Source organism: Pyrus communis, chromosome 16 (genome assembly GCF_963583255.1).
Source record: "Pyrus communis chromosome 16, drPyrComm1.1, whole genome shotgun sequence".
Lineage (NCBI taxonomy): Eukaryota > Viridiplantae > Streptophyta > Magnoliopsida > Rosales > Rosaceae > Pyrus > Pyrus communis.
The window spans coordinates 10,450,332-10,522,420 of NC_084818.1; the positions used below are offsets into that span (position 1 = coordinate 10,450,332).

Below are 72,089 nucleotides of genomic sequence, written 5' to 3' on the forward strand. Positions count from 1 at the left end.
CCATGGCTCCACCCGAGGATGCGGGGTTTTGAGATCTTGATTGAGACCTTGGATGCGACCATCGAGTGGAGGCCGGGGAAGTATTGACGGAGGAGGGGGCAGGCTCGTCAGCGCGCTGCTGGGGCCTCATCATCATCACAACCACAAGGCCTTGGCGTCACTAGATTGACGCATGAGGTGGCCGACCTGAGGAGTAAGCTCGCGTTGATCGTTGAGGCCTTTAACTCGAATGGCATCTATCTCCCACCCGGCATTGCAATCCCCTCCACCTCCGAGCCACAGAACCCGTCGACCTCTGAGCTCATCCACGAGCCCAACCGTCATCCTTCCCAACACACTAACTCGCAGCCCGTTCAACGGCCAAACTTCCAACCCGACCAGCAGACTACCCCATTTAATGACCAAATAGATTATAGGTTTCTTTTTTCTTTAGTTTTAAACGTTTTACTTGTACGTACATTTTTATTTGATATATAAATGTTATTTTTTTCCTCCATTCATTATAGTAGTAATTTTAATAAAAACAAAAAAAAATATTATTATTTAAATAAATTATGTAACCAGAACAAAAAAAAAAAGGGAAAAAATTAACAAAAAAATAATAATTAAAAATTGATCCCTACATGACCACATGTTCATCGCATAAAGTAATATCGACAATTTCTTATGTTTTTAAAGTTAAAATTACTTTAAAAATTTGACCCCGCGCGAAGAATTACTAGTCGCGCAAAGTTTTCGTTAACTAATGTCCGATATCACATACTCGTCGTGCAAACTTATTGGCCACAAGCACCAACCGTCCCATATATTGTATCTCGTTGAGCTCACTTTGTTGCATCAGCTTACGCGCGACAAATTGCTTTCGTTCCCTTAAATTCTATGCGACATCTCTATCGTTGTGCATGTTTAATCTTGTGTGACAAAAATTTTTATGTCGTTGCACAAAGTCTGTTTTCACGACCCTTGTGCAACAATTTCTACCCAATGAAGTTTTGGTCGCATAAATTCCAATGTGACGCTATGACAATTTACGCGATGAATTTCCCTTTGTTGCGAAAAGTGTTAAAGGTAGTAGTGTTAGCAAATAACATTTTTAAAGAAAAACATTGCTAACTCCCTTGGAGTTGGAGATGCTTTAAAACAAATGTTAGAAATAATTCATACATTTAATCCAGTCTAATGCATCAATATTATTATCCAAAAAAAAAAAAAACACTTGCATAATGACATAATCTTTTTCCTTTATCACCAAGAGGTGTTTTGATCTGTCTTCATACTTATGGATTTAGAGCTCATTTAGATGTGTTTTTAAAATGACTGAAAGTGTTTTCGGTGAAAATATTTTTTAAACCCATCCTTAGTAAAAATGCAAGTAAATCTTGGAAAAACACTTAAAGTGCTTCCTAAAATAAGCACATAACTGGTGTTTCTTGTAGAAAGTACTTAAAGTGTTTTTGGAACTCAAAAATATTTTCTCTAAAACCGCTTTGAACCATTTTAAAAGTACATCCAAACGAGCTCTTAGTTTTGCTAATGCTTATTATAGAAAGTTTCTAAAGGTTACTTAACAGCTAACAAAATGACGAAATTAGTGTATTTTATGTTTCACACGTTCTTCCTAATAAGCATCCATATATTAGTAATAATTCAAGCTCGAGCTGTAGATTAATCACCATCACTCATTCGTCAGCCTGCACAACCATGACTTACTTTCCCGACTTGCATAAAATAAGACCTTATCTACTAGAATTTTCAGTGCCGTAGCATTTTTGAAGAATTGCATAAAATAAGACCTTATCTACTAGAATTTTTAGTGCCGTAGCATTTTTCAAGAAGATTATATTAAAACAAAGATCTAAAACTTGATGAATGCGACATAAGTTTGAGACACCGCTGTTTTAGCATCCTAGTTTCATGTTGATTTCCATTTTTTCTTCCCTTTAAAAATGAGAACTAATATTATTTCTCTCTCTCTCTCTCTCTCTCTCTCTCTCTCTCTCTCGTGTGACATAATTATGATATAAAAAACATCACATTTGAATATAAATTGCACTTTAGTTGAAATTCTTATTTATAAAAAGAGCACTTGTATGTTACGGAAATTCTGATCCTATTTATAAAAAGAACACTAGGCATGATATTTAAGAAAATAACATTATAGACATAATATCCAACTTCAAATAAAACCAGTAAAATAAGTTGGGTGATATAATTCAGTTTTTTCTAGCCAATCAAAGTTTGAGCCTAAAAGGTGGTTTACATACATGCTCAGTTTTCTCGCAATCACCTTCAAATCATACGTATATGTGATATAATTCAGTTTTTTCTAGCCAATCAAAGTTTGAGCCTAAAAGGTGGTTTACATACATGCTCAAGTTATAAACCATGACAGCCACATATATGTGGTGTGGGGGTTAATATTTTCCCTCTTAATTATCACCTTCCTTAAAACCAACTTCAATGGTAGGCTAAAAGCCAATTTTCCCCATTTATTCCCCCTCCCAAAAAACATCATCCAACCCATGCTAAAACATTGAGTTAAAAGCGAAATGCCAAAGCTCGGCCAAATACCCCCCCAAATCCCCCCCCCCCATGTTAGTGGACTCGTTGGCACTTGGGCCAGTTTCGGCCCGCCCACGCTCCAACGCGCCCCACGCGGTTGGCTTACAAGGCTTTCCTGACAAGGGTGGGCCCCGCTATCAGTGTGTGTCGGCTAACATCATCATCCCAACGGATATAATTTTAATCCAAGGGCTGGGCTTTAAGGACCGTTGGTTGATCCAACGGTCCAAATTCAAATTTAATTTTTTTTAGAATATGTTATTTTAAAATTCTTTGAATCCAACGGCTGAGATTGAATATAATCAAATCTAACGGTAAAAAAATCTAACAGCCCAAATTTAAATCCAACGGCTAAAATAAGTAAAAAAATTATTTAACTCAAAATTCACCCAAAAACTCTATAAATACCTTGTCGGCCTGCGGCATCTATCCTCCTTGCAAAGTAGTGGTCATGATTGACAACTGCGTTCAAGATGCTTTCAAAAAGCTCTCTTCTTATCCGAAACCGCCTCCGAAAATCATGAGCAGGAAATCTCGAACGCTCGATGAAATAATCTTTCATCATTCGGTCATGACACTCTTCTCTATCACGCTGCACAAATGAACACCCCGTGACAAAACCACGATGGCTAGATTCGCTATGGTGCTCAGATTGCATAAACGAGTTTACAAGTGTAGCTTCGGCGTTGAACAATTATGCATCTCAATCTCAATCCTTGCTTGATTTTGTGTCATCTACATTGTCATGCTACGCCTCTTCTATCAGCCATTGATGAGATATTGAAGATTTTTAGGAAACAAAAACTCTTTGAAAGATTGGTGAATATAGAGGATGATTGAAGGTTGAAGGGTTGTGTGATCAACTAATATTGGACATATGTTTATATAGAGGATGATTGATGAAAGTTGAACGGTTGGTGAAAGTTGAAAGTTTGGTGTTGAACGGTTGGGAATTTTTATTTTTTAAATTATTAACTTTTTAGCACGCATATCCCACCATTTTTATAGTAACACGTAATGTATCATCTTGTGTACCGATCACATTGAAAAATCTCTCCAAGTTGTACACCATGACAGCCATATATATGTGGTGTGGGGTTCATACTTTTCCTCTTAATTATCACTTTCCTTAACAATAATTGCCATGCTTGCCCTACCTCCGATTCTCCATCCATATAAAGGATGATTGAAGGTTGAAAGGTTGTGTGAATATAGAGGATGATTGAAAGGTTGAAAGGTTGAAAGATTGGTGAATATAGAGGATGATTGAAGGTTAAAAGGTTGTGATATCAACTAATATTGGACATTTGTTTATATAGAGGATGATTGATGAAAGTTGAACGGTTGGTGAAAGTTGAAAGTTTGGTGTTGAACGGTTGGTGAAAATTGAAAATTTTGTGTTGAACGGTTGGTGAATTGAAAGTTAGCCTAGGGTTAAAAGATTGGTAAAAGTTGAAAGCTTGCTTTGTGAAAAATTTAGTGATTTTTCAACATTTATCGGAATTTAAATATTTTTAGGTTAAAATATTCATAAAATTAATTTATGATAGTCTACATATTTATTTAAAATAGCCTAAGTTTATTCTTTAATAATTCAAGGCTAAAATTTTAGGCCTAAAGGATTGGAGCAGAAAAGCTGTTTTTGGGCTAAAAGTTAAATTTTCCTGGCTAAAAAATTTGACTTTTAGCCCAACCATTGGGGTTGGTCTAATAATAATTGTCATACTTGCCCTACCTCCAGTTCTCCATTCATACATGTGTGCCCACGACATTACATACATGCTCAAGTTGTAGAGAAATTTTTAGTTGTGATAGGAATACAAATAGTATATCACGTGTTTTAATAGGAGTGGGGAGAAATTTTATTTTTTAAATTATTAACTTTTTAGTTTTTTTTTAAATTATTAACTTTTTAGCACACATATCTCATAATTTGTAAATAACACATGATGTACTCCGTGTACAGATCATTTTGAAAAATCTCTCCAAGTTGTACACCATGACAGCCATACATATGTGGTGTGGGGGTTCATACTATTCCTCTTAATTATCACTTTCCATAACAATAATTGCCATATTTGCCCCACCTCCGGCTCTCCATCCATACATACGTGCCCACGACTTTATCGTGATGTAACAGGTTTCTTCCCAGTTGGGTCACCACCTTGCCCCATTACATATCGTGCCTCTGCCTACCAAGGCCATCCATCTCACCAACTTTACATATCCATGTAATAGCATATGGCACACATAAAATGTGTGAGAAATTTTTTTTATTTTTGTTTTTAAAATAGAAGGAGAGAGAAAGAGGAGAATGTGGAAATGGAAAGTTTTTTTCATTTTTATTTATTTTTTTTATTTTAATTAGAGATATGTTAGCATAGGTGAAGTTTTGAAAATAAAAACAATAAAATTATATTTCTACTCCATATTTCTTATTCATGTTCTGTTTTAATTAAATAGTTAAACTGATAATTTCATAAAATTTTGATTGAGAATGAATGTTTTATTAATTAGCAGAAATATTAAACAACAAATGCAAGAATAAATACAAAAGAAAGGGATCGAAGTGGCCGTTGAATACATAATATTTTACGGTCAACCAACAAGTATTATACCATCATTGCACCCTTTTGGACCATATCACTGGAAAGCTGAAAATACAGAAGTAAAGTGGGTGGATGCCTGAAGATACTGAGATCACATTTTAATTTGAAATTTGGGTTTTCAACTTTGTGATCGCTTCAGATAGTGCCTTTGTGGAAGCCCCATTCTCACTAAGAGCTTTAGCACCAGCATCCTCTAGTTCCTTCATTCGGTTTCTTAGTCGCTTACCTTCCTCGCCTTGCATGAGAGCTTGAACCACCATCGCGATCTCCTCCCTTCCGACCAAACCATGTTCATCGGGCTTGGGTCGCAGTGCCACCTTTAGATCTTTGGTAAACATAAAAGCATTCATTTTTTGTTCAGCAAATAGTGGCCAAGCAATAAGAGGTACACCATTTACGACACTCTCCAATGTAGAATTCCAACCGCAATGGGTCAAGAACCCTCCTATTGACTCGTGACTTAGAATATGAGCCTGCGGTGCCCAATTAGGCACCACCAGACCCCGCCCTTGGGTACTATGTAGAAATCCTTTGGGAAGAAACTCCAAAGGGTCATTTTTGCTGTGAACAGTAAAATAAGCGGTGTTGGCGGCATGGTCACTAGGACTCCTCACCACCCACAAAAATCTTTGCCCACTCATTTCCAACCCTAGAGCCAACTCATTGATCTGATCATAAGAGAGGGTCCCACCACTCCCAAAAGAAACATACAGTACAGAGCCACGTGGCTGCTCATCCAGCCACTTCAGACACTTGGATGACTGGTCATCCAAAACGCCACCGAAGTCCATTTTAACTAGCGGTCCAACCGGGTAAACGGGCGGCTTACCTGGTTCTTTCTCCTGTAAAGCTTTCAATGCACCTGGCTCCAACTCTGTGAAGCTATTCACCATAATCCCATCCGCCAAACGGTACCGTTTCGTGTGATGAAGAAGCCATTTGTAGGCCTCGTCTCTCCGGTCCTGAACCGGGTCGAGCAACTCGCTGCCGGGAATTGGGATGCACCCGGGAATCGTGACAGGGTCGGAGAGGTCTCGATACTCGCACGACACCGTTTCGTGGAGCTTCGGCAAGTAGAGGAAAAGAGAGAGGGTCATGGCCGTGGACGGGAAGAAAATGTAGTTGGAGAGGTTGAATTCTTTGGCGACATCGAAGGCGTCTGTGCCGAAGAGATCGACGACAAGCCCGACAAGCTTCACGCGGGAGGCCAAGGAGCTGAGGGCGTCGCGGAAGGAGGCGAGGGATCGGGCGACGGTGAGGGAAATTATGGTTTCGATTTTGGAGCCTTGTGGTAGGTCATCAAAGCAGACTGGCGGGAGGAAGACATGGTCGACGGCGGTTGGCAGGGATTCGAGGACGGACTTTTGGGCTTTTGTGGGAAGGCCGTCGCAGGGGACTACGAATGTGACGGTGAAGTTGTGAAGGTGGACGAGTCGTTTGGCGAACTCGGCGAGTGGGATGAGGTGGCCCATGCCTGGAGTCGGGAGAATTGCTATGTGAGGTGTTTGCGATTTTGCCATGGTGGTTAACTTGTGCTTTTTGGGTAAGTGCTTTTCGGTGAAGCGCTTTTGGGAGAGAGGAGAAAAGTTATGTGGGCATGTGATGAGAATGAATCAGGTGAGCTGCTGCTTTTTATAGATGTGAGGTGTTTTGGGAAGAGAGAGAGAGAGAGAGATTAATAGTTAATTGGGATTAGGGAGGTTTGCTTTTGGTACTTACTGTAGGGTTTGTGTTGTTTGGTTGTGGTGGTGGAAATATCATGCAAGGATGTAATGTGTGCGTGTGAGAGAGAGAGAGAGAGAGAGAGAGAGAGAGAGAGAGAGAGAGAGAGGGGAGGACGGCAACTTCTGGAGGGAGAGGTCTTTGACAGGGATGGCCAGCCATGCTATCATATGAGTGATGTCAATTCAAACGTAATGCTTGCGTTATCAAAATTTTATGTCCGTCTTTTACATAATTAAGAATTCTCTTTTATAAATGCTAATTGCATACCAAGAGTATTTCTAAGGAGGGTATAGTCAATTTGGATTTTAGAAAATTTTAGATGATTTCTTTAAGTGACAGATTCTAAAAGATTTTAATAGATTTTACAAATCTATATGGATTTTGGTAGATTTATATGGATTTTTATTATAGATTTCTATGGATTTCTATGGATTTGTATGATCTTGTTTCATGGATTTCTATAGATTTATAATTGATTCCTACATCATAAATGATATAGAAATCTGATACACAAAGTAGAAATTAAGCAACCACAACAAAAACACATTGTAAAAGCTCAAGGTCATGTACTAGTTTACTATACATAGATAAACTAGTATTACGCATCAATATCCTCTTCACCCAATATTTGTTAATGAAAATACTAAATAGATAAATACATAATCAACGATTAAATGTGAAAGATGTTTGAGTTAATTGCTGGTCAATGTGAAAAATCTCTCTCCACCATTAGAATCTTTCTCTCTTTCAATCTAAGCAAATGGAAGAAAAGGAAAGATAAGAAAGCAAAAGCAGCTGCTGACGATTTCAAAATTTCAACAAAGGAAGTAATCAGAAGCTGACAACTTTGTGCCGAAAATTTAAATGGGTTTTAATTGCCATTTGGCTCTTATTAGACAGCACAAAATAGCAGCTCAAAGTGCGATTAAATCCCAACGAAAACGATGAGGGTTTAAAACTAGCGTCGTGGTGCAGACACTGCCATGCCTTGAAACCCCGTGACGAGCAACTGCCAAGCTCAAGTGCGAAGATGTACTTTTGCCAAGGTGGACGCCAAGGAGAAGAACGAGTTGTTGCAGGAGTACAACATCGAGAGCATGACAAGAGAGAAGTCAGTTTGAAGAAAGAAATCCTATGGGTGTGAATGGGATTCTTCGCAACCCTTTTTATTCATAAATTGGCTCTCAAATCCTCCAAAATCCATTACTTAATGAAATCCATTAAAATCTATAACATTTTGAATACCTAAATATTTGTACCAAGAATTTTAAATCTTAATTGACTACACCTGGATTTAGATGTATTTTTTCAAATCTTGTTGAATCTTACTTTGACTACACCATGATTTTAAAGTTCTTTAAAATCCTCTTAAAAATCCTAATTGACTACAAGTTGATTCTAAAGTCTTTTAAAATCCTTTCAAGTCTTAATTTGACTACACCCCCCTAAAAGAGACGTCAAATTCAAAACATTAAATTTTAAGAATACTGTTATTAGCACTCTAAAAATCTCATTTTGCACTTCTCATAAGTGTATTACTCTTTCTAAATATAGAAAGTTTAGAGTGTAAATTGAGAATTTTGGAGTACTAATAACAATTCCCAATTTTATTTGATGGTTGACTTGGTAATTTGACATATCGTCAATATTTTCCTTCCATCTGATACGCCAAAATTTATTGCTTCATTTATGTTTTTTTTTTTAACAAAAATAATAAACGTTGAGTTGTTGTTGGTTTAAAAATAATAAAATAACGCTTAAATATGCTAGTATTTAAGGTAAGGCAAATGGAATGCTTTTGGAAATAACAAAAATCAAATTTAAAGGCAACTTCAAATTTGGCATCTCTTTGTCTATGTCTTCCTAGCCTTCTTTTCCATGTCATCTTTGACATCTAGGTTTGAGTAAGTGGTACGTCATTTATTACTGTTATATGTCTATATGGCATTTTTGACATTTCCTTTGGAAATGGTCTAACCTTGTCAAAACCATTTTACGAACGTAATTCTATTGGTCTAATCATTCAAACAATATTATTCGTGAAAGATCTTAAATAAAATCCACATACTCATTTTTACTTCTTACACATCATTCTTAATTTTTTATTGTCGGATTGAATGAATTAAAAATATTGACAAAGTTGATAAAATGACCAAAAAAGTATTGAAAATTTACTCGTAGCACACAAGCCAGTAATACTCCCTTCGCCACATAGGTTTCCATATAAATAAAGTGCACCTCTAATTGTATGTTTAGATTAGTTTGACCGATTTTTTTTTTTTTAATAAATGATATTATCTACTAAGACCAACTTTAATGGTTGGGCTAAAAGCCAAATTTTTTAGCCCAGAAACAGTTTTTCAACTTCAATTAACCCTTTTAGCCTAAAATTTTACCCCAGGATTATTAAAAAATGAACTTAAGCTATTTTTTTCTTAAATTAAATTTTAAAAAAAATATATGTAGACTATCGTAAATTAATTTTATGAATATTTTAATCTAAAAATATTTAAATTCCGATAAATATTGAAAAATCACTAAATTTTCCACAAAGCAAGCTTTCAACTTTCACCAATCTTTCAACCCTAGGCTAACGTTCAATTCACCAACCATTCAACACCAAATTTTCAATTCACCAACCATTCAACACCAAACTTTCAACTTTCACCAACCGTTCAACTTTCATCGATCATCCTCTATATATACATATGTTCAATATTAGTTGATCACACAACCTTTCAACCTTCAATCATCCTCTATATTCACCAATCTTTCAACTTTTAAAGAGTTTTTGTTTCCTAAAAATCCCCAATATCTTATCAATGGGTGATAGAAGAAGGCGTAGCATGGCAATGCAAATGGCACAAATCCAAGCAAGGATTGAGATTGAGGATGTAGAATTGTTCAACGCCGAAGCTGAACTTGTAAACTCGTTTATGCAATCTGAGCACCATGGTGAATTTTGTTTTTTTTTTATTATTTTAGCCGTTGGATTTAAATTTGGGCCGTTAGATCTTTTTTTTTTTTACCGTTGGATTTGATTACATTCAATCTCAGTTGTTTGATTCAATGTATTTTAAAATAACATAATCTAAAAAAAATTAAATTTTAATCTGGACTGTTGGGTCAACCAACGGTCCTTAAAGCCCAGCCCTTGGATTAAAAGTATAGTCGTTGGGATGATGATGTTGGCCGACACATAGCTAACAGTGGGGCCCACCCCTGTCAGGAAAGCCTTGCAAGCCAACCGTGTGGGGAGCGTTGGAGCGTGGGCGAGCCGAGACTGGCCCAAGTGTCAGCGAGTCCACTCGCATGGGGGAGGGCGGAATTTGGCCCAGCTTTGGCATTTGGCTTTTAGCCCAATGTTTTAGCATGAGTTAGGTGGTGTTTTTTTTTGGGGGGGGGGGGGGGAATAAATGGGGAAATTTGGCTTTTAGCCCACCATTGGAGTTGGTCTAAGAGGGTGGGGGAGTGGGCTAAGCCTCATAATGGACCAGTCATAAAAATGTAGTTCAAATTCAACTTTGGCCAAAATCAAATCTAAGACCTTTCACTTACAAGCAAGGTTTTAAAAGACGCTAGGTATTAGTTGGGCGAGCTGGGGTCTAGGCAAATTAGGCGGATTTAAATAAATTTATTATATATTGTATAAATAAGTGCATATTTATACTTAAAAAACACATAATCGCATTGATATACATAAAAATTGCAAAATAAAATGACCTATAGATTATAAAATATTAGAACACATTGAAAATATGGGGAATAAGCATATAATAAGTGTTCATCCAATTATTCAACATGCGCCTAGTCGAACTATGCAGGTTAGGCAGACGTCTAAGCGGACATAGGCATCCTTTATTAATTTTCAAACGCCTAGAAATTAATTGGGGCGGTGGTCAGCCGCCTAATCTAGGCGGTGTTGTAGAATTATCAGAGAGACGGACAAAAGACCCACTTATTATCCCTAACTTGGTAATTACCACATGCACAATCCTCAAGTGTGGAGTTTTATCACAAAATGCCCCTTGAAGTAAGGTTAGGATATTTAAGCTCTTCTTTTTTCAAAGATATGATTGATGTGTGATATTTCAACACGCCCCCTCACGTGAGACCTATTAATGGGTCACACGCAATTAGAGGGCTTTTTTTGCCCCAATCGGCTACGACGGTCATGGATTTGAATCTGGGGCTGAATATAATAGCATTGCCGATGGTGCCTCTGATTTCGACTTCAACTAGGTTTGATTCTCTTTGCTGGTTTTTATCAGACTCCCTGCTGGCTCTTCTTTCCTCTCCATTTTTTGTTTTCCGTGTTCAAAAAATACATGACATATTAAATATCTTTTGTTTTATGTTTGTTACTTGTCTATATTTTGTATACGTATGGAGGTATATATGCGTAAGTGTAGAGTAGTGATTCATTGGGACAAGGTAATCTCTCCTATTTCAGCTTGGAACCTGCACTACTGATAAGTTAGGTGGCTTAAGTGCTTCGTGTAAATTCGCAGGATGAATAAAAGCTCATTTTGATGTGTTTTTAAAATGACTAAAAGTTTTTTTGGTGAAAATATTTTTAGAACCAATTCTTAGTAAAAAGAAGCACATTATTAATATTTCTTGCAGAACGCACTTTAAGTGTTTTTTGAATCAAAAAACATTTTCTCTAAAAAAAATTTTAATTATTTTAAAAACACATTCAAATGAGTCATAAGTCTAGCAAGCTTGGACACGAGACCTACACAAAACTTGGCAACATTTGTTCAATGATGTTGCTAGTTAATTGACACGTTTTCATGCGTGTGTCAATTTTCTTAGATGATTATGCTGACATATTGTTCACACAAAGGAGTAGGATTCTCTTCCCTTTTTTTTTCCCTCCCCTCCCCACCTATCCTATTTGAACGATCACGGTTAAGTCACGTCAATATCTTATATTAATTTTTGATAACAAGATAAAAACAAAATAAGAGAATATGAGAGAAGGGGAGAGAATCCTAGTCTCAAAGTACATTCACAAGCCTAGTCATTTACCCTACATTTATCGACATATTTACTTGGCTGCTAAGTACTTGGCTACTAAGCCTTGTAGGTTTGTAGCCGACCTCCACATCTATAAATAGCGATCACCACTTCTCAAATTTTCAACTCTCTTCCTACCTGCCAGTCACAATGCATGCATATGTTGTAGTAGTTGCATATCATATCAGTATTATCCCTATATACAGATATTAAAAAACAAAAGAAATGAGTGCAAATGTACATGGCGTTAGTTGTGATCAATTTCGAACAGCTTGGAACCTAGGTTGGAACAGAAGGTTAGGCTCTAGCTTTGGATTTCAACTTAGGGTTTTTGGGAAAACTTATCATCATTGGAGTATTTGTCTTGTTTAATACAATAAAAATTTAAAAAAAAGTAACAAAAATTGATGGTTGGGACCCGTGCGTCCAGCACACTCACACACTCTCTTTATCCTTCTCACTATTTCTTAATCTTAAACTCACTATTCTGAAACTGATACTACATTATTTCTTAAACTAATCATTGAACACGGGATTGTCACTTTCTTAAATTGTACACTAGTATTTTACTATTGTTGAAACTGAACACATGCATTATACTATTTCTAAAACTAAACACTGACTATTTCTGAAAAATGAATACAAGTACTATACTATTTCTTAAATCGACTAATTCTGAAATTGAATACGGATATTATTTCTAAAACTAAACGCAATTCTATTTTTGAAATTGACACGGGTACTACACTATTTCTTAAACTGACTATTTCTGAAACTAAATAGGGTACTATTTCTAAAACTAAACTCAGTTATTATTTCTCAAACTGAACACTGTACTACACTATTTCGTAAATTGACTATTTCTGAAACTGAACATGGATTGGGGTGCTACTTGCATGTGCTTTTGGTTAAGTAATAAATCAATTATCAACATCCAAATCATTTGATTTAAAATTTTGATCTTTCTAGCATTAATTATTAACAAATATAGACAACGAGTGTGTGATAATAATTGATTGACACATACATAATTACGCACGCATAGTAAGAAAGGAAGAAGAACGTGGAACCCGGAGTACTAATCACTGGCAACCAACTGTACTTAAATCCAAGATAAATACTAGCTATTGCTTCCAAATTCAACTGGAACTTCAAGAAATACATATAAAGAAGCTTTGTTAAAAGAATTTAATTTAATTTTTTTAAAATTTTGTTTAAAATATATTGTTATTCAAATGAAGATCGAGGGAGAGGAATGTGGTCCAAGAGATGGTGTTTAGAAATTTGATCAGCCATGCATGGCATGCAGCTGTAGCACTTACAATTGACTTTTCGATGGACAAGTGAAAAGCTCAAGTTGGCAACTCCCTCTCTCCCTCTCTCCCTCCGTATGTTCTGTGCTTAATTGACTTTTCATTCATTGGTTATTGTGCCGTACATGAAAATGTGAATAAACCACTAATCTTTGTCTTTTGCAATAATGAGGTAGTAGCATGTTTGTAAACAAAAGAAAGTTTATTTGTAACAGAATTAGCTGACATAATGGGGTTCCGTTAGGGGTATGGCTGTAAAAAACAAATATTTCGTTTTGGGCTTTAATTCAGCCCATATGTGTTTAATGTTTGATATAACTTAGTCTTGATTAAATATGAACTTATTTTGGTTAAATAATAGTATATGGTGGTTTTTGATTAAATTAAACTTAGTCTAAGCCTTTTTCATTAAGAATCTCCAGTTGGGGTATGTCACATCTCGGCTTGGGCCCACCATATCCCAGGCCTGACTCCACCGTAGCACGATATTGTCCGCTTTGGGTCCTGATCACGCCCTCACAATTTTGTTTTTGGAAACTCACACGAGAACTTCCTAGTGGGTCACCCATCATGGGATTGCTCTCGCGCACTACTCGCTTAACTTCGGAGTTCCTACGGAACCCGAAGCCAGTGAGCTCCCAAAAGGCCTCGTGCTAGGTAGAGATGGGAATATATATATATATATATATATATATATATATATATATATATATATATATAAGGCTTACAGAATCCACATCTGGGTGATGTGAGATGTAACAAGGTATGAGCTCATTCTTGTTTTGGAAATAAATATTTTGACCGTACAAATTTCATAATCGTAATCTTTTAATTTCTTAATCTTCATTTGAAAATCACTTCTAAAAAAATCATTTCAATTGAAGACTATTTAGTCATTCAAATGAATAGAAAATTTTGACGATGCAAGTACCAAATAATATATTCATAATGAACTAACCATTTATTTGATACATTTAGATGATAAAATGATCTCCAATTCAAATAATTTTTTGTAAGAATGATCTTCAAATAAATATTAATAAATTGAATGATTCCGATTGTTAACTTTATTCAATCATGTATATCCCACACAATATGACATTATGATGATTTAAAATGACGCCAAAGAAGTTACAAATTGATGTTTGAGTCTTTTGCTACTTTGCAGCATCCCTTTGGATTAAATATGGAGGCTGAGATAATGAGAGGTTGATTATGATATTGGTTACTCACAAGCAAAACAATATATTAATTAAGATTATCATATTAGACTCCATGTGGACGTGGTGTAATTAATACTTTGATGTCGGCTCAATCAGAAATTTCTCGATCATATTTTATTTTTCATGACGGCACTTGATAAGTGTCATCTCTCTTGGACTTTTAGTAGTGTACGCAATTCTGATGTGTTCCATTTTTTAGGGAGTTCCAGAACTATTCCGGGATCCGGCTCCATCTGGACGTTGTGTTATATATACTTTTTGGTCTTGGTGAATATTATTTTTTTAGTTTAAGTTGATATAGGTAGACAAAATAATAAATAAATAAATAAACAAAGAAAAAGACAACTCTGTCCAATTGTGGAGATTAAATATCACTTAAAAAATAAAAATCTGGTACACGAAAGCTATAGACAACATGTAATGCAAGTTGCTGATGCGATGTTGTTAAAAGAAAAGGACATTTTACCACGGGTTGCATATAAGGAGTGCATTTTTTTCAAATTAATATTGAGCAAGGTGGATTAAGCGTATGTTGTTAATGAGATGCTGTCGTAAGGTAGTTTAATGATACAAAATAGAAGACTAAACTAGACAGGAAAAATTATCCATCCTTTAGCCCTGTACAACTTCTTTTTGGTGGAGATGCTTCAATTAACAATATGTTATACATATGTAACGGGGAACATTTGTTTTGCAGATTGAAAGTTTAGAAACTCGGAATATCGAATGCAAGAGTAAATGTACTTCCGTTACTACTAGTAGTACATATAGGCACCAAAGCAAATTATTGAGCAATATAAACAGGAGGAGACTAACATGCTTGGACTCGCATGGAAAGCTTGAATCTTGATATGGACCAGAAAATGGAGAAAACGGATGGAAAATCAACGAAACTTTTTCACAACCCTAGAAATCTTCTCGCACCCCGCTTTAAACGCTCTCAAGGGAGGGAGGTAGAGAACGACAAAGAAATAGATGTTTGCTTAGGCGTTTAAGGTTGTTCTTTACCAGAATAGGGAGTATATTAATTTATTTTAAAATTACACGTGTTTACTTGTTATTGGGTCAAGTCAAAAGTGAGTAATATTTGGATACTGAACAGTAAGCGCCCAAGTATTATTTCATGTAAAATAGTTGCCAAACATCAAGCAATAAAAAGCACACCATTAATGGAGAAGTCAACATTGGGAGAGTTTCTCCGTGAATGGGGTCCGACCCGACTCGAGGAATTAGTCCTCAGCTACGTGCGAGGGATACCCTAGATTCATCCAAAAAAAAAGCACACCATTCACAATACATGCTTTCAAAAATGAACAGGTTTCAACTCCAACCAGAATGAGTTGAAACCCTATCGACTTGTCCACAAATTCATTTGAAACCTAACCCATTCAATTTTTTTTTAAATGCTAAAATTATTCCCTAATTGGGTATTTTGGCAACTTTAACAATGGGATACAATGGTCGTTAAAATAAGAAAATCAAAAAATAAAATAAAAAAACAAATAAATTGTGGGTATCCATACAACTCATTTTATAAGGATCAATTTTTTGGATGCAATTAGAAACCCTTAGTTCTGATTCCATCTATCCGAAAATCATGCTGATGTATACACAAAGACCAAGAACAGGTCCTTTAGACTTTGGGTAGCCCAAGTTGAGGCCCAATAAACTTGATCCTCTTCGTATAACGCTTCCAAGTAAAACAAAAGCTTACCAGAGACCTGAGGTTCATCGAGAGAAGGGAAGGAGGAGGAGAAGAAGAAGAAGAAGAAAAGGAAGAAAATGATATACAGGAAATGGAGTCTGTTGACAGGACCCGTAGCGATCTTGGGGGGCATAGTAGGCACCGTCGTCGTAGCCCACTTCATCTTCTACGATAACGTAATTTCCCCTTTTATTTATTCATCTCTTCAAGTTTTTATTTTATCTTATAGAATTTCAGATTCATCAATTCGAATGTTTCTTTGTTTCAAATCCACGATTTGTGTTAAAGTATCGAGTCATCAAATGAACCTATTGGGTTTTGATTTATGTGTCTAGATCCTGCTCCTTCGGGTGGGAAAAAAAATCCAGGGTTTCAGAGCTTCATTTTCTTAATTGAAGTTTTAGGAATTTCAGGTTATGCAATTTCCATCGATTTGCCCATCTGGGTGTGTTTAATATGCCTAAATACCTGCCAAATGAGACTTATATCAGTATTTTAGCTTGCCCAGTTCTAGCTTGCCGTAGTTCAATATATGTGTGTGTGTGTGTAGCTTGCTGTAGTTCAATATATGTGTGTGTGTGTGTAGCTTGCTGTAGTTCAATATGTGTGTGTGTGGGTTATGTTGCATTTTTGCTGAACTTGATTAGGGACGTGAGCATTATAATTTACATGTTAAATTACGCAGGATCGATTTCTGAAGCCCAAGCCAAGGAATGTAGATGCATCCACTTCAAGCAAGTAAGAGGAGGAAGGTGAAAGAGCTGCCTTTTCAATGTAACCCAAGCTTTTCACTTTCTGTCTTTATTTGTTGTTCTGTAAAATTGTGGTGATGCTGCAGTTTCCGACATGGCTTGTTAGTTCAATAATCCAGAATTGAAATGTGAGTTCTGATTTAAGGTTGTGGAGTTAAATTTCCTGGAATATGCATTTTCGGTTGTCTTGACGTTTGCTTGCTTTTCAAGCTGAGAAGAACCAATCAAATTCCATTGCATTTGTTATCATGCTCATTTCAATTTTTGTTTATTAGTAGTTTCATTGTATTTGAGTAGTACTTATATGATGCAAATAGACATTTTGGTCCTGTAAGTGACCTTGAGGTTTAGCTCGAGTGGCGTGGGTATGGCTGAACGGCAGATTCTAGGTTCGGTTCTTGTATAAAGAAGAGAAACACTGTTGAACTGCCGATCTGCGCTGCCCTATGGCAGCGTGATGCTGGCCAAGAGCTCTCTGAACTATAGAGGAGTAAGGTGCAATGGTCTTTCTTTACATGGTGCTAGTAGTTTTGAGGCAGGGAGAACTGTAAGTCGTAAATAGCTTCTTAACGATGAACTTGTGTGGAGTTTTGCGTTCTTCTTTCCAGCAGTGGTAGGTACATAAGTTTTACAGAAATGGGATTTTTCTGTGAGATTTGTAGTTTCATATATATGCTCTGTGGTAATACAAAAGGGTATGAAGTTTTGCAGCTTGGCCAAAGAATTTGACATTGTAAAAGAATAAATATGTTTACATGCAACTTCACTTTTTTCCTTAGCAAGGCCTTTCTACATTTCATGGATTGCGGGTCAGCGTCGCGCCTGTTGTTTTAGGCACAGATTTGATCACAGGACAAACCACAGCTGCAAGACTTTATAAGCCAGGCGTTCGATCATCGATATTTTTCGCCATTGACCAACAATTCCATAACCAAATCATTCCAAGAGTCTATTGGCCCGGGCAAGCACCAATGTAGGCAATCATTCTGAACTTTGGCATTCTTATCCTTTGCAAATGGCTGGAACTGCCTGTATGGACCTGGGTGCCCATCAGGTCTCAGTAGTGAAAGGTAGGTTGTGTCCAGTAGTTTAAAGTTTACTCCCTTCTCCGATCCTTCGGCTGCAGCCTTCTTGAATTCTTCCAGCTCGATATTTCGCATTGCATCATCGACATCTCTTATATCAACCTCACCCTCTTTGAATGGCACTGATCTATTGCAATACCCCCCACTGAACCACTCTCCATTCTCAAAGTGGTCGGGTGTGGTGGTTCTCAAGAGAACAAACGCTTTATGATCCGAACGGGTGATGAAATTGAAAACCAGACGGAGGGCATTGCGATATGCGTACTCAAACCCTAACTCTGTCAAGTTCTTTCCGGGACAGTAATGGCAGCCACTGACCGTGTTGTTTTCATGGTAAATTGCAGTCTTTAGAAACCATTTCCCTCCGGCAATCACCACATAATCCAAGCTGCTATACTGATCAGTCCATGTCTTGTCGAGCTCGTCAAGATAAAGCTGGATTTCGGAAGTAGAAACTCCATTCATGTCTTCGAAAATACCCGCTTTGACGAGAAACGGAGTCCAAATTACCGAAAGGGTGAAGTTGTAAGAGGGGAAAAGCCATCTTTTGGACCTGTATTCTTTGTCATGGTATACTTCAACAGCTTGCTCCACCTGTGGGACATGACCACCGAATTGTGATCAATATTATCATTTGCGACCAGAAAATGGAAAGCCAGCAAAGAAGATATGCAATCTACAAGAATGTCAGATCATGGTAGGTCCTGTATCTACACCGGAATTATACAGTCCAAACATATCAACCGCTATGGGGTCGGTACATACGAGAGAAAATTCCCTGCCCCGGTTTCCCTATCCCCATCTTCCAACCTCTTTTCCCGAGCTCACATGAGAAGCGCGAGGAAGACTGAGATAGGGAAACCGAGGCAGGGAAGAACTTTTCTTTAATCTTCAGGGCTTCGATGGAAACTTTGAAATCTCTAGGAGCTAATCGTACATCAGTAATCAATCATTAATGTTCCCTAAACGAGGTTCAAATTGAAACAATTATGATCCCACATAGTAGGTAAACCAGCTACGAAAATGACTCTACAACCAATTAAAAAGCAATGGTCGCCATAAAAGTTCAGCTGTAATCCACAACCTAATTTTGATCCAAACTTCCATGCAATTTCCAAAGAGAAAAAGTGGCTAAGGTTTCATTAGAAAGTGAAATGATTCTTTTAAACGTCTTTTTATTGCAACAGTCGTCCATGAGATTCGAGCTTAAGGCCGCGGCCAACAAAGTGGAAACTTAGTGTGACTAGACCAAATCGTCACAGCCGCTACTGCGGTTAATTGGAAGTGCAAAGCAAAATCAACAGAGTTTAGTAGATCTAAAGCATATGGATTCAGTAAACATAAGCTAGTTTTCGAGTTTCGAGTGTACCTGAGAGAGAATGCAAAGCAATGACTGGACATGGTTACGCGAAATCGAATCGCCAATGAAGGCCCATGATTTGTTCCTCATCGTAGCAAGAAAACTCTGCGGATTGAACTTGGGTAGCTCACAGTCTCTTGGATTCCACCTCCAGTAAAAGTACTCGGAATCGGGGCGACCGTTCTTCATACAATTCTGATGAGATTCCATCACATGGCAGCTTTCGTTGGTGTATCTTGGACCTGATGGGTCTGGTACCCAATCTCCAGTAAAAAGGTCACACTTTACTGCAACAACATTATTTAGTAAAAGTGAATAAATCAGTTGCATACTGAAACTGTATAAAACTCGAATCTCCATCTCCGTAGTTTAGATGAATTTAGTATAGCGTAGAATATCGCTTGCATAAAAAAATATCTTTGTCTGATTTGGATTTTCTCATTGATGCATGTGGTTTCAACCGAACAAAAACACCAAAACAGGAGCATAAATAAAAAAAAATACTTACCATTGTCATATGTTTGAGAGTTATTTCCAGGAAAATCAACAATTGTAGAGTTTTGAGTTTGGACAGGAAATAAAGAAGAATCAGAAGCAGAGGAGGAGGAGGATTCTGTTTCTTGCTGGTCTGCAGCTGCAAGAGAAGGTGGCTCTACTGGTAAATTTATGCCGATAGAAAGTGCAGAATCGGAAAACAAGAGTCGAAAAGCGAGACCAACTAAGACAAAACAGACTGCAAACTTCACAAATACATGGTTGTTTTTGTGGAATGACAATGTTGGTTTCGATTCAACCCTCGTTTCCTTCACCATCTCAGAGGTCAGAGAGAGAGAGAGAGAGAGAGAGAGAGGAGAATTTCAAGAATATGAAAAAGAAACAGAAGTGATGAAATCGGTGGTTTTTGTTTTGCAGCAAAATAAACCAAATTTTGACCCCAAAAAAAAAAAAAAAAAAAAAAACCAAACCAAACCAAAAATGAGGTTTTAGTTTTAGGAAGAAAATATGTTGTTTTGTGTTGATAATTAGGATTTAGGTGGGTAATATCTGCCTAATACATAGAGACGTGTTGTGAGTTGCGTAAAGTTTATTATGCAAGAATTTAATTTTTCACATGAGATCCACACTTCCTACATATAATGAGTGGTGTGAGAACACGTGTGAGAGTCAAAACTCAACATGTAAATTGCCTGTTTTGTTACCATGTTAGAATGTGAGAATTCAGTTTAAATCCACTCTTTGAAGTTTTCAACACTTAGCATAACAACATTCTTTGAGTTGACAAAACAATGCAATTATATAAAACATCCTATGACGTTTTTTGCTTCACTTTTATTAGCAAACTGCTATTATTTACTATATATTTAGGAATCTCGATTTAAATTCACACTGAGGGAAAGAATTATTTATCATCCAGGACAAATTATTCGTTTTGTATTTTAATCTGTTGACAAAAAATGTCTTCACAAATAGGACCAATTATGTTGTAGAATAATGACGAGTAATAACTATAATTTTTTTTTTTTGTGGTTTTTAATTATTCTTTCCCTTTTCTAGAGGTTGCAGGAATCAATTTAAATGTGCTTAGTCAATTTATTCTTTTTTTTTTTTTAAGGACTAGATGATGGCTTTGCCACAACAGTCCATTATTCTAGGAATAAAAAAGACTCACAAAAGCATTTCAAATTTTCCATGACCACTATTTTGCAATTCACTAATGGCAAGAATCAAACCCAAGACGTATTATGTGAAATACGGGTTTGATTCATCTCAACCACTAAAATGGTCTATATATTAGTCAAACATTTTTTGTGTCTTATTTTTCGTTTGCAAATTGCAATGCACGAGTCATGACATGCACTGCCCACCTGAATTTGATTAGTAAAATTGGAGTTGGTAGATTATTATATTATCCCAATATAGCTGGTTGAAACGTGTGAGCAGCTTTAAACCCTAAGTTGTTTTACATCATCTGTCGAGCACTTTTCTGAATCATATTGTTCTTTTCTTTTCTTTCAATGTCGCCAACCTTGATTACACCACATTTGGTGATTAGCTACCAACTCTTTTTATTTTCTTTGCTGGATGATTACTTGTAAATTAATCCACGTAATTATCTAGTTAATCATGTTAACCGGTAATATATACCTGAATTAATATTATTAATTGGCGGCCCAGCAGTGCGACTGTCACATTAAAAAAATATTTATATTATAAAATAATATTAGGTAATGAGTTATTCAAATCCAAACATCCTTCTACTTTTTTCCATACAAATACAACCTTTTGTGTAGTATAATGCAGTGCTGGAAGCATGTATTTAAAATAATTAGAAACAAGATTATGAATTTGAAATGATTAAGTACAATGAATTATTTAGAATTCATGCATTTCTTCTGTTTTCCTTCCATAAAAACACAAACAATTTGTGTGGTTTTCTCTTTTCTTTTTTTTAAAGTATATTACGAATTGAACTTATCTAATTTAACACTTATATTTTAGATGGTTCATATAAGTGGGGTGGGGTGGGGGGACCAATTAGGGATTGGTCTGGTCCTGATGGTTAATGGTAGGGAAAGCGAAAGCTTTAAAGTGCTTTCCTATCAATCACATTTGTCAATTGGCTTTATTACCAACTGCACACTGCAGACTGCAATGCATAGTGCATTGCATTCAAGTTTCAACCCCCCCGTCCTTTCAGAATTGTCCTTTACCAAGTCTTAGCAAGAGAAACTACCTTGCAACTAATGTATTGTCTTTAGTGATATTGTGGTGAGATAGATGATTGTAATGTATTTAAACATCATAAGATTCTTTCGATAGATAATTTTCATCAGTTAGATGGCACGCACACAGGTTGATTCACAAAGTACATGCATGTGAATGTTGATAGACGACTGATGTTAGCATTTTCTTACAGTGAAATAATTTGCGCACTTTCATTTTCTCTTTCTATACTCTTTATTGTCTCATAATTTATTCAATCCAACGACTAAAAAGTGAATACAAAAGTCATTTCTCATATATAAGTTCCGAATGGCCATTCTGAATTTTCCTATTTTGGTATGCCCCTTGTACTGGGCTCTAAGCAATAGGCTGATATGAGGGTGAGCCCACCAAAACTGCATATGGGATTTGCAAAGTGTCCCGAGGCTTGCTTACGTCTTTGTGCATTTGCGCTGGACAAACCAATGATTGGCTTGGCCTGTTTCAGCTTTCTCTCGGGGTCCCAAAGATTGCCTCCTGCCCTTCATTTGCCAGATTGAGAAGCTAACAATCGATTAGGTCGGTAGTTGCTTGAACCACTGAGACTTTATTATTCCGGGAAGAGCGAGGATTCGAGCACAGAATTTAGAGTGCATAGATAAACGTTCTTATCTATTTGAGTTGCAAGCTCCTTGCTCATAATTTTGAGACGAGCACCAATTGTTTATGCAGGGGCAAAAAAGGAAACCGATATGTTGCAGATAAAAACTGAAATTAATAGAAATGGCTACCGGCAAATTTATATACGATCAAGATAAACGCTAACCTCATACATTATAATAGCAAGACAGCAGAAAACCAAACCATTTACATAAATTAATAAATGAAGAGTCGCAGCTGAAAGAAAACTAGCATGATCTACATGCACTAAACAAATCAAACCAGAAAACAGCTATTGTAGATATCAGATAAAAGCACCCTACTTAGCATCCTACAGCTTATCATTCATTTTCGGTTATCTGCAATGTTGTGCAGCTGCAGAACATTTCAAAGAATTTTTCCTCGACCGGGTTTCTTTCCCCTTTTTCCCCAATAATTTTACTTTCCAGCTCGGGATGGATGACTTGAGAATCTCCACGCGAGGGATGAAGTTAGTGATTTCTACATGTTGATTATGCAGCTGCTCTTGGAAGCTTCATGCCAAATCCACGTTTTACCTTCTCAACTCTGTTCAAAGTTTTGTCAAAGCAAGAAACATTAGAAGATTCCAAAAGCTCCCAGGGAGAGTTTAGATTAGACAAATTAAACGGTATGAATATCACTACATTAAATCAATACAGGTAACAGGAAAGAGTGGCTAAAACATACAATATCATTCGTAAAACTATAAATGATGCTGACCACAAAGTGGTTAACTCATGAACATTTTCTGTTAAAGATGTGTTATTAGATTATCTATGTCCAATATATTCAACACATTGTCATTCCATGTTCCATTCATCACAGAAAACCGCATGTCCATGATAGAAGACAACATAAAGATTTAATATGTCTATATGCTCTTGGTTATAATAGCAACATTTTACTATCTTGGATAATTAACGAAGAACTAAATGAGACGGCTATCAAATGGTTAGTGCTTACGTTGGGGCTAGCTTGCCAAGGCTATCAAGCTCTTCACCAGTATCCTCATCCAGGACTCTCCCTGAGATCTCGATGATATAAGATCTATCTCTGGTTGTGGGAAGTCCTCTACTGGACAGCAAATCCAAATCTTTATGGTGAAGCTCCCTTCCATTCACAAAAATACCGGTATCTCCGGCCGCACAGTTCTGAGGCATGGGATAATTAAACTCTTCAATAAATGGCTGCACAAGAAAAGAATTTTCCATTAACATTAGCAAATAACTAGAAATAACCGCTTATGGATTTGATATTAGCGTCAAATCAATTTAACTTACAGGAATGATGCCAAGACCATGGCCACCCATGACACCCCAGAATCCAGCTCGGAAATCATACCTGCATTTCGAAATCGATGAAAGCAAAGACATGAGTAAAATGGAGGAGGCGAGAGAGATTATAGTTGCAACATAAAGCTATTTGTGATCCCATGATTGTATTTGTTTACCAGTTTTTCCAAAAGCTATTATAAGTAGGCAAGCTATTATCTTATATTTCTTACAAAGCACTGATCTGTTTTCACGGATATAAGAGCAGTAACAGATTGCAAGCATAATTCAAGGTAATCATGCATAGACATGCACTATGTGTTTAGTACACTTACCAATATTGTCCAGGATGGACTGTTCCCGCCATCTTTTCGGCCTTCTTGAGCACACGATCTGGTATTAAATTCCCATTAACCGAAACATTACTTCTCCCACCACTTGTCTGATTTGATTTGGAAAAATCCCTGAAGCTCTTCTTAATAAAGTTCGTAATAAATGAATCGCTCCCTTTGTTGGTTCTTGGCTGATCCTCCTCTTTGTTTGCATCCCAGGAATCTTGGGAAACCCCAGTGTTGGAGTAGTCATTAAATGATACCTCCATCTCAGTTGCTACTGATGTCTCCTTTAAAGAGTTTTGTCGCGAGGTGACCTTATTTGGCTTTACCTTCTCTTGATCTGAACGACTACTGCAGTTTCCCTTCCCAAGTCGGTTTATCACATGATTGTTCGATGAGAACTCAAAGTGTTCCTCTAGAGGTGAACCAGCAGGAGGCGGAGAAAAAGTGCCTTTGATTGGCTGCTGAATAGAATTTGTGAATTCTTTTGGAGGAACTGGAGCTTCTGGGATGCTGTTATCCTCAGAGGTACTGGGAGATGAAGAATGAAAGCTTTGCATCTCGTGAGGCTTGCTACCAGTTAAACTTGGGCCTGTGGATGGTAACGCAGGTTCTCTATCTATTGACTGAAAATCATAGCCAGAAGTATCATAATCATCAGAGGAGAAATGAGCATAGATCCGGGTGACATGGCCATGTGAATGTAAAGTACTGTCATTGACCACCTCATTCAAGCTATTAACTTCCGACAGATTTTTCTTTGCTTCTGCATGAGAAAGAACTAGTTTCTTATTAGAAACAGAAAAATCGATCACAGTAAAGCATGCCCCGCATCGCACCTTCTGTTTATTCTTTTCCGCAAGCAATACTTTTTTGGGCAGCTGCAGAATTTCAAAGCAATTATTACATGTTACAAATGGAGCACCACCAGAAAATGGAAGACATCGTCGGCCACCACTGGTTGGCACCACCCTCTCTGGACGGGGATGAACAAAGCTTCCCATTTGGGGGTTAAGGTCACTTGGCCATCTTGTATGGGTTTGCGAAACATTAAAGGGTGGAGGAATCACAGTCCGAGGTTTATTGTGATCATATGGACCGACCATCCCCGGGTTTTCAGGATGGAACATGGAACTACTAGGGAAATCAGGGAACCTTTTATTGTGGAAAGCAGTGGGTGGAACTGGCACTGAACCCCTCCGGTGATTGTCATAGCAACAGAAGCAAGGGCAAGTAGGATGGTGAACCGATGCATTATTTGGGTAAAGCTCAAATGGATCAGGATTGTTTTCAGCATACTGTCCAGAGAAGTATGGAAGCGATGGTTGCTGGTATTGCCTGGGAAAGGGATGAGGAGCTCCACTGTGCATGTGGGATCCAAAAGGATCGCCATATCTAGGAAAATTGTTTGAATTATGCATGGTAGAAGAAAAGCTAGCCATAGGCATTTCATGGCCATTGGTATAGGGAAATGGCTCTGGAAAGTGATTGAAATGAGCATGTGCTGTGACAGGTTTACCAGGTCCAAAGTACTGCATCGAAGCCCTATTTGCCCCGGAAGAAACACCTGCATATGAAGTGTCAGAACTACCATAAGGATCTGGAGGAACCATCCCCCCATCAACAGGAGCTTTCTCTTTCGGCTTATCAACCATATCACAAGACCGGCTAAGTTGATCCCTCAGCTCATCCAGCTTCTTTAGAAGCTCGGCTCGGTCATGTTCAAGGTACAGAACTCTGTTTGCCTCATCGGGGACAATACTTTTTCTCAATGGTTCCCCACCCCTACACGAAGAACCCAAATGGTAATTTGACGGGCCCTCGTCTTGATAGGTTGAAGTTGAAGACCTGATACCTCCAACATCAGTTCTTTGATGTCTTCGAACTCCCTCCTTTTCACCATTCTCTTGAGCTCGCCAATCTGCCATCCATTGCGATCTTCGACTTGCACTTATGGGACCAAATTGGGAATTCAAATCTCCATGTTCTCTTCCCGAAGCATTCTCCAATTCATCTCCTTTCATGCTCATATCAACGCCATCCTCGACAAACCAGTTCTCACTTGCATCTTTCGCTTGCTTCCTAACAACCTCAGCATTTTTAACATTTTCCTTCTCTAAATCCCTTTGATCACACCTCAAAGAACCAACACCCGACTTAACATCCATATCAGAAGCATCACTCAACACAACTATTCCTTTATTGTCTGAATCGTCTGATTTAGCACAAACTCCTCCAACCCGCTCTTTGTCTGACTTCTCCAACAAAGTTTCCCCCTCTTGCCTCTTTTTATTTGCTGTAAAACGGTATAAACAACAATCCGATCCTTAATTTTAGCGAGCGGAAAATAAATTCAAAACTAGAAGGAATTGGCATATCTTGGATGCAGAAAAAACTCAGGAAACAGAATGCAATTCAGATTAGGATCCTACATTATGAAATGTTGATACTAATGAAGCTACAGATGAATATCCGGTTTTTCGGGTTTAAAAGTCTCAACCCACAAATCCAAATGATTGAGTATTATTAGCATTGGTGTGGATTTTGGTTTTCTTTTGGGTCTAATTCCATAACAAATTCCAAAAATTGTAAATCCTGATCTCACTCCCTTTTCTAAATTTCCAATAACATAAACCAAAACACAGACCTCTATAAAATAAAAAACACAACCATCATATAAAAACAAAGAACAAGGTAGCCGTTTGGTTGCAAAGAAAATCAAAGTTACTGACATTTTGGTCAGAAACCCAACACGAATCATGTGACACAAAACGTAAAGTTGCTATCTTTTTCCCAGTTTTCTCACCAACCCCACCAAACAACTGCATTAACTAAAAAATTTACAAAAACTTAAAAACGAAATTAAGAAAACGAAGAAGGAGAAGCAAACCTCGAAGAACAGCACCACAACCACCACACTGGTAAACAGCGTAATCATCAAGCTCCGGAAGAAGATTCTCACACTTGGGGCACCGAACCAGCCTCACTGTAGCAGCCGAGTCCCCCATTTGCTCATAACCCACCTCACCAAAAAATCCCAGAAAACAACAAATCAAACACTATTTCCAGTCAATGTTTGGCAGCCGAGAAAACCAGAGAGAAAAAGCAGCTCAGGGAAATGAGAAAGCTTTGGGTCGTTCTGCTGCAATGGTGAAATGGGTTTTTGTTTTAAGGAAGAGAAAGCTGGAGAGAGACAGGAAGCCTCTTTTTCTTTTGTGGGTTTTCTTTTTCTTTTGCAGATTTTCTTAGGAACCAATCAGGGGAGAAGGAATGGTGGGAGCTGGAGAAGTTGACGGGAGAGAGGTTTTATGGTGGGGACACACATATTTTCCCGGAAAACTATGAGCTGGAAAGGAAAGGAAAAGAAAATATAAACGCTCAGAATTTATGGAAGTGTTTTGTGAGAAATTCGATTCCCGTATGTGTGTTTGTGTTCTGAGAAAATCTGTGGATTTATGCTTCTGCTTTTTCACGTTTTTTGTGTTTTTTCTCCAAAATTGCTATCGCACGCAACACGCCAAGATGGAGGCGTAAGGGCCGTTTTCCAACGTTAGCAAAACGCGATTTCCAACAGTACGCTTTCCTGAACGATGCCGTTTGAGAGGGACGAGTTAACTTCGTTTCGGTCGCCGTTTGTCTGGTGTCGTCGTTCAACATTGACATTTTTGGATTTTTAACTATTTGCATTCTTCATGCTCAGTACTGCACTGCAGCCTAATAGTATATATTTTTGTTTGTAAATAAGAGATTTTAGATTCGATTCTCATAAAGATAAGTTTGAACCACATTATTGCTAGAGGGTTTTGAGATTTGGCTAAGTCTACCAATTTCCTTAGTGTAGATAATATCGTTTGTTCATAAAATAAAATAAAACTATTTACACTCCCACTTTTTGTGAAAAAAATATAAAAAAAAACATTATAATTAGGGATTTAGCTACAATATTTACATATATCTAATATAGTTACCATCTCAACCACCAGATAGTGGTTATATTAAATATATATATCACGTAAAAAATATATATAGCTACCATCTCAACGACCAGAGAATGGTTGTATTAAATACATATATCACGTAAATTATATTTGACATTCAGATTATGATCGTATTAATGGTAGGTATTGTATCCAATCCTATTAATTAGTTTATAATTGGTCTTCGAAGTTCAAACATAATAATAGAAGTGGGTCCCGCTTTGTGCCACATCAGCCTTTTAACGGAATTGTTAACAGATTTTTACAATAGAGAAGGGGGGGGGGGGGGGGAATCTGAGAAAAGAATTGAGTCTCAAGGTTTTAAGTGAGAAAATTTAAATTTTGAGGGGCAAAATGAGAGAGAAACTGAATTTTAGAGGGTGTTGCCTTAAAATAAGCCTAAAATTTTATTCCATTGCAGAAAAACCGAAAGAAGCAAAAAGAGGATTGGCAATATGGCAGTAGCAAATCCACTTTTTTTCATATGCGCTCAAGTGCTTTAGCTTTATTCGGTTCCTCTCTTTAACTTTCTTATTTGGGGTTTTTAATCCGTCCTTTTTCCAGCAAGTGCTTTTGCAGGTCGTGGCTTTTTCTTGGTTGCGACTGGAGAGAGAAAAGCACTGTTTTGGCCGATGTGAAAGTGAAAATAAACAAGAAGATTAAAGAAAAAGGAGATAATAATAAGCTGCGTTTTTCTGACAAGTCTTGTGAGAGACTCTCTGACTCTGACTACTCTCTCTCTCTCTCTCTCTCCCCGATTCTCTACTCCCAGTGGGCCCCACTCCACACCTTGACGACTAGGTGGGCCCTACTCCTTCCTCTCTCTCTCTCACACATCTCTTCAACTGCCCAGATTTGACTATTGAGCCAATTGGATCAGATGAGATGACAATTGTGACTGATGAACGAGATGAAAATTTTGAGAAGCAAACAGAAAGATTGGTGTTGTTTTAATGAATGATTGTTTGCAGTGGCTCAGATGAAGTGTGATGTATGCTGCAACGCAATTGCAAGCTGGAAATCTAATGGCACAATCCAAAGTTAGGGTCCCAATTTATAATATAAAGTAACGTTTTCTAGCGGTGAGTTCTAACATTGATTCCAAGGCAAATGTTGGCACAAAGCTGATATAATATTGAGAGAATTATGCACAACAGAGTAAAAAAAATGTAATCCTCGACTTACCGCTAATATATTTTGGACACAAATTTGTATCGCACGACCGAAAACACATTCAAGACAACTAGTTATAGCAAAATTATAAACTTATATTAAGTTAGCGGAATTATTACACAGAAACAAACAATTACCGGAACAAATAATCCCCACCAAGCAAAAGTTCTCTGTTTAAGACCAAGAACACAAGTGTTGTACCATAATTAGATATTGAATTCAACCACGGGGTGACACTGTCATTGAGGTAGATCTAAGTCTAAAACAATATTCTACTTTAAGAGAATGAGAATTGGGCTAATCCAAGCAAACGTTAGTCGAATATGAAATCTTTTAGTTATAAATGAAGAAAAGTATCATAAAATCGTAGTGCAAAGAAGAATGTCATAAAACTATAATGCTTATCGGTGGTTGGTCATGCATAGAAATTTCATCTTGCAAACGTGGTGGTACCCATCTCCAAATTGACAATCTTGTTTTGTAGTTTGAAAATGCACGCATATATGCAAAACTTCAAAGGAATTAGTGAGTAGTTGGTATTATGTTAGAAAAAGGAAAACAAACCGATTGATGATACAATTATGTCCAAGTTTACAAAAATTAGGAAATACAAAGATACTTTATCATTAAATCTTAGTCATTGAATTATTAATAAAAACTTTAACGGCAAAAAATTCTAGTTTATGAGACAGATCAAAATATGCTAGAAAGTCTTCTTAATTTCTTGTCTGTAAAAACCTACGACTACTTAATAATTTTGAATACTACCATCTTAACGTTCCGTTTGTATGTACCAAAAATAATGACAAAGGTTGGTAGCAGCGTAAAGAAAGAATCTTTCATTGTTGGCACATTGGGTAGGTGACAACTGCCCTTCATCTCTATTTTCTGAGTGTGGAATGTGAAGTCATTGCTAAGAAGTCCCAAATCAATTCCAAAGAGAAGCAAATTTTGTGGCACACTCCTTGGCTAAACATGCTGTGGACACAATTTTTTCAAGCTTTTATAAGATGCCCAGCCTTGTTGGTCTGGTCCTCCCTTTTGCTTGCTGACACAATTATCACAATTGATTGCATTAATTTGAATGCTTAATGACTCTTTTCTTAATTAGAAGCAAAGTTTTGAGGCGCTCAACACTAACAATTTCTAATCACCTACTACTAGTGTATAATTTATTGCAAATTGTTTTTACTTCTATGTTATTTGGAAGTTATATGTTCACTCGATTAGGATAATGTCTCACCCCTTTGCACTTGAGTTTGTATTTTTTTGTTGAGAGTATAAATTTTACAGTAGGTAAGAAGAGATTGTATGTACTTAGAAAGAGATGAATCACTGTTCAACTTTGTTCATGATATCAGGCTAGTTAGCTTCCCTATGAAGTTGAACGACCACACATAAGGAGGCGTGGAGAAGGAAGGACATGTGCTTATAAAAAGTTGGATCACTCCATATTTAACCAATTGAGCTAATAATAGAACATCAACTTCTTTCGCTTCCTCTCTATTAATTAGAATAATTTAGAATACAACTTTATTAAATAAATAAAATTTATGTTACCAGAAAGTTCATTAATTTAGTTGCTCTATTGGTGCACATGTTTGATTAAACAGGACAACTATGACACTTGAACAATTGTACGAAGTCTTCTGCAAAGAGAAAGCCTTAATGTTCTCTAATAGTAATAGTATGTTGATTTAGCCTCGTGTTTTTTTTTTTCTCAACCTGTCAGTTGTTGCATACATGGAGTTGGAGGCAAATGTGGAATAACTTGAGTTGGAGCAAAACCCTAAAATGGTTTTATAATTTGTATTACATCCCTAAAGCAGCAACAGTACAGGATACATGACTTCCCCATGGAAGTCAATATTTTCCCATACCTTTGATTAAATACTCTGAAATAATTATCAGTCACCAAGTTGTGTAATACTCAAAATTTAAAGTAGATCCAAGTCTCATTAGCTGAGAGATTGAAACGGTCAACAATTGGATTCATTTGGAGGGTCTTTACGAGCGTGTTTGTTTGCCGTTAATGGATTTCATTGAATTGGACTAGATTAAGAATTAGGGTATTTCTGGACTAATTTTAAAAGAAAATTAACGAAAAGTAAAATAAAACTTTCCTTATAATGAAAAACATGTTTTAAAGGTATAGTAAATAGTATCAGAAAAATGTATAAATGTGGTTTTTTGTTAAAAGTGAACAATACCGAGAGTGTTTTGTTAAACCTCCCTAATTTTAATGGGATTAGATCTCACTCGCCTCAACTAAGAGGCTAGCTAGATGATCTTAGCGAGAACCCTCGAAAACCAGAAAACTGGTAAAATCGTCCTCTCTCGCGTCATCCTGCTCGACCAATCCAGCATCACCCACTACTCCCCGTCGCGTCCTCGTCCTGCTCGACGACCTCACTAGACCATCCCAACGACTACCGCCGCGTCCTTATAAGTATCTCACTGCTTCCACTTCCTCTACTTCCTTTTCTTCCCTTATATCCAAATGTTCAATAGTTTGGTTGAAAAAAAAAAAAAACAATATATTAAATAGTTGGCAACGGATTGGAATTGGTTTAGGTTAGTAATTTTCACATTTTTGATTTAGCATATGGTATGATACTCCACGTCCATCGTCAAGTTAATATTGTTGCTCACTACCTTGCTCGTTTTAGATTTCTATTGGTAGTAAGGCCATCTCTAATTGATTTGGCCAGAGGGTTATAGGGCTAAAAATAACCCGAAATGATACGAAAACCATCTCCAACTAAAGGTTAGACCAAAGGGCTCGTGAGTCCCACCAGCCAAAAAACACCAAATTAGGCCAACCGACTGGCCCAAAGGAGCCAGCCAACTAGTCCCGGGGCGGCCCAGTTTTGAATCCAACGGCTACCTGGCATTAGCATGACGCCAGCTAGCAAGAGCTAGCTGACGTCATGTTGACACCAGGTAATCGTTGGATTTGAAATTTTTTTTTTAAATATTAAAAAATTCCCCTTTTTTTCCCTATAAATACCTAAGTCATTCATACACCATTTCTCACATAATTTTCACCATTTCATACTATTTTGCTTCATTCTATTTCAATTCTTCACATTCTATTCTCTTACCTCTTCCAATAATCTTTCCTTCAATTTTTTTAATAATTTTCAAATGACCACATCTGCAATGAAAGGTAGGCTTGGACCCGAAAAGAAGATGAAGCTCTTTGCTGGGCTTATAGATGGGTCTCAGAAGATAGTGTAAGGGGGAGGTCTCAAACAAGTGAAGGTGTTTGGACTCGTACGTCCAAAAAATACTATGAGTTCTATGAAGGCACCACTTCACCGAATACCCAAAACCACGAGAGTTGTTATTCAAGATGAAAGAAACATCTTCATCCAAGTTTGAATAAATGGCATCAAGCAATGTTAAAGGCCGCAAGGAGACATAAATGCAAAGTCATTTACTACGACTAAGTAAGTGTTTTCACAATTTATTTTAATATTTAATTATATTACATTTAATTTCATAAATTAATTTCCTTTAATTTTTGTAATTATATTTTCTAGGTACACCAAGCGGAGGAATTGTATATGGAGGGCAACTTGAAACCCTTTAATCATCACGGCTGTTGGGAAATTTGTAAAGGGTGGGTGTTATTTGAAGATCCACCTCAACAAAGAATTGGTCCTACGCCAGTGTTCGGAAATGCATCCTCAACTGCAGATGAGGATGAAGATGGATCTCTTACCATTCAAGAAACAAGGGTAGAAAATCCGTCTCCGAGTGAAGGTTCCATACCTAGGGCTACGGGAAGAAACAAGGCCCAAAAATTGAAGGAAAAGGGCAAGGCGAAGGATGATTACGCCTTTCAATAGGAAATGGTGACCTCATTGCGATTAATAGGAGAGCAAAATACCATTGCGGCGGAAGAAAGGAATCGTAGGCACGAAGAACGGGCCAAACAAATACAAGAAGAGATGGATGATAGGAATATGCAAAGAAACACTTCGGATTACACACCAATGAGCAAGACCTATTTTGATAGGAAAAAGAGGGAAATTATGGCCCGACCAGAGTTGTTTACATCTGACTATAATCCTACAATGGCGGATGATGATGATGATTATAGACTTTAAATTTAAGTTGTAGTTTTTAAATTTAAGTTGTTGTAGTCTTTAAATTTAAATAATAAATTATGTTTGGCCTACGACTATTTGGCACCCTCGATTGGAGATAATTTTTTGTCATAATGCTCTGTTTGGCCTATGGCCCTTTGGCCCATCGGTTGGAGATAGTAAAAAATATGATCTGATACTGTTTATTAAAATATTAATTTTTTAAAGGAGTATAGGACTAAAAAAAACCCTCTAACCTTCCTTCAGTTGGTTGGAAATGACCTAATAGTGAATGGCTGTCCAATCCCTAACTTTATTATGAACCTCCTTGTTGAGGACTGTTTGTAATGTTGTTGGGGTTTGATTGTTGTGTTCCAGCTGGTCTGGGTCAGATGGGTCAGATTTTTGGCTCTTTCCATTTTTCAATACACTATCGTTTTATCTCAAAATATATATATATATATATATATATATATATATATATATATTATATACAGTTAATGTAGAAACAATTATAAAAAATTCAATATGGAGTTTTACAAACATAAACTTGTTGGGTTAAAATCATTACTCTTGTAAATATTCTTTATGTTTTTTGAACAAATAATATAAAACTCATTGACTATTGATAAACAGGATTTGAACTCATGACATTTTATATCCAAAACAAACGTGCTACTAAATTATGCTACATCCTTTCCTATTGGTCTACAATGTCATTATCGAGAATTCCTGTCTTGTTTTCCAAAAAATCAAACCCAAACAAAAATCTTTAACTTAATTCTTAGCAGAGAAAAGATATTATGAAATTCAGTGATAATTTGAATATAGTTTCAGCATGTCTCTTAAGAAAAAAGACCTTCCATATTTTGTAAGAAACGAGGACTGCTTGTGGGAGCACATTTCATATTAATTTTCAACCATTCACGTCTTCTATTTTTTTCAAGTTTTATTTTCTAGATTATCTTTACAAAATATACGCCAAGTAAAAGATAATTAAGGCATCTAATCGTGGTTAAAGAAATTGAGTAACAATATAACTTGAAGGGTTCGAATTGGGTTAAAAGAATGTGGAGTGAGCCCGATAAATAGTTGCATTTTTTTTTTGTAAAAATAAAAATAATTTTTTCTCACATTTAGTATTACCGTCTAGTAGTAACGATACTTCTCTTTACTTGTAAGTAAGATGTTTTAAGTTAGATTCTCCCCAAACACGAATTCAAACTAAATTATCATGGCTAACATATTCTGAGGCTTAACCAACACTCCTCACCTCTTAGTATAAATAATATCACATGTATTAAATAAGGGAATTGTTATTAGCACTCCAAAAATCTCATTTGGCACTCCAAACTTTCTATAATTAGAAAGAAAAATACAATTGTAAAAAGTGTAGAATGAGATATTTGGAGTGCTAATAACAATTCTCTTAAATAAATAAGAAACCTTTCTTTTAAAGGGCCTGGTTGTTTATGCATTCAAATTTGGGCTGTATGATTTGAAGCTTTGAGATATATAATATTATCTCACCTGAAGAGAGTTCTGGGCGAAGATATGTTTTCCCATCTATCTGCATATAGAAATGTTGGGGGCAAATTGGCACCCTTTAAGTTTGGATCATCCACAGGTGCTTTGGGCCTAAGACAAATCAATTGTTGCCTTCTGTTTAAAATCGGATCCATTTTAATTTTAGTTTCATGGGCCTAAAAATAATAGACGAATGGAAAATAGAAGAAAATACAAAAAAAAAAAAAAAAAAAGGGGGAAGACTGATGTCCAGCATATTATTTTTTATTTTTTATTATTTTTGTCGAAAGATAGAAATTTATTAAATTTAAATACGAACGGTTACATTTGCATCTTCTACTTAAATATTAAAAAAAAAAAAATCCGGACTTAACTTATCCCAACCAAATCTTTCGACATGCTTAACTATGTGCGCCGCCACCAAATGAGATACACGATTGCATTGCCGAGGCGTGGTTCCTCTAGATTTCTTGGCTAATTAAGCTGATAGTTCCATTTGGGAAATCATGACATGCAATCGTTGGAGGGTGGGTGGTAATTATTCGAAGGTCAAGTTTCCAATTGGTGCTCTACATCTAGTTACATATATGTGTGTGTGTGTGTGAGAACCAATTTTAAGAAAATTTCAGGACAGGTCTGTGCCCTTTCTTGTCTTTAGGGACTACGCCACTGGAATAAGCTAGTATCAAACTCATCAATCATGAGATTCAAACTTAAAACTTCACTTATAAGTAAAAAGAAATACAACTGAAACGTAGTACTTAATGACTCTTGCAACATAAGAGTAATTTGGCATTTTGAAAACATATTGAAGGTCCTACGGAAAGAGGGAGATTTTTTTTTTTTTTTTTTTTTTGACATGTTGGCATTTTGTGGTGCAGACCCAGTCACCAGCGAGTGCAATCCATATCGGAAGTTCACCAATGTCCAGTATTATAATCCCAAGAAAGCAACAAATCAGTTCAAGAAGATGTGAGCTCCGATGTGATGGTGATGATATCTGCATTATATATTTTATACACCAGCATGAATGTAGTCCTATTATTAGGAAAGAAATCATCTTCAAATTCTTTCTATCAAATCTACCAAATCATCCAATTCAGGTTTTGAAATTTGATCAAATGACTAAAATTATTATAATTTTTAAAGGCCCTCCCTGATTTTAACCATTGGATTAAATTTTAAGGATCCGAATTTAATGATTTTGTGGATTTGGTAAAAAAGATCCTCTACTATTGATCAAACTTCGTTGACTCAGTTTTGTTCTATGGCCAATTAGATAGTTGAACTTCCACATAGAGTGATGAAGATAGCCCACTTTCTGTCATCTCCCCACTCAAACATTTCAGTGGTGAGAAGAAATAGCCGCAGACCAATTAGGTAAGTGTATGTTGGCTCTAGGAGATTTCATTGTTCCCTTGTGCTCCACTAGACAATTTCATTACTTGTTTCGTTTTTTTTTTTTTTTAAATAGTACCAGAATTTTACATACACCATTTTTTTGGACAACCTAGTTTTCTTGTGGTTGTTTATAGACCTGACAACGCGTTGTGCTTTAGAGCATATGCAATTGTTTTTTGCATGTTGTACAAAATTATTTAAAAGTTCAAAAAATAATTATTCAAATCCGGCTGGTTAGCTTATGGCACATAAATATATGACCTTAAACCAATTTAGCGTGTTGTATCGTGTTTAAGGATGTTCATAACTCAATTGCAGGGTCGGTCTAGAGATTTTTGAAGTCAATAATTTAAAAACACGGAATAACTAATTTATTTTGTATCAAGAGAAGGAAATGAAAAAATTTCGGGCTTACAAGTAGATAGATTATGAGTTTTGTTTTCCATTTGAACTTTTAAAATGCTTTTGTATAAATCGTGAAGTATTTTTTCTTATTTACTAACCTCGTTAATATAAGACTAAAAATATAATAATATTTCGAGTCTTTAAGGATATGTATAAGTAGTGAATGAACACTAAATTAAACCTTTTGATGACATGTAATATTATTTGCAAATTTGGTCTAAAAAATTAGTCTACACCTTACTCTTTGTTGAATATTAGACTTGAATTGAAACGGATATTTAAAAATAGCAACCCACATAACTACTAGCTAGTAAATAAATTAACAACCAAACAAAAATTTATAAAAAATTGTAAAAAATAAGCATGCATATAGCATTTCGAACTTAGGACCTCTCGTTAATTTTAAACAACAAAAACCATCGCTTATAATTAAACTTCTTGATCATTTAGCCAAATTTTATAAATTTATACTGTTATAAAAAGAAATTTGTAAAAATTGGAATATAAATAAACACACATGGTGTTTTGAAGCTAAGACCTCTTAATTAATTTTAAACAATAAAACCACTAGTTCTAGTTAAGTTTCTTTGTCATTAAACCAAATTTTATAAATTCATACTCTTATAAAAACATATATAATATACCATCCTAATAATTTTGGTGCCCCTAATTTTTTCGGGCCTCGGACGATCGCCCTGCCCGCACTGGACCTGGGCCGGGCCTACTCAATTGTTTCATGTTTTGTAAACTTAATTCAAACTAACTAGTTGCTTATTGCACAAAAATATATGAACATATATAAACTTAACATGTCGTGTCATGTTACATTCATTTATCTATTTTTCGTCTATTCTTTTGTCGATAGAACTCTAAAATAACATTTAAAAAATAATAACCAAATAATATAAGTACAAGATAAACAGAATATTTTAAAATACCATAAAAATTTATATCGAACACGTTACAAAAACAATGTTTTAAGAGAATGTTCCTCAATCGGTGAGGGTGGACGTTTTGTGTCCTACATCGTCTTCCTCCATAGAGCTAATAACTTTTTTTTTTCTTTTCAAATCCATAGAGCTAATAACTTAATTAATCTCACGCCAATGTTTGCTCAAGAGCTCCACCGCATCCTTCGGGTCCACAACAGTCTTATAAAAAACCAACCTATTTCGACACTTCCAAATTCTCCAAAGGCCACATACAATCCACCATAATAGTTTTTCCCTCTCCATAGAATCATTGTATTTTTGACAAAGCCATTTCCAACAATCCGAAAAATCCCCACCTCCACGAGAGCAACATCCAATTGAATGGGTGATCCAAACCAAAACACACGAGCAAATGGGCATTGAAAAAATAAATGTACCTGGGTTTCAAGAGCATCATCACAATGTGGACACTTTGTCTCCAACCGAACACCACAGTGTTGCAAATTTGTACGCATAGCAAGGATATTTGTGCACCCCTTCCATATAAAATGTTGCAATTTTGGGGGAACCTGCAGTTGCCAAATTGCAGACCACACCAAATCCTTAGTCTGATACCACTCGATTGTCCCACACCCTTATGGCCAAGCTCTCCATTTCGATTCATCTCTTGAGCCACCAAATATCTCGATTTAACCTTGTAGACCCCATTTATTATGTAATGCCAAATAAGTTTATCAACACATCCAAATTTACTAAGTGGCATACCCAAGATAATACAAGCTTCCTTAGCAGCAAAACATCTTTCAATAACATCTTTTTCCCACATACCTTCAGGCGCAATTAAATCCTCCACCATTCCTGACATCTCCTCATGCCTCGAGATAGGAAGAAAAGTACGCGGAGTTGGCATCCATGGATCCTTGGCAACCCTAATATTCCTCCAATCCCCCACCCTCCACCAAATGCCAGCCTTCAAAACTTTCCTCCCCTGCAAGATCTTTTTTCATCCCCATGAAGTACCCCGTCCCACCAGAGCATCCAAAAACGACAAAGAGGGAAAATACTTAGCACATGGTACTCTGGCAAGGAGAGACTCCGGGTTACACATAATACGCCACCTAACCTTCCCCAACATAGCTAAGTTAAAGGAAATGATTTCCCTAAAACCAAGCCCGCCACTTGATTTCCTTTGCGCAACTTTGTTCCAAGCTATCCAATGTACCCCTTTCTTTGTTTTTTGGTCTCTCCACCAAAACCTCGCAATCACTTGTTCTATCTCTTTTGCTAATTGAATAGGCAACTAGAAACATGACATTGTATAATTAGGTAGACCGGAAGCCACACTCTTAATTAATACCTCCTTCCCAGCCATCGATAAGAACAGCTCCGCCCACCCGTTAATTCTTTCATCCAACTTGTTCCTAACATCTTCAAATACTTTCTTTTTTTTAGACCCCCCCCTCCCCCCCAAAAAACAATCTGCTTGAATGCCCAAATATCTCCCAAACCCCTCCAGATGCTTGACACCCAATACTTCTGATAGGCGGGCCTTCAAAGATTGCGAACAACCAGAACTAAAGTGAACCGAACTCTTTTCCAAATTGATAAACTGCCCCGAACCCTCCGCATAGAGTTGAAGCATAGTATTAACACACTCTGCCTCAATCTCTGTAGCTTGGCAAAAGAGCATCAAATCATCCACAAAGAAAACATGAGAAAGAGATTTCGCATGTTGGTTTACCTTAATCCCCTAAATCCTTCCAATCCTCTCCTCATTATGGATCAAAGATGAAAAGCCTTCGACACAAATTAGGAACAAGAATGGCGATAACGGATCCCCTTGTCTTAATTAACTACCACACTATAAGAGACAGTTTGCACACACTCCATCACCCATTAGCAAAACGAATCATCAAATCCCAATTTATGCAACATAGCATTAAGAAAAGACCATTCAACATGATCATAAGCTTTCACCATATCCAATTTTAAAGCCATAAAATTTATACCTCCCTTGTTTCATAGAATGTAGTAACTCATGAACCACCAAAATATTATCAGAAATCTGACGCCCTGCCACAAAAGCCGACTGATTTGGACTAATCACCTTCGGGAGATCTCTTTAACCGATTCGTTAACACCTTGGATATCACCTTATACACTACATTACTAGCGATATTGACCGAAATTTGGACATCTTCATTGGGTTATCCACCTTAGGGATGGTTAATGTCAATTGTGATGGAGTATGGTGCTCTCGGACTGGAAAGAGGTGATATGGGTGGGTTGCAAGGGACTTTGCTGGGATTTTCAAAGTTGCTGAAGGGGTGGGTAATGTACTGTGCCAATCTAGTTTGGTGGCAGAGGCAGAAGCAATGAGGGAGGCTTTGTTGGCATGTGTGGAGAAGGGTTATGAGGTGGTTCAAGTTGAATCTGATTCGAAAATTTTGGTGGATATATTAAATGGGGTTTTACAAAATGAGGCCATCATTGAAGGTCTTTTGTTGGACATTCAACCGTTAAAGCAACAGTTAAGGTTGGTTGAATTTCTTTTCACTCTTCGTGCTTGTAATGGGGCTGCGCTTCCGCTTGTTGGTTTAGAGAAAATTATTATATATGAAGATATTATTTCCAAAAAAAGTTACACACATATTGCTTTTGCTTTAACAATTGTAGTTCGAGAATGCGCACATTATAATTGGTTAGTTTAAACTGACGTAAAAGATTCTCATTTTTCAGAATTGTTCCTTTTTTTTTTTTTTTTTTTTTTTTTTTATCAGCAGAATTGTTCTTTAATCTGCATACAAAGGTTAATTGTTCATTTCATTTTCTTATTGAGATCATACCTAAACATGTGCTCGAAAGATAGCCTCACAGTCACTATGTAATGAAATTATTCGCGAGGCTAGTAAATATACTCATAAACTAGCTGTGGTGATGAAATGTGTGGTGCAGGGATAGATCTCATTCTAAATGTACCAAATTAAAAATCAACAGTAAAAATCAAATGAGCTAGTATTTAAAAGTACTTTCACAACAAAATAATATCATTGATCATACATGTAGTCACGCTGGTATTTACAGCCACATATATTCAAATTTTGATAGAGAGTTAAGAGAACATTATTATGGAGATGTTAGTACGTATTTTTAACAAGAAGACTATACAGATTTTCTTATTTAACAATTGTACGTCCAATATAATTAGATATTATAGATTTAAACCAAACTACAAAAATGAAAAAGAAAACTAAAAATCCTCAAAATATTTCTGCACATGAATTTTATATGCAAGTGATCAAAGTAAAACAAAAATTTTATTCATGTAAAGTTCATGGATATATATATATATATATATATATATATCTATATATATATCTATATATATGAACTTAGAAACAAGGGGAGCTAATTCATATTGTATATATTGCAAAAAAGAAACAAAAAAAAAAAAAATCAAAATTGTGCTACTTTTTTGTGCTTCGTAAATATTTGCAAATTGAAAAAAATTATAAGAATGAGAGGGAAATAAATAAATATTTATATACGTTTGTTTTCTGTCACCTGCATTGATCACGTTGCCTCCACAGACCAATCACCTTGCAAAACCCAGAAAACCCTAGTTTCCTTTTCTTGTTCTTGTCCTTTCCTTCTCCAAACAAAACCCTCCTCTTCCAAATCCTCCTAATCCCCACAATGGATGAAGATGATGACCCTTTGGCCTCCCTTGTAGTACTACTAGTTCTCATATCTGATGATACAGTGGAAGCCATGCCTGATGAAGAATGAGTACGGATATTGGTGATGAACCGCCTGGATCCTCCAAGAGAATATGGCAATGCCATTAGATGCCGTTCGATCAGATGACTAACCGAGACCAATTCATAGGAGTCGTATAAAGGGCTCCCACAATCCCATATGCCCAAGTCTTCATCTTCTTTGTGATGATTTTCTTTGCCTCTCAATCTCAGTTGCGTATTCTCTTGGTCATAAATTTTTCTTGGCACCATTAATGATTTTTGGAGACTAATAATTATAAGAGAGAGTATGATTTAGGCTGACAAGTGCCAATCATTAATATTCTGTGTGTCCAACTAAACAGAATTCTCTTATCTTTTCAAGTAAATTGGAAATTTTTATAGTTTAAAATTTTAGGTTGGCATTTTAATGGGCACGCCATGTTTTGGTGGATGCACCCCCTGATCGATTAGGATAGATATACCTTTGGAATTATATCTTGCCTTTTATAAGGAGAAGTTTTTCTTGTTTTGTTTAATTTTGGATAAGGATACCATTGTCTTTTACAAGTAGCATGACAGATGGGACTGTTAATTCATATGGGCATAAGACAACAAGCAAAATCTCATGTGGTCCTCCAACTTTCACACACAGCCGTCTTCACCAATCTACATTTAGAAATGTATATGGTTTTAACACACTGCAAAAAAGAGAGAAATTAATTAAGCATCAATAATGTATCTTGTTTTTCTTCTTAGGCTAAGATACTGATGACAGTTTTTTTTTCATATGTTGTACTATCTTATACAATGTAACAAAGTTTATTAGATTAAAACTTATAACAACGGTTAAGATAGCCTGAATTAGGGTAAGTAACAACTCAGTATATATACGTATTAGGTTTCAGTTTATGTATTTATCAGATTTTCAGTTTATGTATGTATCAGGTATGATCTTGTATATTATGCCACCGGGTAAGTAATAACTCAGTATATGTATGTATCAGGTTTTCAGTTTCTATGGCATGCTTAGTTTTCAAATGTTCATTAAACAAAATGTTTTGGAAACTTTACTTTCGTTCTCTCACACGTTTCTATGTTTTTCGCCCCCTCAGGAATCGGTAGCAGTTGCAATGAGCAGATTCGACGTCAAGGCATCTTCCCTTAGCTCTGATATATTCCCACCGAGTAGGATATTTATTGTGCTTTATCTGTAGGACTTGTATTTTGGCAATTACGTAATAGAGGGTCTGAGACCCATTAGGTGTGGCTTTTCGGGGATGTGCTGGAATTAAGTATGATTATTTGTAGGTGTTTTAACTTGGACCTATCCCTAATTTAAGGGAAGTTCTGCCGAATTTTCAGTAGATCTATCTCATCTGAAAATTGTAATCATATCTACATCACCACTTGGATGATTATCGACACATCTCGATTTCTGTGCCTACGTGACATGGAGGTTGGGGTGTGTCATATTTAATGTATGTTTTCTTTGTGTAAGGAGTTCTGCATTTATAGAACTCTATACCCCCTTTGCTAAAGGGCATAACCTATCATCTAAACGCAACAATTTAACATGACTCTTCATATTTATTGTTTATAAATAATAATAGATAAATTTTGAATCTTTAATAAATTAAAAGAAAAAAATTAGTACCCAGTCCGTATTTACTAATGTTTACTGACTGAGACCTTATTAGTTTTCAGTTTTTTATCGAAGTCTCTATCATTAATGTATTAATGAGTCTGTTATATAAGTTTTTCAAAAAAAAAAAAAAAATAGTAATTGACATAGGGTTTAAATATTCACACCTTTATCAAACTCCTAATTAATTTTTAGTTCAAAATATTTCCATAGTAAAATAAAATAAGAATACGTTTGTACTCATTAATTTTTTATAAAAAGATTTTTCACCTTTTGTAAAATGTACCCTTTTTTTTTAGTATAAAATGTCCCCTTTTTTTTCTAATTCATTTTTTTACTTATATGGGTACATTCTTTTTCGTTAATTTGAGAATATATCCATGTCAAGTTTAATTGAAGAATTTTACTAATGTTATTAAGCCTAGTATCTATTATTTTGGTTTTGAAGAATGTACCCATGTTTTGGTACAATAATTTTTTGGTTAATTTTGAAAATGGTGCTCAATGTTAATATTTATGTGTATTAATATATTGGAGAATATAATTCATCTTTTAATATTTTGAATCCACAAATCATGAGTTTTATTTAAAATCTCACTAATAAAAACAACTACAAATTTTAATTTTTAATTTAAAAATTATAATAACCTACACAGAAATACATTATTACATTAATATTAGAGACTTCAATAAAAAAATTGAAAACCAACAAGGTTTCAATCAAAGAACATTGTCAAATAAAGACCGCATCCAAAGTCTCTCTAAATCAACAATTTCTTCCTCAAGTTTTTCTTGGTACCAAGATTAATGTTGTTATACTAGTAATTATAAGAGAGTGCAATTTTAAGCTAAAGCAAGCATATTTTTTGTGTCCAACTGCACAGGTTCTCTTGTATATTTATACGTTAATTAGAAATGAATAGTTTTTTTAGGCTGGTATTTTACTGGGCACATGATGTTTTAGTGGATGCACCCCTTCATTGGTTAGGATAGCAATACCATTGGAAATACTATATTGCCCTTTATAGGGAGAAATGTTAATAATGAATCTCACACTGATGAGAGGAGAAATCATGCATGTGATTATTAGTAGTTAGGTTACTTCTCATATTGTCAATTGGTTTTATGATGGAACCTTAACTCACTAGTAAAAAAAACCCTTGCGAGACGAAATTTTGCGCCACGAAACACACATCGTTTCGCAAAGTCACTTTGAGCGATGAAATTTGAACTTCGTCGCACAAAGTCTTGCATAACGAAACAAATATCGTCGCATAAACCAAATTTTAAACTTCGTCGTGCAAAGTCTTTGCAAAAATTTTAAAACCTTTGCGCGACGAATATCAATATTTCATCGCCTAAACCCTATTTACTTATTTTTTATTGTTAAACTAAATTATTTTCTTTGTTTGACGAATCAACATTTGGTCTTCTAAATCCTATTTATTTTAATTTATTTATATTTTAAATTGTAAAATAAGTTTTTTTTTATTATTTATAATTTTTTTTTTAAATTTTGCGTGACGAACCTATATTTCGACGCGCAAAATCCTTAAATTTGGGTGGGCATCAAAAATGGGATGCGAATTTAAAATTTTTTAAACTTTGCATGATCAACACTTCGTCGTGCAAAACCCTAAACGTTTGGGCGGGCGCCAAACATGGGACGCAGGAAATTTTATTTTTTTAAGACTTTGCACAACCAATATTTCATCGCGCAAAGTGATACGGTTTTTAAAACCAAAATAACTCCTCCACAATTTTCTCAATATCTTTCTCTATTCTCTTACCTCTCATCTCTTTCCCTCTCCCAAAATCTGACCCTCTCTCTCACACTCACTCCTCACTTAATCTCTCTTCTCTCTCTTCTCTATCTCTCACTCTCACTCACTATCTCATCTCTCTCCCACTATCTCCTCTAACTCTCTCACACTTAGTCCTCTCTCTCATTCTCACTCACTATCAATCTTGCCAAAAGGTATTTTCTTCCCAAATTTTAATTTGTTTTTCATTAATATGTGTTTTTTAATTAATTGGGTTTGGTGTGGGGTGGAGTTTAGGGTAGGATTTAGGGTATGCCAATTTTAGGGGAGATTATGCCGAATTTTTGGTATTATTTTATATTATTTTTTGGTTATTTGACAATGTTTGTTTTGTTCATAGGGAATCATCGAGACTTTGATGGCAAAAGTTGAGGATTACGACGCTACTAGACCATATCCCCCGCCACTACCACCACAATAGACTTGTATTAGGAGTTTATTATTGTACTTTGTTAATTTACGTGTACATTTTAAATATATTATATATATTGAATAATTTGATCACTATTTTTTGACACGCCCCAACTGAAATCAAGGTGTGCTGGCCGTCACGTGAGAATGACGTAGCCATGTGCATAGTAGGAAGCAAAATATAATAATAAAAGTACAAATAAATAAAAACCAAACTACTAAATAATGTAGTTAACGTACAAGTGCAAGTGTAAGTGTGAAAAACAATATTTAGAGCACAGAAAGCCTATTGCAGTCCAAAGGAACAAATATTAACTAAACACACCCAGAGGTGGTCCTACACTGGTGATAATCTATTAGATATGTTGTGGATTCCTCGTAAGCCACCAAAAGAGCAAACCAAACTAGAACCTGGAGGGGTGCAAAACAGAAAGTGTGAGTGGGAAAAAACAAAGCTTTTCAAAATCATTTCAATATCAAAAGTTCTAACTCCTCGCCGTAAAACTTGTATAGTTTCCCAGAAAATAGAATATACACATATATCGAAAACATGTTCAGAAATATGCCATGTCGAATGCCTCCACATAAAATGTAAGTAACCCAGGTAATGTCAATCAATGCAAGTAAAATGTCAGCCGGAGTCACCTAACGTGACATGTACGACTGAATCTAGAGCTCAAATCTCCAACTCACTAACTATACCTGCACACGAGTCGGAACCACCTAAAGTGGTATGTACGACAGGACTGGTGTAAATAAATACGTTCAAGTGCTACGATCATGTGAAGACTAGGCGAATAATTGTAGGTCACCTACGAGTCTGAACCACCTATAGTGGTCTGTACGACAAGACTGTGCACCTAACTTGGATCCAAGATGAGCGTGTGGTGTGGGAGGTGAACATCACGTGAAGGACTGTGCCCTACTTTGGGCAGGAGCACTAACACTGGGGGTGCATGTTATGAGCTCTCTATGCATCTCACATAACCACTAATTCACAATCATAAACCATAAACTTACCTGGCACTTACCTGTGCGTCTGTAGCACCAAACATACATATATGCAACTACTAATGCATAAATAAATAGGCAAACGCTATGCATGGCATTTAAAACATATAAACATTCCATTACATTTTCTAGGAAAAAATCACAAGTAAATAGGTATATATGGAAAACCAAAAGCCCACTCATTGGTATATGGAAGGGTCGTAACCCCCTTGTCTCGAGTGACTGCGCTCGTCCTCAGGATGGGTCTCACCTATATGCAAAATTTAAAGAACATAACCAAAACTAGGTAATAACTTCTCATACAATGCTCAAATGGGATGTTTGGATATACCAACATGATCTACTCAACCTCACGAACATCCCCATATTTTAAAAATAATTTTCCGACCACCCACGCACCGGCCAAGGCACGGCTAGACGCGCCGGCCACGAGCGCGCATGTGCCTGACACACATGTGGTAATCCTAACAGCGTTAGGGAATATTCCCTCCAAAAATGGAATATACCGTTATATATACTTAATGCTGTTGGTATATTCTGTCAAAATTGACGGAATATTCATTGTCTTCTTTGATGAGTCTCACTGACCGCTGCTATCAGCCCTGCCGTCTGCAACTTGAATTCTCGCCGGAAACTGAAAAGTTTTCAAAACTTCATATCTTCTTCATTTCTCAACCAAATTTCATGAAATTGTACCACAATGAAGCTTATGAAGAGTAGAACAAAACCTTACCACTTTGGGGATCCAAAACCAACGGAATCTCGCTGGAAACACCCACGATATTCCGGCCAAACCTGCAACTCACTGAGCTGGGCTTCCCGACGTCCAATTTCTTCCAAAATGTTTCTCCGAGCTTCGTGAGAGTATTCTAAAGCTACCTATGATCTTAAAATCCACTGAAACCTTCACAATGATTAGTGCATGAAAATTGGGTTCTCGGGTTCTAGGTTTTCGAGGGTTTCAAGTTCTAAAAATGGTATGGATGAACTCGGGAGCTTGCAAGGAGTTCGAATCTTACCTTCTAGACGTTGATCCGTGTGTGAAAGGTTGGTTTTGAAGTTCGTCCATACACTTGCAAAGGAAATGGAAGAAAATCCGAGAGAAAGAAGAGAAAGGGAGTCACGGGAGTGTGTGGTATGGGTGTGTGTCCTGTAGAGTCAATCACCAAAAACCACAAAACAATCACCCCAAAATGACAAGTACCCACCAAGGGCAAAATCGTCATTTCACACCTACGGTACGAATAATTCGGGACAGGCTGTCACATTTTTCATATTTTATTTTATTTTGAATATATCAATTTAAATTAAATTAATTATAAAAATAAAGTCATACAATTAAATTAAATTAAAAAACTAAAAATTTGAAAAATCTTGCGCTACCAAATATTTAGTCGCGCAAGCAATTAATATAATTAAATTAAAATAAGAGAAAAAATCAAACAAAAAGTAAAAAAATCTTGCACGGCAAAATATTTCATCGCGCATAATATTAATTTAATTAAAAAAAAATTGAAAACCAAAAATCTTGCGCGACGAAATATTTTGTCGCGCAAACCCTATTGTCATGAGCTTTGTGCGACAAACCATGCATGACAAAATCACACTTTGCGCAATAACCTTATTTTGTCGCCAAAGTGTTGTTTTGTAGTAGTGACTTCTTCATAGTATCAGAGCAAGTTGTCCCACGTGTGAAGCCAAACGACTACACGCGCTCCACGTCACCCCATTTATGTTGTCCACGTCTTAGGCTTGAAAATTCGTCACACGTGAGAGAGCGTGTTGATAATGAATTCTATATTGATGAAAGGAGGGACCATGCATGTCCTTATAAGTAGTTGGGCTACTCCTCATATTGTCAATTAGTTTTATGGTGGAATCCCAGCTTTCATCATAGTATCAAAATAGGTTGTCCATGTGGAGCCCAATGACCACATGTGCCCACGTCACGCTAGTTGTGTTGTTTACTTGTAAGGCTTAAAATTCACCCCACGTGAGGGGGCGTGTTGAGAATGAATCTCACATTGATGACATAAGAAACCTTGCATGTGCTTATGAGAAATTGTGCTAGCTTTGCCAATAACTCCATGAAATAGTATAAATACCATTGTAAATACTATATTGCCCTCTATAGGGAGAAATTCTCTCTTTTTCTTATTAATGTTATGGGAAGATTGAATGAGGATAGCATTGTATATATAAGAAGCATGACAGATGCAACTGATAATTCATATGGGAGACAATAAGCAAACCATGTGGTCCTCCAACTTTCACACACTGGTTGTCTTCACCAATCTACATTTAGAAATGTGTATGGTTTTAACACACTACAAAAGGAGAGAGAGAAATTAATTTAGGGTATCAATAATGTATCTTGTATTTCTTCTTAGGCTAAGATACTGATGACAGTCGTTTTCATATGTTGAACTATCTTATACAATGTAACAAAATTCACATTAACATTGTCTCCAAAAAGATAGATGGTATGTGAATGTTAAGCCTCCATTCTGAAGACCACACTTGATCTCAAAATCCAATACTTGTTCTTCCGACTACGCTTGCTTTCATGATATGCATGCTTTCGTAGTGTGAATGTGTGTGTGGAAACTCATTTCTACCAATTCTTCTTTGGTTTTGCTTTCTTTAGTTTTGTCGAATTGCTTGGCGAGGATGACTTTATCTAAATCCCATAACTGAAGTCAGACCACTACTCTTAAGTATTATCTGTAGCAACCTAATTGAGATAATAATCATGAATTTCTTTGAAATGAAAAAGAGAATTTGAAGTTCTTTGAATTAGCTCAAGTTGTAAAGAAAAGTAGCGTGAACGGATTGTATTGTATTATCGACGAAAAACAAATTTCACCTTGTATTTGTTTATGTGAAATTAATTAGACATGCACGGATCGCATTGAATTATCAAGGTTTCCGTTGTTGTACTGCAGTTTAAATTAGGTTAAATTTTTGTCAATTGTGAAAGAGAGTGATCCAGAGTCATGTGGCTCCATTAAACAAAATGGGGTCGCACTTGGTTCAAAGCGTGCTTTATTGCTCATAGTCATAGTTACCTAACACCACGACATTGCATGTGTATTGGGTTTCGATTGTCAACACCGTGCTCATGAGAGACCCACACTTCCATGAAAACAAAATGCTTTCAACTGTAAAGCTGTTTTTCTTGATCATTCACATGACATGTTATCCAAATGAAAGCATGAAATTGTGTAAGTTCAAAAAATTAAACAGCTATTACTTTTAGGTTTAGGGTTAAGATATGTTCAGAGTTGGATGACTGCCAATGTAATCAAAATACTAATTTCTCCACTTATTTTGAGTCGAAGACTGATACAAAGTATTTATGACACTTTAAAAAATGCTCATAAAACCAACACATAACAAAGTCAACTAACTTCATGAGCATATTTGTGTTTACAAAGAGATTTAAACCTAAAATCTAGGATCGTCCCACACCACTTGAGCTCGCTAAAGCGGCAAGAGACATATTTACTGGCTGATGATAGGAAAACTAGCACCTTAAAAAAGATAAAACATCTGCGCAGTGATTTTTGGAAACCACCAATGTGTTCAGTTTTGAGCTTGTACTATTCACTTAGTTATAGGCAGTACTAAAGAAGCTCCTTACCACATTGCCACACAAGAGTTGCAAAACCTTGTTGTTGTTAGGCCCTACACATCTTGGTGTTTTGAACTGGTTAACAACAGCTCCTTGAGCTATGTAACAGTTTAGAATCTCTTGGAAGGTTCCCTTACGAAGAATTCGAAGCTCGAGCGGGCCTATGGTGTTGACCTTGCGCGAACTCATGTATCCCGGATCAACAAAAGATTTGTCCAAACAGTTGCAGCACTCACGAAGAACCTCATGGCTTGGTTCACCATTGAGTTCCAAAAATATGACATAGTGACCAGGATCCGTGGACAAGTCCACATGGCTTGAGAAATCGACAACTTCCAACTTTTCTGCAGCTAAAATCTTTGCAGCTTCTTCAACGGATAGTTGCAAATCTTTCTCGGTGTTCTTGTCAATGTTAATCGTAAGCAAAAGATTGCTCCGGCACACGAACTTGAGCTCCGGAGTGGAGTTGTAGAACCCCACAACCTTCACTATATCTCCTAGTCTGTAACGGTACAAACCTGTATGTTAAATTTGATCAGTTTTTTAAACACAAGAAGGGATAAATGCACATGAGATGACAGAACGTTTGAAAGCACTTCATGAGAAAGCACTTATTAGGTGTTTCTCTCATTAAGCCCTACTAAGTGCTTTTATAATTTAAAAACAATTTTAGCTGAAGGTGCCTTTACATGAGCCGATTAGTTTGACAAATGAACTTCGATACAATAAATTAATTACAACTTGGCATATAATACAAAGCCATATAATTAAGTATACAAAACGTTAGATATAGGCTGAATAATAAAACAATTTAATCTAGCCCCACACAGAGTGTTAATTATAGAGAAGCTTGGCGTTCAAAGCAATGAAATTATCTAGAAATAGTATTGAAAAGGCATTTCAAAACTCTTTGATGTTGATATATGTATGGGGGCCATCAAATATGCCAACTTCACATATAGAAGGATCATATGCAGGAGGTATCTAACTAATAAAACAATTGGATTATTTAATCAAATGCCTTGTCATTGTTTTTTTTTTAAGGTTATTCTATGATTCAAAGCAATAATGGAGGCCTGTGTGAACCAACTGGTTGGTCAACTCTCATCTTGTGAGAATTAAGAATCTCAATGGAGACAACAGAGATAAAACAAAATAATAATTTGAAAGAAAAATGGAGTATGGAGAGGAGGAGGAGGAGAGGTAGGGCACAAGGATACAGAAGCAGATGCCCTAGACTTTTTGGGTCACATGGTTGGCAATTAACAAAGCAAAGTTTGGGTTTCTAGAATCCCATTTAACGGGATATTGGGAATAGCATGAGAGGCAAAGGCTGGAGAACTGTCCTATTATGTGGATTGTTTAACTACTCTCATAAAATAGGGTTTTTCGTATTTTGAAGGTGTCACCCGACTCATCTAAATTCATGTGATGTGAGAATTATTCTAAATTGACAGTTTTACTCAAGTTTAGCTCTAAAAGCTAAGATAGTTTTGGCTCAGTTCATGCATGAATAACAAGATTTGTATGAAGAACACTACTTGGAAAGAGAAAGACCTTGTGGATAAGAGTTGGATTATCTGTCTATGTTCACCAAATCGGACAACTGAATCACGTGTATAAAACACCAGCGGAGCGACACCAAAGGCTACAGTGGGTTGTGGCATTATGTATGTAGTTTAATGTATAGCCTAATATAATCGACAAAAGAAGTGCAAGAAGAACTATTTTTTAATGAAACTAGCCCAGTGAGAATTTATAGCACAACTAAAAATGTAAACAATACAACGGAAATTGTGATGTCATTTTATTCAAGATTATTCTAACTTTATATTATTTCCAATCAATTTTTTTAAGATTGCCTTTACTTCTACTTTCATTGTTTTGTTTGTGATTGTTGTGTGCTTGTAATTGAGATAGTCCATTTATCAAGTTTTCTATCTTCTTCTCGTGTTTGCATCTAAATACATGTGAAACTGGATGACTTATTGTAATTTTTGCAATTTGCAATTGCAAAGCTTATCGAGTTAATGCCAACCAAATTTTGAAGTATACAAATACAAAAGTTACGCTTAAAATTTTGCATACAATAAAATATCATTGATTTTAGAGTTTTTTTTTTTTTTTTTTTTTGCTAGTCGACCTATAAAAAAAAAATTTATGACTCCGCCCTTGCGTGTCATTATGGTTCCACCGAACCTACTAAAGATTATCTCCTAAGTTCAAATATGTAGATTTCAGACTCACACGTTCACTCATAGGAAGCAAACCCCAATTATTAACAAAATAGAGGAATTACCTGCAACATTAGTGACGACCACCTCATACTCTTCACCAACCTTGACTTCAGTGAGTCCCACTGGCTGCTCACCACGGTTGTTCTTCATAGGGATGAACTCAAAGTACCCAATATTTGGGAGCACAGCAAAAGTGGTCAACTCAGCGGGCAATGTAGGGTTGACATTTGCCCCAATCCACCCTTCAGAGGCGCCATAATCTGCACTCACCAATGGCAACTGCCCTGCATAGTGCCTCAGTTTCTTCAAATAAGGCTCCATGGACCCTGTCATGATCGCATAAATGTACTTGGCATTGGGAAAAAGTGCTGGTATCAATCCATACCAGTTACTCAATCCTGAGCATTTTCCATGAATCAAATCAGCCAATTCAGGGTTCGGGGTGAGCAGTTTCGACACAGCTGATCGGATTGATGGCACTGAGATTCGGTCGCTGAGTACCCCGTCTCGAATGTTAGCACACAGTTCTTCCCACAGCAGCTCGAAGGTTCCGAATGCAAGGACAATGCTATGAGCAAATGTAGAGGATATCAGCTGAACTTCATCGTTGAATATTAGGCCACACAAGAGATGGCAATACAACGATTGTTGGAAATCGGGGCCGAATATCACTTCGTCTGGGCTGCAGCATTGAGACTGCACTGATTTCATTGTGTTTTTGAACCCCTGATTGCGGTAAACGTTGGTGGTGGCAGTTCCGGTTGCCAAACCACCTCGCGTTTTCAGGTGCTTGCTGCCATAGATAAACTGCAAGGCCTTTCCATTCGCAATGGGGTACTCCCTGAACAATTGGCATCGACCATCAGAAAAGCGAAGGAAGAAAGTTGAAAGATAAGAAGGTACTAAGCTATTTTTCCTAACAATAATATCGAGAGTAATATAGGATTAGGTGAGAAGAACTACACATGCCCAAATCATCGGACTAAACCTAGTCCCAAATCCTCCAAACACCCACACACCAGCCAAAAAAGAAAAATCATCAATACCTGTTTCTAAACGCGAAAGAAGTTTGAAATATCTGCATGGTAGTTTCCATCAATTCATCGTTGAAAGGCACGCACTTTGGCCTTCCCTGAGTAGTACCAGAGCTGCATATATTGTACAACGTATCAGAAACCGAAAACTTTGTCAACATAAAATTAAAATCCAGTCCAATAGATGAAGCAACAAAGAAAGAAAATTGATGGATTTCGGAACTCGAAAGTACCTCAATGAGAAGGTTGGGATTGGTTTCCCAGTGAGGATGGGAGAGGAATCACCATCTGCAATTCTCTGAATATAAGGGTCCACATCCTGGTGAGTAACAAGCGGAACACAAGCCTTGAAACTTTCTGGATCAGTTCTTCCGTTAAGTCCGAAACCCTGCAAGTACTCCACGGATCCGTTTTCTTCCAAAATCTTCTTCAGGGTTTTTCTCTGAACCCTCTCAGCATCCTTTGTCATTGCTTCAAAGTCCTCTATGATTTTTTCCATATCGAACTCGTCCACCTTCTCCAACATCTTCACAGATTCTGACTTCTGCAGAGCAAAAATTATTCAGCACCAAATACAGCTACAAAGATACTTAAATTCAATACCAACAAATCAAACTATGGAAATATAATTGAAATAATCAATTTTCAGGGTGGCAGACAGAAACAAAAATAGCTATGAGCAGGTCAAGAAAAAACCTAATAATTTAGATGTTCAGGCACCTTGGAACAAAACAGTTGGGATATTCAAGCAAACTAAAGAGATAAACCGGTGGAGAATATTGACCAGAAAGAAAAAATTGGTTGGAAAATTAAAACCTTTCACAACCAACAAAACCCAAGATTCAGAAAGCGAAATAAAACAAAGTTTCTATCAAACCCATGCTATTTTCTCAGATTTTCTCAGCAACCAAACAGAGTTTAGATAAAGTTGCAATCATTCAAGAAGGAGATAACAGGGAGGAAGGGTGAAAATGAAAGAATACAGCTCAAATATGTGATTCGAAGTAAAGTCAAAATCTCAAAAGTAGGGTTGAAAATCAGGTTCACCAGCAATAAAAAAAAGACTAGTACAATCTCAAATATCAGAAGAGTCTTGTGCTACAACTTGATAAACCATAACTGGAAGCTTCTAAGTTTTCATCTTCCACTAATTATAGTCAACTAAGTCAACCCTCAACACAGTTCCAGGAAAACTTGTTTGGTCCTCAGTGAAAAAGAATAAAAGATAAAGCTCTCAAAGGGGTTGTAATTCTTGCTTCAAAAATCCGATTGGAATTGGAAATTAAGAACCAAACCATGTGGGAAACGAGCTTGAAAAATAGTTCTTATCCACAAAGAACAAGAGAAGAGGAATGGATTTCTAAATTTGAAAACAGACAGGCCTCTCCAGTAAACATAAATCACTTTCAAAATTGGAAAGAAGATTGAGAAATCCACACAGACAGAAAACCAACGTGCTCAAAGTCTACTCTGCTTATTTCGCCGGAAAATCGGATCGAAAACAGAGAAAACCACACCTGAAGAGGCATAGACTCCTTTGCTGTATCAAAATCTGAAAACCCAGTTGAATTCTAAGGTAAAGACTGAACAATTAGGTAGAAAAGTACCTGCAAATCGAGGTCTGAGGGAGAGACAGAGGAAGAAGAACAGAGTGTTCTGTTTTTTTGGTTGATAAGCTACGATAACAGACAGAATTTAATCTAGTTTTTTCTTGAGTGAGGGTAGAGAGAACACGGTGGTGGTTTTATTTTTGTAGAGAGAGAAAGGAAGTGAAATGTTGATTTTTGAGAGGTTTTGGGTGGGTGGACCAAAGGCTAACTGTTCAGCTCTGTTTGGACAAAGACCGAGTGAGCGACGATTCTTTGTGTGGGTGGAATAATATATAGATTGCCTGAAAAAAAGAATAATATATAGAGCCAAATTATCAAGTTGGCTATTTTATTTTGGGGTTTCATGTGATAATGTATTTTGGGTCACCAAAAATTTAATTGCTCAATTCTATAAATGATGGGAGTTACAAAATATATTAGTATAGCCTTAATATTTAGCACTATTGTGTAAGTTTGAAGTGGATTAGGTTTAGGATTACTATGCTACTGATTCTTCTCCATTAGATTTTATATATTTTTCCAATAAGTTACTCTTACTTTATGATTTACTATAAATAAAAGTACTGACATAGAGACATATATCCAACAATTTCCCTACACCTTTTTCTCTCCACTTTATGTCTCGCCGCACCATCTCTTCCATTCAGTAAACTACGTTAAGGAATTTGAAGGGTATTTTCTAGCTACAAACCAGTTCACAATTCTCATCACGCAATTTTGGTTCTTTTAAAATACGATCTTACTTGTCGATATCTTTTCAGCCTTTATTTCATGAAACATTCACCATGATGTATGAACACAACTTTTACGCATTCCGAATTATAGATTTTGCTTAATTGCGTTCACGTTACTTTTTCATATATATTATATTGTGAAGGAAAAAAAGAAGCAAAATTAGGGTTTCTTTTAAAGGAAAATTAATGAAAAGGGCTTGAAAACTTTTAGTTTTAATAATAAGGACAAAATAAAGGGTAAAGTGAATAGTACCAGGATTGACTTTTTAGTGTAAAATGTAGTTTTTCGTTAAAGTGAACAGTACCGCAGATTTTTCGCTAAAACTCCCTTTTTTTAACCTAAAACGCACGAGCAAGTGTGCCAAGCCTGCAACTTGTGTCGTTGAGCAAAGGCATGAGACACCTAGCCTTGGAGCCAAGACCTCCAAAACGATGCGGTTTTCACACTTAATGGGAGCAACTCTAGATTTTATAGTGTCAAATCCCGGCCTTGGGTTCACCACATCTCGGGCCCACTTCACCACCGTAGCACGATATTGTCCGCTTTGAGCCCCAACCACGCCCTCACGATTTTGTTTCTGGGAACTCACACGAGAACTTTCCAGTGGGTCACCCATCCTGGGACTGCTCTCGCGTGCTAGCCAGTGAGCTCTCAAAAAGCCTCGTGCTAGGTAAAGATGAGAATATACATATAAGGCTTACAAGATCCACTCCCCTAGGCGATGTGGGATGTTACAATCCACCCCCCTTAGAGGCCCGACGTCCTTGTCGGCACACCATGGCTAGGGTTAGACTCTGATACCAAATTGTCACATCCTGGCCCAGGGTCCACCACATCCCTGGCTCGCTTCACCACCGTAGCACGATATTATCCACTTTTGGCCCCGACCACGCCCTCATGGTTTTGTTTCTGGGAACTCACACGAGAACTTCCCAGTGGGTCACCCATCCTTGGACTACTCTTGCGCGCTACTCGCTTAACTTCGGAGTTCCCATGGAACCCGAAGTCAATGAGCTTCCAAAATGCCTCGTGCTAGGTAGAGATGGGAATATACATATAAGGCTTACAGGATTCACTCCCCTAGGCGATGTGGGATGTTACATATAGAGGGTTAAATCAAAATTGATAAAATTAGATGGAGCACCAATTGTGAAATTTTGTCTTCAAATTTCTCTATTTACATTTATATTCGTAATTTTACGACACGTTTATGTTTGAGGTGTAAATCTTTTTGATAAGTAAAAGGACAAAAATACTCTTATTGGGCTTTGCGAAATTTTACGTGGACGTATTTGATCATTTCGTGTTTTATCGCATTTTTTGATACATTTGGATAATACGTTTCAATACGAACGTGTGGAGCGCAACGAAATATAATTTGGAGTTAGAACGAAGATTTTACGAATTTTGGAACGTAAAAAATATTTTAGTAATTTTACATTAATTGGAACACATGTGACCTTAGTGTGAATGTGAGACCCAAGGACTGGTCTGCATTATTTTGGGGAATTGGATCCTCTCTGAGGCAAACCCTCGGGATCCTTCTAACTTAATAACACGGGTCATTGGATTTTGATCCAACGACTACAAATAGAGGGATCCTTTAAAAATTATAATAATTGTAACCGTTGGATCAAAATCTAACGATCCGTGTTAATAAATTAGAAGAATCCCGAAGATTCATCTCGGAGAGTATCCAATTCCTTATTTTGGAACCCTCTCCTCTCTTTTTCCCTCAGCTCCCTTATGTCTCTTTCTCTTTAATTCTCTCCTCGTTCCCGACCAACAAATCCACCAAGTCACCTCCCCGACGAATTTCTTACACCAAAACTACCATCAAACCTTCCTAATCGTCCCCAGGAGCATGATTATAGCATTTGTTTTTTGAAATCCGTGCATAGATGCGAGTTCGTGGACCTTCATTTGTACGAGAAAATTTTTATTATCATTGGAATATAAGTGATACATCACGCGTTTTTACATAAGTGGTAGAAAATTTTATATTGGATAAATTACGCAAAGCTCTTTTAAAGATCGAACCACAATCTCATACCTTATGTTTTAAACATTGCAATGTCATACTTCAACTTATGAATTCGTTGCAATGCCAAACTTCTGTTAAATTTTCTATTAATTTAACTGTTAAATGATGATACGGCAGGAACGGATCCACTCCTTGAATAAAAATTAATTAATTTTTAATATATATTTTTATTTTTTATTTAACACTTAAAATTAATTGAAAAACGAAAAATCTCTCTCCCCAAAACCCCTTCGTCCTCCCTCCTTTCTCCCCAAAACTCTCTCCCTTAATTCTTTTCTGAAAATTTGACAATACAGTTTATCCCTCTTCATCTCCCCCGAATCACTTTCACTAGTTCGCCGGAAACTAATTTTCCGGAAACATCGAAATTTCCGTCGAACCTCTACCTCCAATGCTTCATTGGAAACCAGAACGACGCCAACTCCACATTGACTCTCTGACGATGCATCGCCTCATCTGTCAACCTCTACACCTTGTCTTCTCCGTCTTCGTCTGTCTGGTTCTCAATCGACCACCGTTCGATCTCTCCCAACCATCTCCTACTCTCCGTTTGCAGGTGAGATATAGATGCGGCGGAGATCGAACGGAAGCGAGATCAAAAGGTAACTGAAATTAGGGCTTCGATTGAGAATTAGGATCGCAGAACAAATGGATAAGGCAACACTTACCTTGAAGAAATCGGACGCAATTAATTGTTAAGTAAATTTGGGGGAGGGGGGGGGGGAAGAGAGAGTTTTTCTTTATCAATTAATTTTAATTGTTAAAGAAAAATTAATAATTAATTATTTTTAGTGAAGAAGTGGATCCCGTTCTTGCCCCATCATTATTAACAATTAAATTGACAGAAAATTTAACCGATATCTGATATTGCAATAAATTCATAAGTTAAGGTATGATATTGTGATGTTTAAAACATAAGGTATGAAATTGTAATTCAACCTATAAAATTTAAGGAAATTTTATGTAATTTATCATTTTATTTTTTAACTTATTAATTTTTTAATACACATATCACATAATTTGTAAATAAGATGTGTGTACCGCATACGTTTGAATCACGCTAAAAAATATCTCTCCATTTGTACTGTGCTTGATTATTATATTTACTCGTGCGCCTTCTTTCTCTAAAATCAAAGATTTCATCATTGAAAAAGTTGTACTGAGTTGGTGCCGTTGTCGTAATTGTGTTTTTCTTGGCCTATCGTTATCGATTAAAAAAAACAAAAACATAAAATGTCATTTTATTCCGTAAAAAAAAAAAAATTGTCATATATGAATTGTTCATGTAAATGCATATTTCTTATAGACACCGTGATTGCTATAATGTCTATATTGTATATAATTCGATCGAATGCGGAAAATCTGGCATCTCGGAGGCGGCACCACGCCATGCATGACATATGATTTGATCCACTCCACAAGCGATAATACTTGGTCGTAGTTCGCAAAGAAGTTTGTCCTATTAATTACATCATGATGCTTAATATACTCCAAACTCACACAAATTCTTGTAAACGGATTAGGTTTAGAGTTTAAAATTAATCAAAGAGAAATGCAACGAAACTAAAAATGATATCTTATTCAAATGCCGAGAGTTTAATCTAATTCCCGTAAAATTCTGGCTAATATGTACACAAGCAACTCAAAACTCAGTAGCTCAATGATCTAATCACCCTAATCCTTGTTGTAATGATCACCATTTTGTGATTCAAATTGGGAATGCGAGGACATCTCCTGTTAACAAAATGCATGTGGATGGGGGTTAACCCCTAAAAAACTGTTAAAAAATGTGTTGACTAAGTTACATATTTTTAAACATGATTCAATTGATATGTTACAAATTTCTTCACAACATTTTTCTATATATGATGATTAATGCGTTGGTAGCCTCTGAGAAAAAGAGGTTAGTGGGTGTCAAAGTCCGAGCCTCACCAATATAACAAAAGAAAATGTCAGATTATTTTTTAAATTTTAGTTTTTAGAACAGTTAAAGAAAGTTTTGATTCGAACGTAAAAGTTTTACGTACGTGATGACGAATTCATACACATTCAGGCAGTACTTTGGCAACTTCCACCGCTGACGGTCGCGACTCCACCATCCATGTATATATATATACATGTCATCCAACTCAGCTTGATAAGTAAGCAGCAACAATAGTTATAGTAATTAACGAGTTAATAGTTCTGCATATTAACTTTAGATGAAAAAGTCAAATTTCTCCGATTAATAAAGTGATTTGATTGCCATTAAAAAAGATAATATGATTCTCTACGTTTATCGGTTTTCTAGAAAAGTACATAGAACCTCATTAAACCTGGACATTGTATCAAGACTTTGAAAATCTTTGTGGTGAACAAAGAATTTCAAGCACTAACATGGAAAAAGGAACCGTATCTGAATATTTTGCAAAATATAGATTTACTTCCAAAATGTACAAAGTGAAAGGATTATTCCTAGCACAAAAAAAAAAAAAAAAAAAGAAGGATTATTTCTCAAGCTTGATGAAATAATTAAATAAGAGGTCATTTCATCGTTTTCAGTTTTCGTTTTCACTTATTTAGATTATTTTGAAATCTGCAAACTGAAAACTCACTTGCTAACTGCTTTTCAAAAAAATAAAAAATAAAATCTGAAAAACGAAAACAAAAAGCTACTTTGTTCAGATTTCAATTTTTTGCATTGAGTGAAAACTAAAAGTAGTTACTAACGAGTTTTTCAAATTTCAAATAAAAAAAAAAAACCCTTAAAAACTAAAAATTAAAAACAAAATAAATTATTTCTTTATGTCTTTTTTCACCTTAGAAGTTAGAACCGTTAACTATTGTAGTGTGAAGGAAAAGTGATTAGTATTTCAGTGGGAGAAAAGTAGAAGACTGAGAGGCAGTCCTCTCTGTCGATGAGAATGAAGCAAAAGTTCTTGTCTGCCTTGGCCCCATACTGATTGGGAGGATACGAAATTCAAAAGAGTACTAATCTTTTTAACCCCACAAAATAGCATTACACTATTGCTCGGTTAAATGAATCATATGGTGAATATTAAGCACTACGAAATTTTGTGTGACCATTATGCATGCACATGTATGTACATGCGGTTTTATTAAGTACGAGTACCTGCAAATAATCGATCTTATCATATGATGCAACACTAGCCAATGAGCCAAATGTGTCACTCAAAAGTCGAGACATTGTCGTTGAAGCAGACCCAAACCTTCCACTATGTCGCCACATTTACAGAAGGGGCAAATCCATAATTTCCCCTAGCAAAATAAACAACAGGCAATAAGAGAAACTGAAGGGCAGGATGGTCAATTCACTGTTAATAAACAATTTTTTCCACTGAGCTTTGGTATAGGTATGGTATATCTTTTATCAATTTAATGAACATTCAAACGAGCAATGCTTTTATGAAATTTAATTTAATATTTTGGTTTTTTGTATTCATATAAACTACAGAAGAGGATTCGGACTAGAGTGCATAAAGGAAACACAATATTCTAATCAACTTAGATAAATTCATTGTATTAATAATAGATTTTGGAAATACTTTTCAGTCTCTATATACCTTATAATTACCGTGTTACTTTAATTCAATCATTGTATTCAAAATTCTTTTATTCGTAAATGACTTATAGTTCAAGTAGTTAAGAGTATTTATCTATGCACTTGAGATTCTTCTAGATTTGCCTCTCTCTCAATATTAATTGAGGTTCTTATAGGTGTGATTGGCTAGCCCCTCTCATTTATTCGAATATTTTACTATTAATTTATTTTTTTGTGTGACTATTAATTAATTATTTTTAAAGTATACTTTAATTTTGTTCGAAATACTAAAAAGTTCAATTGTAATGTTATTTTATATTAGTTTTAATAATATACTGAAGAGATTGAAGTAATTATTCTCCAAAAAAGCAGGGAGGGAAACCACTTTTCTCATATCCAAACATTTAACATGAATTTGACCTTTCCATGCACGCTCTCGTAAATTCAACTGAATGTCTTAAGGAGAGATGCATCTAAGTCTAACCCTAGTTACTTGAAAATGATATTTTCTTTTGGTTTAATAACTTAAATTTGTAAACGAAAATTCAGGAACAATTGGAAGGATATATTAGGGTGACAAGACATCAGATAGTTACAAGTCTCTCCAGGCTAGCACTTGCCGAAATATCAAAAGGCAAAGCCAGTTTTTACACATCTGGCTTGTCAGCTTTCCCTCTCAGCTGATCAAGATCCCCTACATTGTGCGCCCAAGCCGATCTATTTCTTGTTTATAGTGGGTATCAATGTCACTTAACTACTTAAGGCAGCGGCCACTGTCTAAACACTCAGATAAGAAATATACATTCAAATTTACAGAGAAACAAAAAAGTATACATTGAAAGTGAAATATAACAGTGTTACCTATAATATTAATTTATGTTCAAGGTACGTTAGTAACAAAGTATTCTTTATATCTTATATACCTTATATTTACCATGTTACTTTAACTCAATCGTTGTATTTAAAAATATTCTTTCATTCATAATGACTTATAATTCAAATAGTTAAGAGCATTTTACTTATATATTTGATACTCTTTTAGGTTTGATTCACTAGCCTCTCTCTCAATATTCTTTGTATCAAAATTAAAAAGTAATCTTTTGTTCGAACATATTACTATTAATTTAATTTTTGGTTTAAAACACGAAAAAGTTCAGTTGTAATGTTATTTTATAGAGTAATGTTATTCATACCATGTTTTCGTACCATATTTTCATACCACCTTAGATGGCATTTGATGTGGACATCCACATAATTTGAATTAATTAAAATTTTAAATTTAGTTCATTATTTAATAAACTAATAATTAAGAAAAACTAGTTAATTAAATAATGATTATGATATACGAGGAGTCTTTCTTCTTTATTTCCCTTGGTTTTGCAAATTTTTCAAATGATGTGACTGTCCATGTCACCTAAGGTGGTATAGAAATGTGGTACAAAAACATGATATGAATAACATTACTCTATTTTATATAGTTTTAATAATATACCGAAGAGATTGAAGTAATTTATTCTCCAAAAAGCAGGGAGGGAATCCATTTTTTCTCAAATCCAAACATTTCACATGAATTTGACCTTTCCATGCACGCCTTCCTAAATTCAATTAAATGTCTTAAAGAGAGATGTCTCAAGTCTAACACTAGTTACTTGAGAGTGATATTTTCTTTTAGTTTGATAACTTAAATTTATAAAAGAAAATTCAGGAAAATTGTGAGGGATGTATTAGGATGACAAGACATCACATGGTTACAAGTCTCTCTGGCAACAACTTGCCGAAATATCAAAAGGCAAAACCACTTTTAACATATCTGCATTTTGCTTTCTCTATCAGCTGATCAAGAATTCCAAGATCCTCTACATTGTGCGGCCAAGTGCTTCCATTTATTGTTTACAGTGGGCATCAACGCAGCAGCCACTTTGTCTAGAGTCAGCTAAGAAATATATATATATGTATGTATTGGAAGTAAACTGTTACAGTGGTACCTATACTATCAATTTACACTGAGGGTACGTTAGTAACAAAAATGTAATAAAATTTTTGAAATGATGCGAAAAAAAAAATTTACCAAGAGAAGTCGAGGACTCGGGTACGAAGTGTTGTTATTCATGAAAGTTTCAAACTCGTGTAGATTGTGTATTATGTTTCAATAATAACTTTACCTTACATGAAAAATAAGATCTCATACGACTAGTCTGCAAATCAAACATGCTCGTGTTTATACTGATTAGAGAGTACTAGTCGTGAGAAAGTAGCCATCAACCAAAAAAAAAATGTAAGGTCATTGAAGCAAAAAGAAAAGAGAGATAAAGTCCTTTCTTGTTTAGCTTTTGTTTTGTAAGGAAGTGAAAAGGAAAGGAGAGTAAATGATGTTCAAGTTTTGGACCAAGGTTAATCATCAAAACAAGTGTATACCAAGACAATTTTTCTGCTGTGCTTTATTAGATAATCGAAATGGTTTTGTTTAAATATGAATTTTCACTTGTAAAGTCTGACTTTACTCTCCAACTGCCATATACTTTTTTATTAGTTGTTATGCTTATGTCAAGAACAATACTGCTTAACATCCATTAACTATATTTCTAATACAAAACCGAAATATCATATATTGAACACTTCTTTTAATACATCAAATGATAATTTTTAACATAAATGTACATCTTGCAACACATGGATATTAAATTTTGTCAATTCTGCTTATGTACCACATTTCATTAGGGAAGAGGATCCAGTCCAGATATTTCTCATCAAAAGCCTAGGATCAAGTGATTTGGACCGTTAAAATTTGATCAAATGATTACAAACAAAAGATTCATTTAAAAATTATAATAATTGTAACTATTTGATTAAATTTCAAAGGTCTGGATCACTTGATCCTAGACCTTTGCTGAGAAAGATCCGGATCCTCCTTCTTTTATTAGAAGGGTCAAATCTAGGTGTCGCATTCATAGTCGTTCCAACTTTCCAAACCCTAATTCAACGTATGTGAAACAAAAAACAAATTTATCTTTTCCAGTATATTAAATACCCATCACCAATCTTCCAGTTGGTCTTCGTTTTCATTTCCACTTTTTTTTTTTAATGAAACCAGTTTATAAATACTCCGTTTTCATGTCAGAGAGAAATAAAAGCATCTGACTTGTATGAGTTCTTCCATCCATGTGGAAAGGAACAGTGAACCCAGCCGTATTTAATTTAATTATCGACGATAGAACCGTTATGGTCAGCGACGATTGGATTGTAGTTGCAGATGCAGTTTTTTTTTTTAAAAGAAGAAATAGACTGCTAACCAATCTCACATGGAAAGCATGAAAAACGTTGTGTATTTTCCTGGCCACCAAAATAGCTGCAAGTGAACCAAAAACCAAAACTACAACGATATCTCAATATCATCTCTTTGTTTTCCGTCTTGTTACAGCTCTTTAGCATCTAGCTTTGTTGAACAACATTATATCGTTGAGATTGACAAGTAGAATAAAGTTGTCCTCAAGAATACTGTGCAATACAAATGTTTGATATCATGGCCCCGAAGAATCATGAAATAGGTACCGTGCCATCAAATCAGTGGTAAATTGTTAGACATGACCAATTTTTCAATTTGCTATCAATATTAATCTCCCAAAACGTCTTAGGCTTCGTCGGCAGGAAAATCATGTCCCTTAATTAACCTTTTTGTCCTTGGCATGAGACGACAAATAGGCATGTAAACGGGTTATCCAAACTCAACCCATTAAGTTAACGGGTTTTAATGGGTCACCCGTTACTTGTTTTTTTTTTTTTTTTTTTTTACACATTTCATCCAAATCAATTACAATCCCATTTTATATAATAAAATTCGACTTTCTATTAGTTATATGTTTCTCCGAATCTTAACATGGATATAAGTAAAACACAGTAATTCTTTTTCTCAAATCTCAACCAATGTCTCACTACAGACTACAGTAGCTCTCTTTCTTCTTCTTGCATTGCATCCTCTGTTTGCATTTTTGCCAACCTTCTTGCATTGCATCCTATGCTACTTTTTTGCCTTCAACATTCACCTCTATGTGACAAATGTTTCTGATAGACATGCTTGCATGCATAAACATCAGGGGATAATTAAACTAAATATCAGATAACCCATCACAACTGGTTCATACTCGCAGGAAAGAAATGAAATTGCAAATCAGACAAAAGAAACAGAAAACACAAACACCCACCATAGATTTGGGCTTATAACAACACAAGAAAGTATCAAATGTGCCTTAGCTACGGCATGTACAAATCCCAAATCTTTCAAGCATTTTATCAGAAAACTTTGCACACAATTCACAACAAATTGCAAATTGAATCCGAAAAATTGGAGATACACATATGAATACTAACAAGTTGAGATGCAATTTGAGAGCATAAAAGAAAACACTACTATACTCAAAGAGAGATTCTGATACATGTCAATACACCATGCCAAAAAACGAAAAGAAGAATACAAGAATCTTGATGATGAAAACATTAATGTCTGTAAGGAAATGGCATGCTATCAAGTTCTACTCCTTTGGCTTATCTAGTTACAGTCCAAACTAAAGATTTAACGGTTCAAAAACCCGAAGAATCAAATGCTACAAACTAAAACTAACTACTATATATATTTTTCCTAAAGCAGGTCATGTCCTCTGAAATTCCAAATTCAAAAGTGCAGTGCTTTTGTTCAGGACCTTTCCTCTTACTCTCCCCCTACACTACATTAGCCTAACGCCTCCTTTTTTAAAACCAACAGTCTGCCAAAATCCAAAAACAATAGCATCCTATGTCCTGCGATTTGTTAAACATAATGCAGAGACATAATCAATGCATGTTCTTTCTATCGGCCACAATTGACAACGGCCTCAAAACTAAAGATTTAACCTAAGACCTAATCAATGCAAAAACAACAGACATAATGCAAAAACAACAACCCAATTCCAATCCAAAAACCAACCAAAACAAAGCAAACTCAATACTTTTAACTTCATGCGGGTAAATTAACAGCTCCAATTTACCCATAAATGGAAATTTTAATTGGAGAATATACAAATGAACAATTTTTACACAAAACCCATGAACAAGAAGCAAAACCCAATATCCAAAACACAACCAAAATAAAAATACCGAAAAGGGTCGAATCTAATCTGCAGAGACCAACTAAAATCAAGCTTAAGTAAAATCTGAGAAATAATAGACGAATCTAATCTGCAGAAACGAAAAGTAATCGAAATGAAAGAAGAGGGGGAAGGCAATCAGAGCTTACCAGAGAGAGAGTGGTGGAGTTTAATAAAAATTTTGAAGGAAGAAGATGAGGGAGATAACCGGAGCCAGAAGGACGGAGCACATCAATCTCTCAGTCTCAGAGAGCAACGGCGTGCGAGGCAGTGAGAAAGTCAGGAACTTGAGGATTTTTGGAAACTATTGAAATTACACAAAAGTCCTTACTAATAGGTGTTAACGGGTTTCGAGGGTTCATCCAAACTGATCTGTTATTTAACGGGTGATTAACGGGTTGACCCGTTAACCACCCGACCCATTTATCACCCACCCGAATACTAATTTTAACGGGTCGGGTTAACGGGTTAGGTTGAAAATGCCAAGCCTAACGATAGAAATGGAAAATTCTATTTACATCCAATTTGTATTTCTGGACACCCTTCAATTATTATTATTATTTTTTAAAACAAATAATATTATTTACGAGGAGGGGATGAACTTAGCCTTCAATGGGTTAACAATAATGTGGTTTAAATTCACCGTTGGAGAGAATCGAGTTTAAGATATTTCACTTACAAATGAAGATAAATACCAATATACCGTAATACTTAATGGCTTCAATTATTTTTAAAATAACATGAAAAATCACATAAAGCGTAACATGATGTTGGACTGCCTTGCTGATCTAGGAAGTGGCCTTGAGTTAGGCCTCATTGTCTATCATGACTCCCTTGAGAGCAATTCCACCCCTAAAAAAATGCACCGGCACTCAGCCATTTAACCACTCAGTGAACAATGATAGATCCCAATGAACAGTAATAGACCAAATGCATCTCCACCCCTAAAAAAATACGTTAGCACCTAGTCTAAAAAATGCGCTGGCACAAACGATCTCCACTTGTAACATCCCACACCGACCAACGGAGAGGTGGTGATGTGCCTTATATGTACATGCCCACCTCCTATAGCACTGAGTTCTTTTGGGAACTCACTGGTTTCGGGTTCCATCGGAACTCCGAAGTTAAGCTAGTTTGGGCGAGAGTAATCCTAGGATGGGTAACCCATTGGAAAGTTCTTGTGTGAGTTCCCAGAAACAAAACCGTGAGGGCGTGGCTGGGGCCCAAAGCGGACAATATCATGCTACGGCAGAGTCGAGACTGGGATGTGACAGAATAATATCAGAGCCACTCTGTCGTGTGGTGCGAGTGTGCTGACGAGGATGTCAGGCCCCTAAGGGGGTGGATTTTAATATCCCACATCGACCAATAGAGAGGGGGTGATGTGTCTTATATGTACATGCCCACCTCTTATAGCACAAGGCCTTTTGGGAACTCACTGACTTTAGGTTCCATCAGAACTCCAAAGTTAAGTGAGTTCGAGCGAAAGCAATCCTAGGATGGGTGACCCACTGGGAAGTTCTGGTGTGAGTTCCCATAAACAAAACCGTGAGGGCATGGCCGGGGCTCAAAGCGGAAAATATCGTGCTACGGCAAAGTCGAAACTGGGATGTGACACCACACCTACAAAATGCGCTGGCACCCAGCCCATTTAAAATATTTTAATTTTTTTAAAAGAATAAATAAATAAAATAGTTTTAATTTCGGATAGGATTTTTAACCAATCTCGTCACGCCACATGTCATTATTTGAACTTACTATTTTGTGAATAAATTTCCGCTAAGATTTTCAACCAATCCCGACATGCCACGTGTCACTATTTGTTTACAATAATTTATCCAAGATTACAATAAGATTTTCAACCAATCTTGTCACGCCACGTATCATTATCTGAACGTAATTTTTTGTGGATAGATTTCCGATAAGATTTTCAACCAATCCCAACGCGTCATGTGTCACTTCCTATTTACAATAATTTAGCCAAGATTCCGATAAGATTTTCAACCAATCACGTAGTGCTACGTGGCATTGTCCAGAACCTCATCCCTTCTTTTTTTGTCTATATAAACCCTACATCCCTACATCCATCCTCACACCAAACTCAATCCTTCTTTTTAGCTCAGAATCATTCTTCATCGTTTTCAAATCTTGAGTTCTTACAATGTCTTCTTCAAGGAGAGTGTATAAACAGTTGGATGAGCAATAGAAAAGATTGTTGGACAATAGGAAGAATTGGTCAATCTCGAGGAAGGTGGAGGTGGAGATGATGCTTTTGCAATGGAGGAGGATGAGGATCATGACCATAGAAGGTAGAGGGCCTCACATTCCGCCGTGTCATGGAAGCTGTGGGTCAGATAGCCAAACCCAGACATGCCGCAAAATTTGATAGAAAAAGGGAAAGACAAGGTAAAGATCTCTTGAAAGATTATTTTATTCCCAACATCGTATTCCCTGATCATGTTTTTAGACGTCGTTTTAGAATGCAACGAAGTTTGTTCGACAAAATTATGAGTGCTATTTGCAATCATGATCCATACTTTGTGCAAAAAGATGATGCTTTTCATGTTCTAGGTCTTATTCCTAAGCAAAAAATTACGGATGCTTTGCGAATGCTTGCATATGGAACATCTGCAGATCAAGTGGATGAGATCGCGAGGATGGGAAAAACATTTGCTCTGGAGTCCCTGATGCGGTTTTGCTCTGTAATTGAAGCCCTTTACACCAATGAGTACCTCTGGAAACCCACACCAAGGGACATGCGAAGGCTTCTGAGGAAGGGTGAGATGCGAGGCTTCCCTGGCATGATTGGAAGCATCGACTGCATGCACTGGACTTGAAAAAATTGTCCAAGTGCGTGGCAATGAGCTTATATCGACAAAAAATGAGCCAAAAATATCATTTTGGAAGCAGTGACTTCATTTGATACGTGGATTTAGCATGTTTTTTTAGGTGTTTGAGGATCTCAAAATGACCTAAATGTCTTTGCCTAATCTTCAGTGTTCGACGAACTGCTGCAAGGAAAATCGTCGAGATGCACATATTAGGTTAATGGTCATAAATACAAGGGACCATACTATCTTGCAGATGACATTTACCCAAGGTGGTCAATGTTTGTCAAAACAATGCCACATCCACAGAATGAAAAAGAAAAACACTTCGCAAAATGTCGAGAGAGGTGTAAGAAAGATGTTGAGCGTTGTTTTGGTATCCTGCAAGCTCGTTGGGTGATTGTCAGGGCTGCTGCTAGAATGTTTGATGTCGAGGCTCTTCGATCCATCATGATGACGTGTATTATTCTTCACAACATGATTGTGGGATGAGTATGATTATGATGCCGTCGATGAATACTAGTCGGATTCGATGAACAACTCAAGAACACGTATCTACCGTGCTCATGACCGAACCAAAGATCCCTGTGAAACACGAGCCGTTGGAACGGGATGGACGTTACAATGAATTGATCGTTCAATGGTACATTTCAGTGCAAAAGCCATACTGGCACGTAACCCGCCAGACTGACTTGATTGAGCACCAGTGGGGATTGCAAGAAGGTGAAGATAATTAAAATGAGCTTGTGGTTGAAGAATAAAGTGTATTTTTTTTAAGTTTATGTAATTTTATTTAGTGTATTTTTTTTTTAAATTTTTTTTTAAGTTTATTTGGTGAGGTTATGTAAATTTAATTGGTGTTTTTTATTTTTAAGTTTATTTGGTGAGTTTATGTAATCTTATTTAGTGTATTTTTTTTAAGTTTATATGGTGATGTTATGTAATTTTATTTGGTGTTTTTTTTTTTTAAGTTTATTTGGTGAGTTTATGTAATCTTATTTGGTGAGTTTATCTAATCTTATTTGATGTGTTTAAATAAGGTTCTAAAAATAAATAAGAAATTACATAAAGTTCTAATAATAAATAAGAAATTACACAAAGTACTAATAATAAATAAGAAATTACATCTATTAATAAAAATAAATAAAAAATTACATAAATTACTAAAAATAAAGATGAAATTACATAAAAATTACAAAAGAAATTAAATAAAGTACTACAAATAAATACAAAATTATACAAAGTCTTTGGAGTTAGGATATGTGGTGCTAGGATCTTCGTTGCTAGGATTTGTGTAGCTAGAACCCCATCGACTTGTTTCCACATCTCTTGCATGCCTCATTCGCACGACGTCTCTTTTTTCTGATGTCCAAAAATATTTTGAAATCGAAGACAGTCCTAATAAAGGCTTGTTCATTGTGTCACGATCTGCTTGAACCATCCTTTCTTCTCTAAGCATCTTATTTTCTCGATTAAGTTCTTCTCTAATCATCTCGTTCTCTCGATTAACTATTTCTCTTTGTCTCTTAGCCGTCACATCACGTCTCTTAGTAGTTGCTAATATTGCTGCCATAGCAGCAGCTTTTTCCTCATCTCTAGTCGTTTCGCGAGCCATGTTCAGTTCACCTTGGCGAGCAAGTTCGTCCATATATTTCATGTAGTCATTTTTGGAAGAACTACCTTTTTTCTTTGATGCCTTTTTACCTTGAGGCCTGAGGGACTGACGAGTCGGTTGGGTCTCCGACACTTCTTCAGCGCGTCCCTTTCGTGTCTTCAAATGTGTCGCCTTTTTGTTCGACCATGTCTGCTTCTGGCGAACTTTGTAGACCCATGCCATGTATGACAACTTCTAGACCGGTTGCCACAATTTTGTATCTGGGGCAATCTTTGACAATTTGCCAACATTCCCATCTGCTGAATGATTTTGTTCTAGTTCTTTGCATTGTAGAATGCTTGTGCTTGTAGTGTCTATAAATGTGGGATAAGATAGTATTAAAAAATGCAGGTGTAACACAAATAAATAAATTAAAATATTGATGTGGGTATTCATATAAATAAATAAAAATATTTGTCCCACTACGCAGATTACTAGAAGCATGAGAGATGGCGCTTTTCCAACAAGTAAAGGATGCGTTGAGTTTTTTCCAACGACCTTAAAGACCTTGACTACTTCAGGCGTCTTTTCCATGTATATGGCAAAACACTTTCATAATTTTACTCCACATTTCTCGCTTATCCATCTCATTACCCGTAATCGGGTCATGAGTAGTGTGAACCCAACATTCACACAACGTAACGTCTTCAATGAGCTTCCACGAAGTCATTTTTTTCTCTCAAAGTGTAGAAAATATTGAAATGTGGTGTAAGGTGGAAGATGAGGGTTAAGTATTTATAGAAAAAATAAAATTTTTAAAATTTTTCTGTATTTTTTAAAAAAAAATCATAATTTTTTATTAATTTAGTTAACTAATCTGGACCGTTGAATTTGAAAAATATTCAAATCCAACAGCCTATAAGGTGCCACATGGCCAACGGTCATAATTTTGACCGTTGTGCCTTTAAAAAAAAAATTGGGGGAAAAGCGTGGACTGTTGGTCTATGATTAGACGGTCGAGATCAAAATTCAAATTCAAAATTTTTTTGACTGTTGGAAATCCAATGGCCTAGGCCGAGCCACGTGGCCTCCCCATCTAATGGCTGAGTGCACCTACGCATGCGGGCCCCCGTTTGATTCATTGTCGACTACTTGCGCCCAGTTGCGCTTGCTTGCCACGCACCCTCCGACGCCACGCTGGGGTCAGCATGGCGTCATACGGGCCAGTCCATG

The 72,089-nt window shown here is 36.2% G+C and overlaps 4 protein-coding genes and 1 long non-coding RNA gene across 5 annotated transcripts; 1 reads left to right on the forward strand and 4 right to left on the reverse strand.

Moving 5' to 3' along the window:
* Window positions 1-5,124: 5,124 nt before the first annotated feature.
* LOC137719674 (hydroquinone glucosyltransferase-like) lies at window positions 5,125-6,935 on the reverse strand. Its single transcript, XM_068458714.1, has one exon. The coding sequence runs from the start codon at window positions 6,689-6,691 to the stop codon at window positions 5,270-5,272; it is 1,422 nt and encodes a 473-aa protein (XP_068314815.1). The 5' UTR covers window positions 6,692-6,935; the 3' UTR covers window positions 5,125-5,269.
* Window positions 6,936-16,174: 9,239 nt separating this feature from the next.
* On the forward strand, window positions 16,175-17,157 carry LOC137720796 (uncharacterized). Its single transcript, XR_011066584.1, has 2 exons — window positions 16,175-16,335; window positions 16,845-17,157. It is a non-coding gene; the product is annotated as an uncharacterized lncRNA (long non-coding RNA).
* Window positions 17,158-17,271: 114 nt separating this feature from the next.
* Window positions 17,272-20,209, reverse strand: LOC137720795 (protein trichome birefringence-like 25). The gene is made up of 3 exons (XM_068459905.1): window positions 19,865-20,209; window positions 19,366-19,643; window positions 17,272-18,590 (listed from the first exon to the last, which is right to left on the reverse strand). Exons 1-3 carry the CDS (start codon window positions 20,166-20,168, stop codon window positions 17,805-17,807), a joined length of 1,368 nt encoding a protein of 455 aa, XP_068316006.1. The 5' UTR covers window positions 20,169-20,209; the 3' UTR covers window positions 17,272-17,804.
* Window positions 20,210-22,913: 2,704 nt separating this feature from the next.
* Window positions 22,914-27,791, reverse strand: LOC137720428 (protein ENHANCED DISEASE RESISTANCE 4-like). Its single transcript, XM_068459496.1, has 5 exons — window positions 27,237-27,791; window positions 24,347-26,642; window positions 24,021-24,081; window positions 23,704-23,927; window positions 22,914-23,286 (listed from the first exon to the last, which is right to left on the reverse strand). Exons 1-5 carry the CDS (start codon window positions 27,352-27,354, stop codon window positions 23,232-23,234), a joined length of 2,754 nt encoding a protein of 917 aa, XP_068315597.1. The 5' UTR covers window positions 27,355-27,791; the 3' UTR covers window positions 22,914-23,231.
* Window positions 27,792-49,783: 21,992 nt separating this feature from the next.
* On the reverse strand, window positions 49,784-55,236 carry LOC137719617 (jasmonoyl--L-amino acid synthetase JAR4-like). The gene is made up of 5 exons (XM_068458649.1): window positions 54,995-55,236; window positions 53,621-53,931; window positions 53,400-53,501; window positions 52,416-53,194; window positions 49,784-50,634 (listed from the first exon to the last, which is right to left on the reverse strand). Exons 2-5 carry the CDS (start codon window positions 53,911-53,913, stop codon window positions 50,093-50,095), a joined length of 1,716 nt encoding a protein of 571 aa, XP_068314750.1. The 5' UTR covers window positions 53,914-53,931; window positions 54,995-55,236; the 3' UTR covers window positions 49,784-50,092.
* Between the last annotated feature and the right edge of the window lie 16,853 nt (window positions 55,237-72,089).

What these genes read in the sequence shown, in the direction of transcription:
- LOC137720795 (XM_068459905.1), bottom strand. Translation starts at nt 20,168, where the DNA reads ATGGTGAAGGAAACGAGGGTTGAATCGAAACCAACATTGTCATTCCAC. An exon ending in CTCTCAAACATATGACAATG is followed by an intron (nt 19,644 to 19,864) that starts GTAAGTATTTTT and finishes ATGTTGTTGCAG; the next exon opens with TAAAGTGTGACCTTTTTACT. An exon ending in TGCTTTGCATTCTCTCTCAG is followed by an intron (nt 18,591 to 19,365) that starts GTACACTCGAAA and finishes CATGTCCCACAG; the next exon opens with GTGGAGCAAGCTGTTGAAGT.
- LOC137719617 (XM_068458649.1), bottom strand. Translation starts at nt 53,913, where the DNA reads ATGTTGGAGAAGGTGGACGAGTTCGATATGGAAAAAATCATAGAGGAC. An exon ending in ATCCCAACCTTCTCATTGAG is followed by an intron (nt 53,502 to 53,620) that starts GTACTTTCGAGT and finishes CAATATATGCAG; the next exon opens with CTCTGGTACTACTCAGGGAA. An exon ending in TCTTTCGCGTTTAGAAACAG is followed by an intron (nt 53,195 to 53,399) that starts GTATTGATGATT and finishes CCAATTGTTCAG; the next exon opens with GGAGTACCCCATTGCGAATG.
- LOC137720428 (XM_068459496.1), bottom strand. Translation starts at nt 27,354, where the DNA reads ATGGGGGACTCGGCTGCTACAGTGAGGCTGGTTCGGTGCCCCAAGTGT. An exon ending in ATGGTCTTGGCATCATTCCT is followed by an intron (nt 23,928 to 24,020) that starts GTAAGTTAAATT and finishes TTTCTTGTGCAG; the next exon opens with CCATTTATTGAAGAGTTTAA. An exon ending in CTTGGCAAGCTAGCCCCAAC is followed by an intron (nt 23,287 to 23,703) that starts GTAAGCACTAAC and finishes AACTTTGAACAG; the next exon opens with AGTTGAGAAGGTAAAACGTG.
- LOC137719674 (XM_068458714.1), bottom strand. Translation starts at nt 6,691, where the DNA reads ATGGCAAAATCGCAAACACCTCACATAGCAATTCTCCCGACTCCAGGC.